Here is a 60,948-nt window from a genome sequence, read left to right as displayed (position 1 = left end):
TATCTATGGTGATAACTCTCTTCCTGGAGTAGGTCTTCTGTCTAAATTGTTTTAGGCAGTTGTGGGGGAGGTAAAGAGCTTTTCCTGAATCTGCTGGGTTTTAATTGCTTTTAACTCAAAAATAATCTTCATGCCAAAGTGGACGATTTTGGGACAGCCTACCCTTGGCCCATACACAACAAGGGATTTGTATCCTTACCATATAAACTCTTATGAGGCCATTAAAGAAAAGTAGATGACAAAAAGAAAAATTGGCAAAGGGCTTGGGCAGACAATTCCCAAAGGGGATATTTAAATAATAATAAACATCTGAGGAGACACTTAACTTCTTTAGTCATTAGCACAAGGCAAGTTAAAACCACAGTATGATACTACTACACACCCCACAAGAATGGCTCAAATGGAGGGGCACCTGAGTGGCTCAGTTGGTTAAGCATCCTCTTGATTTTCGGCTAAGGTCATGATCTCAAAGTCCTGGGATTGAGCCCCTCCTGGGGCTCTGCGCTCAGCAGGGAGTCTGCTTGAGGAGTCTCTCGCTCTTTCTCTCTCTGCCCTTCTCCCACTCATGCTTTTTCACTCTCAAAAAATAAATCTTTAAAAAAAATGGTTAAAATGGAGAAGAGACACAAATCAAGTGTTGACAAAAATGTGTAGCGACCAGAACTCTAACTTCACAGCTGAAAGAAGTATAAATTGGCGCAATATTCTGGAAAACAGTCAGCTGTGGATACTAGATATCTGGCGCAGTGTCTGCTGAAGCAGAATGTGTGCGTGACCCAGCGAATCCACCCCCAGGTGCATACTTCACCAAATTGTGCCTATGTTCACCGAAAAACAACAACAATGAGAATGTTTGTGGCAGCACTATTCATGAAAGCCAAAAGATACACACACAAGTGTACACAATCGGTAGGATGGATAAGGAAGTGGTCGTTAAGTCCAGACGACAGATGCGTTCCAGCAGTGAGAATGGATGATTGCTGCGTGCGGGAACGTGGATCTCACAACTGTGATGTTGTGTGGAGCGAGACACAAAGTGGAGGGAGAAATAATATTCTTTGATTCCTTTTATTTGAAGTTCAAAAAAATGGGCTTGAGTGATGGACCGTAGGAAAGGCCCACAGTGACCCCCTGACTGAATCCAGGCAGGCCCATCGAGCGAAAAACCTCAGAACATCCATAGACCCTAAGTGACCAATGGGCTACCTACAAGTAGGCAGTTACCAAAAAAGGGAAGATTCCATATGCTGCCATACTTCCTTCCCTTCCCCCTTTAAAAACTGCCCCCACACACTGCCTCATGGCAGAGAGCTTCTCCCCTGCTCTCCTGCCTGCCACTCCCTTGGGGCATATTCAATAAATTTGTCTCCTTTGTTCTTCCTCAACTGAATTTTTTCAACTTCCCATGCCATCAGTTCCACCTGATTCTTGCTCCAGTTTGGGGGGTCCACATCCGACCAGACAGACACCACATTTAGACATCACACAGGTGTTAGTTACCAGTAGGGAGCTTGAGAGGCTTCTGGGCTGCTGGTTATGTTCTGCTTATTGACCTGGCTGCTGGCTATCCTGGTATCCTTGTTTTGTGGAAATTCCTCAAGCAGTACACTATACTTTGTATCCTTTTGATATGTACATATGTTGTACCAGTGTGACAAGTTTGCTTAAAGGACACCTGGGTGGCTCAGTCCGTTAAGCTGCTGCCTTCAGCTCAGGTCATGATCTCAGGATCCTGGGATCGAGCCCCACATCCAGGTTTCCTGCTCAGTGTGGAGTCTGCTTCTCCCTCTCTCTGTCCCTCTCCCCACCTGCTTGTGATTTCTCCCTCTCTCTCTCTCTAATAAATGAATAAAATCTTTTTAAGATTTTGCTTAAAATAATAAAAATCATTGCACAAAATAAACTGGAAATACTTGGGTAAGAATTATAAGAATTAACTGAGATTGGGGCTCCTGGGTGGCTCAGTCAATTAAGCATCTGCCTTCTGCTCAGGTCATGATCCCCGGGTCCTCCATCGGGCTCCCTGCTCAGCAGTAAATCTGCTTCTCTCTCTGCCCCTACCCCCTTTTTATTCTCTCTCTCTCTCTCTCAAAAAATAAAATCTTAAAAAAAAAAGAATTAACTGAGATTATTCGTAACGTTATTACACTGAAAAGTCTTTACAAAAAGACATTCCGCACAAATAGAAGTGGAGCTATATTTTAAAGTTTTATTTATTTTTATTTGAGAGAGAGAGAGCATGAGAGGGAAGAAGGTCAGAGGGAGAAGCAGACTCCCCATGGGACTCCAGGATCGTGACCTGAGCCGAAGGCAGTCTCTTAACCAACTGAGCCACCCAGGCACCCCAGAAGTGGAGCTATAAAGAATACAGCAAAATGATGGCTGATGAGAGCAATGGCAAACTGAAAATGTAGCTTTTTTATTATATTTAATAGTCTTGTTCAGAAAGGACACATCAGAGTAGTCTGAAAGGCTACTTTACATTTAATAAAAAATATGTGCAAATATTTCCAAATTTACATGTTTGATTTTTTTCATTTGTTATTGAAATTCATATACAACACTGGAATCTTATTCTATAGGTTAAAAATATAACAGAACACAACTTTAATTTCAAGTAAAATTTCCATTGACAATACAGATTTAAAAGTATGGTTACTATTCACAAAATGCACAGAAAAGGCAGTATTCCTAGAGTGTGCTTGGGAAACAAGTCAGACTGTGTTCTTGTAATAGTCACAAGTGGACCCAAGATTTTACAAGACTCTAGCCTTATTGTAAAATGGAACTTTGGTATTTCCTTCAACTAATTAAAAAAAAAGGGCAGTGCACATTTCCTCTATTAAACAGAGGTATTCATCCATTTTCTGCAAGACTGTTCTATTCACTCGTAGAAGATGTGTTGCTATTACAGGCAGGTATTGATGTGGAAGTGGGATAAAATCATAATCCTGGTTAGGCTGTTCCCAACAGGGGAGATATCTGTTCTAAATCAGCAAAGGACAGTACAACCCATGAGTGAAAGAATATTGTTGCATTGCAATCCACAGCAACTCACTCCAATTCCGGTATGCAGAATGATTTGGGTAAGGGGAAATGACAGTGATGTTTTAGTGAACCAGTTTGATATGACCACCGTTAATAATCCTTCAGAAGTAGATAACTTGTTTCTGATCATATTTAGGAAACACAGAGATAAGACATGCTGCCTTTGGATAGCTGAACACACTTGGGAATGTCACACATCTGCGCCAAAGCTACACTACAAATCTCAACCAGGCAAAACAGTGTTTTCGTTGGGCACCTGCGTATTTCTTTCTCCCTAGAAATCAAGTACAACTTCATTCACTGCAGTGTGATATATGGAAATAGTCCTCGGGACTAAAGTCTATATATTATATATAATACCGAATAAACCATTGGCACTCAGAAAAGATTAAGTAAAAATAAAAGATACAAAATGTTTTGGTTTAAAATATGGATTTTTAAAAACCTATGTATTTTCAATGTGTATATTCCAAACCAACGTTTTTTCTTTTGATATTAAGTTCATTTAGAATGTTCTGTCTTAAAAAAAACAAACAAAACTCATTTTAAACATAGACTTATATATAAGATGTTCACTTCTTAAATTTTGGGGGGGGAAGGTAGTCAGAATTCTGTTAGAGATCACTGTACATGCTGCTTAAGTTTTAGACAAAAATATGAACTCAGTCTTATAAACATATCAAAAAATTTTTTGTTCAAAATAACACCATTTTTGCATTAGATTTTAAATAGACCATACCTCTTTATACCTGTACATGATGATCATTCCTACAAACTAAATTAAAGCTGCATTTTTAAGCTGGAGACAATCTGTCATATATTTTATTTGATCTTAATTGTGATCCATGACTATTATCATACCCAAAAATGACTTCTACCAACCACAATAATCTTATTGCTTTGCTTCTCTGGATCAGTGTTTCTAAAACAGATCAGCCTGGCTCTATAGTTTTTAAGTGAACCTTTTTTTTTTTTTTAATTTTGAGTTCTGTTTACGTATCTGGTCTTGTATAATCACATTGATTATTAAGTTCTAAGTTTGCATTTTAAAAACTTTGCTTATGTATTTACTAAAAGCGATTTTTGAAGACTGATTGATAAATGTGTTAATTAAATTTCTGCAATTATTCAGTGTGACCCTACACTGTGACCAGTGCCACTCTTGGGTATCCAGTTCAGTGAGAAATGGATTTCTCTTTATGATAATCCTTCCTGATTCACCCGCCCACGAAGGCTGTTGGGGCACACTTACCCCAACTAACAGAGGTACTCCAGTACCCACGAGAACACTGTTAGCAAATCTGTTGGGTGGACCGGGGTGGGGGAGCGGGGAACAGCAGCATCACATCAGCAGATCTGGACATGGCTAAATCACCTGGATAATTTTCCCCACCATTTTGCACATTTTCGAGGTAGGCTATCCATTTTATAAATAAAGCCTTTCCAAAAAATTCTTAGTGGTTCTCTTTCATTGGCTAAGAGGTTAAAAAAAAAAAAATCAAAGCGTTTTAAAAATCGAATGGAAAGAGAATGAGTGTTTCAAGTCCAAAGAAATAGTCAATGCAGAAAATGTTTGCATAGAATGACATCGGTGGGTGAATTCTGCCTTGCAGTCCTTGCTTATAGCAACCTCCTGAGCCCGCTTTCAGGAAGCAAGACTACGCATAGCCTGCGGAAATGAAGGGGAAACAAAGCGTTCATACAACCGAATTCTCGTTGAGTCTACGTGCTCTTTGTTTTTTACAAATATGATTTGATAGTTTGGGTTACTCACATTTGCTTATCTTAGGTGTGTATAGGGTAAAAACTTTATTTTGTACCTCATTGTTCTTAGATTTATTTAAAAGCGAGACATACTATTGATCAAGCACTCACTATGTACAAGACACTATTATTCTTTCACATGCGTCCTTTAATTTCCACAACTCTATGAAGTATTACTATTTCCATTTCACGTGAAGAAACTGAAATGAAGACATGGTCAGTTATCTTCCCCAGGCTACCCAGCCAGTAGGTAGTAGATTTGGGGCGGACACACGTCTGTCTTGTTCTAAAGCTCATACCCTCCATGTCAGGTACTAATGACGTATTCTATGTTGGCTAATAGAATTTAAATAATAAGAAAATTTAAAAAAAGAAATACAGCTCATACCCTCAAAACCACTCCACTCTACTACTACTTCTTTGCTACCCACGGAAACCCTACCTGAATGACCCTCTTATCTGTTACTTGGATAATGATGCCATTAGTTTATGTGGCAATCAGAAAATACTTCTGTAATGGGGCAACTTCTTAAGTTCCATTTTTTTAAAGATTTTATTTATTTATTTGAAAGAGAGAGAGAGCTGAGAGGGGAGAAGGTCAGAGGAAAAAGCAGACTCCCCGCGGAGCTGGGAGCCCGATGCGGGCCTCGATCCCAGGACTCTGGGATCATGACCTAAGCCAAAGGCAGTCACTTAACCAACTGAGCCACCCAGGCACCCATTAAGTTCCAGTTTTTTTTTTTTTTTTAAAGGCTTTATTTATTTATTTGCCAGAGAGAAAGAGAGCACACGCAGGGGGAGTGGCAGGCAGAGAGAAAAAGCAGGCTTCTCACAGAGAAGGGAGCCCGATGTGGGGCTCGACCCCACACCCTGGGATCATGAGCTGAGCCAAAGGCAAATGCTTAACCGAATCACCCAGGCATCCCCTTAAGTTCCAATGTGATGAGTTCTTACTCAGCTAAGACTCACTAAGCTGGTGGACTAAGGACACAGGACCTCTGATTTTCACCCTAGCAATGTATTTTCCCCACAAAAATCTCTGCCTATCATCTGCACTGCCTGATTTTACCATAGGGGTTTGAATATTATTCTTCTCAACATCTTTTATGGAGATCTGGAGTAAGGCAGAGAAGGCATGCTAATCAGATTTGTATATGATAGCAAGTAGATGGGTCGTTAATATGCTGGGTGATGAGTTCAGGATTTGAAACTACATCAATAAATTAGAACCAACAAGATGTAATCTAGCAAACATATGCATAACCCCGCATTAGGGTAGAAAGCCAATAAATGGGGAGCCTACCTGGGCCATAGTTTGTATAAAATGCCCAAGTTTTTAGTTGGTCCCTGCTCAACAGAAGTCAAGGTTTTGAGGGGCGCCTGGATGGCTCAGTCATTAACCATTCAACTCTTGATATTGGCTCAGTTCATGTTCTCAAGGTCGTGAGATCAAGTGCCCCGAATTGGGCTCCAGGGCCAGCAAGAGTCTGCTTGAGAGTCGTGCCCTCTCCCCTCCCCCAACCCCCACTCACTCTCTCTTTCCCTCTGTCTCTCTCTCTCTCTCACACACAAATAAATAAATCTTTAAAAAACAGAAAAAGAGAAAAAAAGAAGCCAATATTTTGATGTAGCTGCAATGAAAATAAACACATTTTAAAGTCGCAGGAACAGAGGTGTCTCGGCAAGATCAAGGTCGGTTGTGGCTGTCCTTGCTGACCTGACTCCACCTGGGATTTTGTGTCCTATTCTTGACAGATAAGCACTGACAAGTTGTGTGTCCGTGAGGAGTACCAGAAAGGGAACAGGAGGAATCTCGCCCAGAGTGGAGTCTGGTGGACCCATGAGAGCTTCTCTCAAATATGTAAGGGCTGGGCGGTGGGAGGGTTTGCGTTGCTATGAAGGCAGATCTCAGTGCACTGAGCGGTTATTAAAGAAAGGCTGCGTCTAGTTTTGGAAGCAAAACTAACACTTGGAGACATCCAATCACGTGACAAACTCCCTTGAAAAGCTACCATTTGCCAATATCTGGAAATGTCCACATACAAGCTGAGTGAACAACTGTAGGGATGCAGTAGCAGAGATTTCTGCAGGGGCTAGGATGTGGATGTCTTATTCCAAGACATCTTTCAACTTTAAAATTCCTGTGATCTTCCTTTGTTGGTCCCACTTTAATTGGTGGTAGAGCCACAAAGGTCAGTCAGATAGTATGTTTAGGTCAAGGCTCCGAGAAAGAGTCTGACGTCCCAAGAGCATCAGAAATACATGGAATCGTGGGGCACCTGGGTGGCTCAGTGGGTTAAGTGTCTGTCTTCAGCTCAGGTCCTGATCTCAGGGTCCTGGGATCAAGCCCTGCTCAGTGGGGAGCCTGCTTCTCCCTCTCCTTCCTGCTCCTATTGTCTCTCACTCTCACTATCTGTCACGATCTCTCTCTCTCTTTCTCTCTCTCTCAAATAAATAAATAAAATATTTCAAAAAAATACATAGAATCAGTTTCAGTTGGAGGGTGTGTCTTGTTTACCATTATCAGTCAGGTGAAGAAAGTTCTGTGAGGTCCTGTCCCTCACAAACTTCTCCTGAAGTTTATAAAACTCCCCAGTTAGAAATTCCCTCAAGCCATCTTTCCCCTGGCCCACTTTCCTGAGGTGGGGCAAGAAGAAGACATATACAGAGGCTTAAGTATAAAGTCAGGACCAGTATATTGGCTGCTTCCAATCACTGAACGTGCCTGTATGTCTGGGCCAAAAGGTCCCCTAGGTACTTAACATCTTCAAGGGACAGTTCTTGTTTTCCATTTTCCCCTTTCTGTGAAGCCATCCTTTTAGTATCTTTTTCAAAGTCATTTTCCCTGAATGGTTTTATTCAGACACAGACACTATTTGTATTATTCTATCCAGTCAAAGTTCAATCCACATTATTTTCTCGGAAAGGAAATAATGATCATACCTCATCCTGGACATCAAGTTCTTCTTCAATCAGCTCTGCTTCCATTAATTCAAGAGGATCTTTACAGTCTTGCATGAGAGTGATCTTGACCAAGAGAACAGAGGATATTTATTGGAAAGATAATGACATCAGCCCACCCTGATACTACCCTGAAAATTATTTGAAGCTTTGCTGGTGCTTCTCATCTCTAATCTCCACACCGCGAAACCCTTTTCAGCTTTCCTGTTCTTTTACATTTCCCACCTCAGGATTCTTCCTCATACTACTTTTTCCACATTCAAGTGTGAACATGTCAAGTCATGAACTGTCATGAACTGCCATTGTCTCACCTCCTTCTCAGCTCTCTTCGCCAACCTCTGAAGTGTGTACCGCTTAACGAGTCACCCTGTCTGCCTAAATGACTCAGCAGTCAATTGTGTTTCTCCTTCAGCGGCTGAGCTGAGAGCACTTTGTACCCCATCGAGCATGCAGTGAGTGCCCAGTGAAGGGCTTGTGACTGATGACAATAAGCCACTCCCAGCTGAATTGGATGGAAATTAATTTTATTGCCAGTGGAAGCCAGACTGTACGGACCACTCCGGTTGACTGTTCAGGAAAGTTCTGCTTTTTAGCAGTAGCACGCAATTTAATCTTCCACACAGAGGAAACCAATAACAATCTGGGCCTTGGTTGACGTATGAAGGATATTTCTAAAGCAATTCCAGATGCGTATCAAGGCAAGGGTGGTATTTCAAAGTGCTTTTGAGGGACTTTTCATCTCAGAAATAAATAACCCAATTCTCTTTGCTCGGGTGGAAATGCCTTAGAGACTTCTTAAGTCCCTGTGCAGATGGCCATGATGTAAAAGTTAGGGGGCAGGTAGAACCACCACTTGAGCCTATCCTGGGATAAGCCTTGTGATGGTCACAGGGAGAGGGTCCCATCACTGCATCTACAATACCCACACATTACATTTCCTGAAGGAAAGGAAAGAACCAAAGGCAAGATTTATCGTCAATTTGCTATCCATCTACTGGGTATGAGTCTTTGTGCTAGACAGTGAGGGCACATAAAAGTCTAAGTTCCTGGTGTGATGGGTCGTCGGTACTGCTCAACCCTCTACTTAGTGAACCAGTAAGTGTATGTTCTAAGCCCTCAGTGATACTCAGGCTAACACTTGTTTGCGGCCAGAAAAAGCCATCCCAGCCACACACTGATGGCAGACGAGGCCTCCATGATGCCAGACAAGACTGAGTCTAGCCCTGGAAGGGGCACTCATGGTTTAGCGGCTTCTGCGGCATTCCTGGACCGAGAGCTTGAATCAGAAATAGAGTAAAAACAAATAACAAAACAACCATTTTCATGCTGAAAAAGAATTTGACACCTCACTTCTAAATAGTTTTAATGTGAGGGTTTTTTTTTTTTTTTAATGCTTTGTATGATCCTGCTTTGTTGTTGTTACCCACGGGTTAGAGAATTTAAAGTTAGAAAATAGAAAAAGGTTTATGAGTTTTCAAAGATCACATCTTGCATATAGCTTGCTTGCTTTCTTCTCTTCTTTTTTTTTTTTTTGAGATTTGTGGTTTTACTACTTTTTTTTTTCTTTTATGTATTTCAGATCCACACCTTGGTATTTAGTGTTAATATATCCCCCAGTAGCATTAAGCGCTCTCTCCACTAACAGGAACTGAAAAGAACAATGCACTACTGTTTTCTAGATTAATTTTACTTCAAAGATCAGCTTCCGATCTACAATAAAAATCTACTCATCCTATTTTTAAAAAGAAAGAACCAACAGAAAATAGAGTACACCGTGTCACTGAAGTAATTACTACTGTTGTTATTTTATTTGTTTTAGTTGCCCAAATTCACGGTCAGAGGGTCCATGAAAGAAGAGCTTTTTGGCCTAGGCCCAATGACCCAGCCCACTGACCTGTCCAATGACCCAAGCTGGAATGCTTGGCTTTCTGGGGATATCAGGAGAGTTGACAAAAATAGGGAGGCTCCTGAGAAACCAGGGTCTATTCTATTTTGTTGGAAATAATTAACTCTGGGCTGACTCATGACTTTTCTTTTTTTCCTTTTTCAAAGATCACTCATGACCTAATGGATCCTATTTAAAGACATTTACCATCGAGATTTTCCAGCTGGCTGAAAATTTAAACTGTATATACAATTGTGCATTTGTATACCCAAATCACAGCAAATCCAAGATTCACCACCTATATTCTAAAAAGGCATCATTATAGCTAATATCTACTTTTATTAGTAAACCTGCACATTGTAAAACGGATATGTATCTGGTACCACCAGCTGCTTTCCTATAAACTATCGTATCTAGTTGTCCTACCGACCCAGTAAGGTCAACATTTTTACTCCCATTTTAATGATGAGAAAAGTGAGGCTCTGGGAAGTTAAGCAGGTAGCCCCAAATCCTACTAGACTGGGATTCAAACCAAGATTTGTGGAATTTTTTCTTTTCAGAGAAACCGTCGTAGTTTAGGAAAGATACCTATGTAGAAAGGTTAAATGTTTATTTACCGTTTCTAAAATGGAATCTTGAACTTCTCGAGATTTAACCTGGTTCTGTAGATGGAGGACAGCATCATGGACGGTCAAAAAGAATATGTCCTTTCTAATATTATCATTAAAGAAACCACACTTCTCCAGTTTTTCTATCACATGATCTTCAAAAGAAGGAAATAATGTTCAGTCTCTAGGAAAGCACGTTTTTAACATCAGCCAATACTAACTTTTGTCAGCTCCTCCTTCTTATTTTTTTCCCTCATTTTCAAAATGGGACCCTGCTCTCAGCTGACTGAACTTCTTTTCCAGAAGCACATGGAATGGTTATACCCTAACTGGCTGGAGTGGGCAGACTTGGCTCCTGACCACCTTGTTTTTGCCAGTATACCCACCCTCAGGCTGCCAGAAGCCTGGCTGCTAATGGCTCACGGCTATGCCCTTCTCTGAAGAACTTTCCTTGGCCACCAGTCTAAACCCCAACCTTGGGGCCTATAGCCCCTGACGGACTGATACGGGGATAAAAAGGCTGGCCTGCTCGCCTCAGGAAGGATATCCTCGTGATGCTCTTCCTGCTGGGTGCCCCCTGTGACATCAGGCTCAGGCAGACCTCTAAAACCATGTCTTCATCCAGCCTCTTCCCCTGTCCTATCCTCTTCCATCAGCTCCTCATGAATTTCTCATGTACACTCTCAATCACTTGCGCAAGAATCCTTATCTCAGGGCCTGCTTCTAGGGAACTCAGCCTAAGCCATAGCATGTTTCTATATACATACACTGGTGCACAGATAGACAAAGACTCAGACCCTGGAGGATCCTCTACTTCTAAGGGATCTATGTCATCCCCATGGTAAATTTCCCCCACTGACCCTGCACTGCTGTCAGGACATACTTTCAGATGGCTTACCAGCTTTACTGAACAAATAGGAAATAATATCTTTGCAGATTCAAAAAATACCCCAGAGGGATTTCATAATGGGTAGAGTTTCTGTTTGCGGCACTGAAAAATTTTGGAAATAGATGGTTGTGATGGTTGCACGACACTGTGACTCTACTTAATGCCGCTGACTTAATTGTACACGTCAATGTGACTAAAATGGCAACTTTTATACTTAGACATTTTTTACCCCAATAAAGCATAGTTTTAAAAAAGGCTCATTATGTACCCACATTCCAAGGCAGAGGAAAGGGCTTAGGAGAAAGTCTTAGAGGCAGATATATTTGTATATGCACTTACCTTGAAGCGATGCAAAGTACACATTTACATCAATTCTGTGAAATTCTTTGACAATCTAAAAACAAAAAAATTGTAACAGTGAGTGACTTTATCTGTCCGCAGTTACACAGCATTCCATTACTTGCTCAGGAGAAATATGAACACTTTCATGGTTAACCAGGACTTCGAGGAAAGTGGATTCTTAGGGGCACCTGGGTGGGTCAGTGGGTTAAAGCCTCTGCCTTCAGCTCAGGTCATGATCCTAGGGTCCTGGGATGAAGCCCCACATCAGGCTCTCTGCTCAGCAGGAAGCCTGCTTCCTCCTCTCTCTGCCTGCCTGCCTCTCTGCCTACTTGTGATCTCTGTCTCTCAAATAAATAAATAAATAAATAAATAAATTTTTTTTTAAGTTAAAAACTAAAAATTTTTTTTTTAAAAAGTGGATTATTGGAGAAAAGTTCATTCTTGCAAAACCACAGAGGTTTTCGACCTGCAATGAGGGCAGGATTAGGGATGAGAAGACCATGTCTCCAGAGATGGCAGCATCTGTCGCCGTCTGGATAGCACAGAGGGGCTTCAACGATATTTGCGGAAGAAAATACAGGAAGCTTCCTAACACAGCCCGTGTGGATTGGAAACAAGAGTATGTGTTTGTATCTTTGAGTAGAAGACATGTAAGCACGGATATGTGGCCACGGAATGCCAAATGTAAAAACTGACCTAAAAGTCCTCTGTATTTTGACTCTGTCATTGTCAATGTCCTGATTGTGATTTCTGTACTCTAGTATTGCAAGACGTTACTGTGGGGAGAAACTGGGTGAGGGGTACATAGGCTCTCTCTGTATTATTTCTTACAACTCCACGTGAATCTACAGTTATCTCAAAACAAAAAATTTAATGAAAAAAAACCTAGATACAGCCAAAGCGATTTTGAGAAATAAGAACAAAGCTGGAGGTATCACAATCCCAGGTTTTGAGATTCACTACAAAGCTCTAGTAATCAAAACAGTCTGATATAGGCACAAAAACAGACATATTGATCAATGGAACAGGATAGAGAGCCCAGAAATAAACCCACACTTATATGGTCAATTAGCCTATGATGAAAGAGGCAAGAATACACAATGGGGAAAAGATAGTCTCTTAAACAAAAGGTGTTGGGAAAACTGAACGGCTATATGCAAAAGAATGCAACTGGGCCACTTTTTTACATCATAACACAGAAATAAACTCAAAATGGATTAAGGGCCTAAATGTGGCACCTGAAACCATAAAAATCCTAGAAGAAAATATAGGCAGTAATTTCTTTGACATCAGCCATTGAAATATTTTTCTAAATATGACTCCTCAGGCGAGGGAAACACAAGAAAAGTCTAACTATTAGGACTTTCTTAAAATAAAAAGCTTTTGCACAGCAAGAGAAACGATCAACAAAACAAAAACCGTAAAAAAAAAAAAAAAAAACAAAAAAAAAAAAACCAAACCCAGCAACCTACTGAATGGGAGAACATTTTCACAAATGATATATCCAATAAGGTGTTAATATCCAAAATATATAGTTTATAGAATTCAACGTTCCCATGCCCCAAATAATCTCATTAAAAATGGACAAAGGGCCGAAATAGACATCTTCCCTAGAAGACCTATAAATGGCCAACAGACACATGAAAAGATGCTCAACATCACTCATCATGGTAAACGCAAATCAAAACCACAATGAGGTGTCACCTTGTCAGAATGGCTGGTGTCGAAAAAGACCAGAAGTAACAGGAGTTGGCAAGAATGTGGAGAAAAAGCAACCCTTGTATGCTGTTGATGGGAACGTAAATTGGTGGAGGTCCTGAGGAAAACAGTATGGACCTCCCTAAAATTTTTTAAAAAAGAAGTAACATATGATCCAGTAATTCCACTACTGGGTATTTATTCACTCAAAGAAAATGAAAACACTAATTCAAAAAGATATACGCATCCCTCTGTTTATTGTAGCATTACTTAAAATAGCCAAGATGTGGAAGCAACCCAAGTGTCCAACCATAGATGAATGGGTAAAGAAGTGGTGTAGACACACAGACACACACTCACACACCCCAATATTACTGAGCCATGAGAAGTAACGAGATCTTGCCATTTGCAACAACATGATGGACCAACAGACACATGAAAAGATATTCAACATCACTCATAATGCGAAGTGAAATAAGTTAGTAACAGAAAGACATACCATATGATTTCACTCACATGCGGAATTTAAGAAACAAAACAAATGAACAAACAAAAGAGACAAACAAAAACAAAAAACCTGAGAATCTTTTTTCTTTTTTTTACCCCAGAGTCTTAAATACAGAGAACAAACTGATGGTTACCAGACAGGAAGTGGGTGGGGGATGGGTGAAATAGGTGAAGGAGATGAAAAGTACACTTATTGTGATGAGACTGAGTGATGTATAGAATTTTTGAATCATTATATTGTTTATCCAAAACTAATATAACACTGTATGTTAATTATACTTCAGTAGAGTTGCCTGGGTGGCTCAGTCGGCGAAGCATCTACCTTCGGCTCAGGTCATGATCCCAGGGTCCTGGGATCAAGCCCTGCATCACACTCCCTGCTCAGCAGGGAGCCTGCTTCTCCCTCTGCCTCTGCCTGCTGCTTTGCCTACTTGTGCTCTTTCTCTCTCTGTCAAATAAATAAATAAAATTTTTTTTAAAAATTATGCTTCAATAAAAATATACAAATTAGTAAAAATTAAAAACAAAAAACCAAGACACAAGACCTATGTTTTATTAAACAGAACGTGACATTTCTGGGGGGAAAAAATCAAGACCTCTATGCAAGTATAATGTTTGGAGATATCATAATTGCCCTTAAAGCATTTGAAAGAACCACTGGTTAGATGTGGAAACTATCCTGGCATGAAATAAGTTCTGACTCTCCCCAAAAGCAATTCATTAAACCCTTGCACTAACACAATCTACAGTGGATCTGAGCCGCAGCTGAGTGAAATGCACGAGGCAGAACAAGATTTATGTCTTCATTTCCGTTCTCAAATGGTTATTATAATAGCCAGGTTTTCCAAAACAACTGGAATAGAACGTGCCAGCATATCCCTGAACTCTTCTGCCGAGTATAATCACTTTTCTACCTCACCAGCCCAGGACCCACCCCGTGGAATCATCACTTGCTCTTGCCCAGGTCGCCAGGAAGCCCCGATTAAGCTAAACTCCAGTTAGGGGTCATTGCCATACTTTTTTAATAGATTCAAAAATTTTTAAAATTTTAATTCCAGTGTAGTTAACTACAGTGTTGTATTAGTCTCAGGGTTACAATGTAGGGATTCAGCAGTTCCCTGTATTACCCAATGCTCATCATGATTACGTGTACTCTTAATCCCCTTCACCTACCGGGGTCATTTCCATTTATTACATCTAATTGTCGGTGCCTTGAACCTGTTTTTAACCCCGGCCCTCTTAATACCTATCTGAAGCTTCACCTAAATTTGACATCTAGCCACACTGACACACTGGTTAGTCTATGTGGGGGTACTTCATACAGTTGGTTAAATGTTTGCTTAATGTTTGCTTTCCCCTCTAGACTGTTTAGTCCCCCCAGGATAGGGGCTGCAGTGGCTTTATCTTGTCTCTCTTGTGCCTGGCGAGCACTTGGCAAATGTTAGGCACTCCACAGTTATTTGCTTCAGCCTGCATAACTGGTTTCTGACACCATGAAAGTTTCTGTCCCGCACACTCCTCAACTTTGCTTTGATGTCTTAGATAGCCGACCTGCTTCCTGCTCTAACCTCTTAATGACGCCTGCTTTTCCAGTCCTACCATGTTCTCTGGGGGTCCTTACCCTGCTGTTATTCGTGTTACAGATAAAAACATAATACTTGACACAAACAGTTGTCCATTTTTCCTCCTTCTAACATCCTATCTTCTACGTAATCTAAGAAAAAGAAAACTTAATAAATATATTTCCTAAGATACTCTTCTAAACTACCTCTTTATTTATACATAATACCTATGTAATATATATTATATATGTAGCTAATAAACTACATATATAATATATACATATATATAAGCCTATTTAATCCTCATAACAAACCCTGTGAAGTAGGTACCATCATTACCCCCATATTGCAGATGAAGAAACTGAGGTACAGATAGATTAAGTGACTTGTCCATGGTCAAACCACTAGTAAGTAGTAGACCAGGGATTCAAAACGCCACCCCCCTGCCCCCCGGCTGGCCTCACAGCCCATGCTTTCAAATATTATTCTCTATTGCAAAAGCATTCCTCTACAAAAACTACAGGTCCAACAATTGTCCCTTTGTAAGACCAGGCGACCCTTACCCTGTTGCTACTTCCCAAGCTCCAGATCTATAAACCAAAGCACCAAAACCTTACCATTTGCAGGGATCTCACTCCAACAACATCCAAGAAAGACATAGCTCCACAGTCAAGCACGAGGCTATGGATTGGCACTTTGGGAACATTCACTTTGACTGGAAGCTCAGAGTTCCAGTCCACTTGAATCTCTATTTCCTTGGTTGGGATATCAAGGTCTTCTGGATCTTCAATATCTTCATCAGGCTCAAAAGCATTATTCGATGAACCAGCATCCCTTATAATGCCATTCTAAACAAAGATAACACTGCCAACTTCAGTGCCAAACACTGGGAGACATCTTTCAAAGATTCATCTCCAATTACTTAAAAGTCCTATACACTTTTCCTTGGCAAGCAAAACATCAGAGGGATGAACTCTTAAGGAATGAGATTTACCTCAGTCCAAACTGTGATGTTCCCTAGGAAGAAAAATGGAAGAGCAGAGCAGCCAGGAAACTCTTGATTTCTGGAAGATTGTGGAACTTGGCCAAGAGATACATAGGCAGGAGAGTCTGAATAAAAGGTAATAGATCTAAAAGTTTATGAATTTAACTGTCTTCTACTGTGAGCAATTTTCTGGCATTGAATTAGCACTAATTTTGTTCCCTTCCGTAAAAATAAGGTTTATTTCTCGATGGGATAAAAAAAAAATCACACCCTGTGTTTCCAGAGAGGTCTGCCGATTTTTAAATTCTCTCCCATTTCCTCTTGCCTACAAGAACAACATCACTGTCTCCTTGTACATATCTGGGTACCAAAGGGAATAAATCTAATTTTAACTATCTAACTGCTTTCATTTTCCTCTGAGCAGGGAAAGAATTTAACAGGGAAAAGAAAGATGTCACCTCACCTTTGTTGCTCTTAATTGTCCTTTTTTGATGAGTTTCTGTATTTTCCTCAGTGCTTTCAGCCTCTTATTATATACTCTAATGGCATCAAATCCAACCTTTGGGAAAAAATGTCAAATTACTTAAAACATCTGGTTCCTAATGCTCATTAATGGCAATTGTTATCTGGGAAGGTTGTTTCTCAAACAGTATTATTCCTTGAGACATCCTGTTGAAAAAGAAATTCTAAGGTCTGGTGGCAGTTGCCCCATCAGCCCTCCCCCACCTACCCAGAGACTCAGGAAAGACAGTCTCATATTAGAGGCTCTACACTGGTAAAAACAGAACAACAACAAAAAACAACCAAAAACAGTGAAGAATAACCTCTTTAGCTTTAAGTCCGTGTTAACAAATGTCCTTGACCTCACAGAGCCTTTATGTTATTGCAAAATCACAGAGGACCATTCCTGTGAACCAGTTTGCTCTGGAGAGACTTAGCATCAGTTTGCTCAGGGAGACTTAGCACCAGAGCTTGGCACGGCATTCAAGACCACAGTTTCCTGCTGACTTATTTCACTTACACTTTTTGCCCTTTATTCCAACTGGGCAAATACCTCCCAACCCAAAAATGTGTACATACCTTTGACTCTCAGCTCACAGAGTTCCCAAACACCTGACATAACCACTCTTCTGCCCAACTGTCACACCCAGCCCGGTCCATCCAACTCGCAGGGATTGCTCCCTTCTGGAAACTTCCTCACATGTACTGTGTATACTACTTATTTGGAACTCAAATTCCACTTGGATACATCTCTGCTGTTTTTGTCTTCCATAGTTATTGCTACCTGGATTTTAACACATACGGTATTATTGGTATTTTCCTATCCTCCAATAGACTGTAAGTTACTTGGATGTTATATTTCTTAAAGCCCCATACAGATGGAATAGGGTGTAGGACCTTAGCCTAGTTTGAGCCAATAAATACCTATAGAATGAAGGAAGTCTCAAAGGAGGTTAGAAATCAAATTTCTAGGGATAAAATACTCACTGTGGACTTGATACATTTTTTAAAACCATCAACGTTGCCATAAAAAATAGGACTAGAAAATCTAAGAATCTTCACTCCTTCAAGTTCTTCAATCTAGCATTAAAAAAAAAAAAGTGTGAGGTTAAATAATCTTGGGCTTCAAACATTTGATTCAATTTCTGGCTTTTGGGGCCTCCTGGGGGGCTTAGTCAGTGAAGCCTCTGACTCTTGGTTTCAGCTCAGACCATGATCACAGGGGTCCTGGGATGGAGCCTGCCCTTCTTGGACTCCATGCTCAGCACAGAGTCTGCTTGTCCCCCTTCCTCCCCCTTTGTTCCCCCTCTCCCACCTCTTGCTCTCTCTGTCTCTCTCTCTCAAATAAATAAAATCTTTTTAAAAAATTCTGGCTTCTCTGCTAGGAGGGGAGTTTCAGTTGTTCAAAGAAGCTGGGCAGCAGCGCCCACCTCTCCCTGAATAGGGGCTTCCCCCAGTTAGAGGCCACAGGTTATTAAAACTGGAGGGGCACCTGGGTGGCTCAATTGTTAAGTGTCTGCCTTTAGCTTAAGTCATGATCCCAGGGGCCTGGGATCAAGCCCCACACTGGGCTCCCTGCTCAGCACAGCCTGGTTCTCCCTCTCCTACTCCCCGGCTTGCGTTCCCTTTCTCACTGTCTCTCTGTCAAATAAATAAAATCTTTAAAAATAAAAATAAAAAAATAAAACCACTGGAATTTTACAGTCTCATAGAAGGTCAAGTTAGGAAGGGCCTTCATAAGCAATTATGCACCCTCTGATTTCCAGATGGAGAAACTGAGGCTGAGAACAGTGACATGATTATTTTTCAGTGACATTATTTTTAGCAATAATTTTGTCTCAAGTTCATACCACTCCCTGCCCACTTTGTTCTTTGGCTACTATTCTTTAAAAGTAGAAAGGGAAAAAAAAAAGGTAGCAAACAAGGGGATTTGCAAGAACTGAGGCCTGTGATGTCATCTGCTTGTTCTTGCCCTGACACAAAGTGGCCAGACCAAAAAAAAAAAAAGCTTACAGAATCCTAGATTTTTCCAGTCTTTAGGAATCCTAGCAATTTCAGTCCAGCCCCTGAGAGGAGCAAGTAGGAGCTGGGAGGCTGAGTGACACGGGCAGTCTCCCCAGGGTGGAGCCTTGAACTGCAAACTCCCAAACTCAGCCCATGAGCCAGAAGATTCTCTACCATCATGTTTAGCTCTGGGCAGCACTTGGCTCAATGTAACTGAGAAAGAATGTGGAAATAAGTTAAGTAGCAGCTAATGGAATTCCAGGGTCAGTGTCCAACATTTTCTTCCTCTGCTTTTTCCCCTGGTGACCACTAAGCTACTTTGTTTTCAGGGAACAAAAGCCCATCCGCGGGATTTGTTTCTTTCATTTCTGGTATCATATATTGTTTCTTCCAAGATTCCAGCAACATGTCAAAGAAGGTTCCTTGTGACGGAGAACTTAAAAGTCTCCAGTTAGAATTAAATGAAGATAACCTTATGGGGATTTCAGGTAATTTCCTAGAGGACAAAGATTACATAAAAGAGGAATAGAATTTGGAGGAAACTTCCAGAAATCCACAAATTGCCTATTTTAAGAAATTCCTCTTACAATGGCTTTACATGAATAGGACCTTCAAACTAGCATGGACACAATTCATCCAAGCCATGCATATCAGAAGGCACATTGGGTCAAAGTTTTCACGACACCCCCGTGGACTTCTAGACGTTCCTGGCAGAAGCCTCCTCTCTTAACTACCTTGTACCTGATACACTAAAAGAGAAATAAGCTGGCCCTGAAAATCCAGGCTAGAAAACCCAAATCCAGCAAATGTCTCACAAAAGCACTTACATTTTTGTAACTCTTGGTACTTTTGTAAATGTCTGTGCTAGGAACGCTTCCCATGCCGTTCCATGAGGGACTAGGAGAAGAAAAATCAGGTCAGGATTTTTTGGAACAGGCCTCCTTTGGAACAAAACATTAGAAGAAATAACAGATAGGAAACAGCCCATCGTTCTGGTGTTTTGGGCCTGTGTCTTCGTTACAGATGACATCTTCCTACAGCTAGCTCCGAAATGAACGGCTGGTGTTTGCGTGGGCCCTGGGAGGAGGAGGACTTCCCTGAGGGCTGAGAGAAGTCGTGAGCAGCCCTCTTCCATGTGTATCACACTTCAGAGGACAAGCAAAGAGCTTTCACACATGGTAAATTTTATCTAAGTGCCACTATCCTTCTGGAAGGTCAGCAGTCCTATCTTCATTTTTATGGGTAAACTGAGGGTCAGGTACAGTCAAAAAGGCCCTGGAGGTAAGGAGCAGCATCTACATTTGACCCAGGGGTCCTCACGGCCTGGCACAACGCCTAGAACTTACTCATGAGGTATAGCAACTTTCTGAGGAAGTATGGCGAGTCTTCAGGGATCAAATTAGTCTCAGTTGGTGGAAATGGGAGCCTGGGGGAACCAGGAGAAAGTTCCACCCGTCAACCAGACTGTTGTCTTCCTGCTCCTGATGTAACTGAATAAATCCCGTGATTCTTCAAGTGAGACCAGGGATAGATGTTAAATAACAATTACTGAAGAAAGAGTATCTGTTTGGGGTACTCTTGGCAACGTGCTATCCAGATCAGCCATATAATTACTGGCAATGAAGCACTGTGAAGGATATGGCTTTTGCTTGGCTAAAAGCCTGGTTACCGAATCAGGAGCTAAAACGTGCTGCTGCTTTATCCTCAGCTTATCGGGCGGTGCTGAATTTTCATGTAAAGCTCATAAGCTACATCATCTTTCTCCACAAACCTTTCTCTCCCAACCACACCCTCACAAGGCCAAGTAGACACTGAGACACAGAGAGCACGAGAAGCAGCATCTTCCAAGGACAGGTTTGGAGTTATTTCCCAGCAGCAAACTGGGCACACAGGGAGCTTGGGAACTCTCTGGGCCCGTAGGCAACCATGTAGGGGCCCCGAGGCAGTGAACACAAGGCTTTGGGAAGAAGGGGAACTGGCTGGTGCAATGAGAAGGGTGGGCTTAACTTTGGAAAGCCATGTGGAGTTTCCTCAAAAAAGTTAAAAATAGGGGCGCCTGGGGGGCTCAGTGGGTTAAAGGCTCTGCCTTCGGCTCAGGTCATGATCCCAGGGTCCTGGGATCAAGCCCCACATCGGGCTCTCTGCTCAGCAGGGAGCCTGCTTTCTCCCTCTCTGCCTGCCTCTCTGCCTACTTGTGATCTCTGTCTGTCAAATAAACAAATAAAAAAAATCTTAAAAAAAAAAAAGTTAAAAATACCACTACTGGGTATTTACCCCACAGATACAGATGTCATTAAAAGAAGGGTCATGTGCACCCCAGTGTTCATAGCAGCAAGGTCCAAAATAGCCAAACGGAGGAAGGAGCCGAGATGCCCTTCAACGGATGAATGGATAAAGAAGATGTGGTCCACATACACAATGGAATATTACTCAGGCATCAGAAAGGATGAACACCCAACTTTTGTATCAACATGGATGGGACTGGAGGAGATTATGCTGAGTGAAATAAGTCAAGCAAAGAGAGTCAATTATCATATGGTTTCACTTATTTGTGGAATGCAGGGAATAGCATGGACGTCATTAGGAGAAGGAAGGGAAAAATGAAGGTGGGGGGAATCAAGAGGGGGAGAAAAACCATGAAAGACTGTGGACTCCGGGAATCAAACTGAGGGTTTTAGAGGGGAGGAGAGTGGGGGTATGTGTGAGCTTGGTGATGGGTATTAGGAAGGACACGGATTGCATGGAGCACTGGCTGTTATACGTAAACAATGAATCATGGAACACTACATCGAAAACTAATGATGTACTGTATGGTGACTAACATAGCATAATTAAAAAAAAAAAAAAGAAGGGTGGGCTTATGCAAAGTGGGAGGGGTCTTGGATGATGTTTTTCCAGGTTTCTTACTCCTTTGCAACCGAAGCCCAGGCAGAGAATAGGCCAGAAGTCTGGAAAGGTAACAGAGGTTTTGAGGAGAGAGACAGGCTCTGTTTGCCTCTCCGCTGGGACGGCTTCACAAACCCAGGAGGGCACACACAGAAAGCCTCTCAAGAGTCACTACAGAACCAACAGAAACCCAGACACTCAGGACCCCTCACAGATCACTCTTGGTGGCATCGAGCCACGCCTTTGCTGCTTTCCCTCTGCATATGTCCTACTGACATCTACTTCATATAATCGTGTGCCCTTTGGGGTGCATGCTCCATTTGGTGGGTCTGAATGAATTCTACCCACAATCAACACTTTCAAACTCTCCCGTTCTGTGTTCCTAGCTTCAGGAGAAAACGGGCTGCAATCTGTTTAGCAGCTACCTTGACGCTAGCCTTGGGCCCAGTGTCCCACGTGCTGCATCTCGTTTGCAGAAGGAACCACAGAGCCACCTCAGTCCTTTGCTGAGTCACCAATCTTTGCGTCTTATCACCACCAAAAGGAGCGCACAGTCAAAGAGCACATGACTAAGTGCACAGATTTGGGGGTGAGACACACCCGGGTTCAAAGCCTGACTTAGCTGTGTGATCTCTGGAAAAGTTCTTAACCTTTCTGAGCCTCGAACTGCTTACCTATAGAATGACAATAATAAAATCTATTCGTGGGATTTTTTTCCCGAAGACTAAATATGATAATGTGTGTCAAGCACTATGGGCTTAATTCATAGAAGCCCTCAACGTATAGAAACTATTACGAAAGGGAGTGGTTTCCTTATATTTTATCAAAATGGTATAAGGAAGCTCAGGGTGTGTGGTGCTGTTTAAGGGAGACCTGGGTCTGCATTACTCACAATTGCACTCTGAGGACCACAGTGAGCAGTCCAAACATGAGGCCGGCTAGTAAACCGAGGTCCAGCCCCAGAATGATGGATGCTATGCACGTAAACACCCAGATAACCTAGGACAAGACAGAAAAGGAAGAACTGCTTTAATCCAGCAGGTGCCGTCCAGTGAGAGACTACCTGCGAAAACAGATCAACTGTCCATGAACAAATCACAGCTTTTTTTTATATACTCGGACTCTACTTCATGTTAAGAGGAAGTGGAAATTGACCTTTCTGGTAAAGACTGATTGTCCCATTTCAACGTGCTTTCATGACTTTTAAATAGGGAAAATATGAACATAGTTCAAAGTGGAATTAATATTAAAAAGGTCTACAGTGGGAAGTCTTGCTCCCAACCCTCTCCCTTATCCATCCATCCGGCCTCCCTCCCTGTGTTCTCTTCTGTTTCCGCGTCTGTCTCTGCGCACGTGCACATGCGCACTTATCACCAGCATCGTTTTCTGCAAACACAAGCAAATATGACTGAACGGCAGTATTTTCTTTTCCCATCTTTTCATGCATTGTACACACTATGCCATGCTGCACTGGTCTCTTTTTCACTTTACAATGCATCTTGGAGGGATGCATTTTTCTCCTTTCTGTCCATCATGGTTTAAATGAGAGGGGGACTCTGAAGGACTTAGCTTCTGATTGTCACAGTTCCTCAGACCTGTTGCGAAGCTTACTTTGGTCAGAGTTAGACTCAGCAAGGGTTTTGTATTTTGGTTTTGCTTTGTTTTGTGTTTTGGTTGTCCTTCTATATTACAGAGGTTTTTTTTTAAAAAAAGAATTTGTTTTGTTTTTTAATTTGGTTGTTGGTCTGGTTGGTTTGTTTGGTGTTTGTTTGTATGAGATTCTTCCTAGATGGCAAAAGATCTCCCCAGAGACACAGGACGTTCACAAAACTTGGCTTCAGAGCCTTGGCTTATCCACACAATTCTAGTTACTTCTCTGGGAATCCCAAAATGCAAGTGAGATTTAGGAGACATGTCCCCACATAATGATGTGGCAGGAGGCACATAAGAACCAAATCTTGGGTGGGTGGCTCAGTTAGTTAACTGTCTGCCTTCTTCTCGGGTCATAATCTTGGGGGTCCTGGCATTAAGTCCTATATCGGGCTCCCTGCTCTGTGGAGAGTCTGCTTCTCCCTCCCCCTCTGCCTGCCACTCCCCCTGCTTGTGCGCTCGCTCTCTCTCTCTCAGGTAGATAAATAACATCTTAAAAAAAAAAAAAAAAAGAACCAAATCTTATTTCAGACAAAAAGAGGCGGTAAGTGACTTACAGCATCTATCTTATTCTGTCTCCACAGACGAGGAATGTCACACACTTGCATGAACATCCCTTTCAGGTTGGCGATGACAACGGCGGCCAAGACCGACTGCAGGGAGAGACAGGGAAGGCTGTGTTATTCAGGGCAATGGCTTTCCACCGGGTGAGTTTTAAACCTCCTGTTATTTCTCTGGTGGCTGATCAGGGAAGTGAGATTATGCAATCAGTGTGCCAAGAAGCAGGGCTGTACCTTCTGCAAGGGTTCCAGCAGCTTCCCCAGGGCGACGATGGCGACCATCACGATCCCAGCCGAGATGATGCCGGCGATCTGAAAGACACACACCTGCCCTGAGCAGGGCTCGGCATCCCCCCTGGTGTCTTCCAGCTTGCGGGATGCGGGTACGAGCGGGACAGCCTGTTTGCAGGGCCACCTGATGCTGCCCTACTCCCCCCTCCTGCTCAATACTGTTCAGAGAAATGAGAATTAGTTCCGAAAACTCTCCACAACAGAAGGAAAAAGTGGGCAACATACACAGGGTGGCTATCGCAGAGGAATTAAAGGAAACGTGGAGACCGAACCTGCGCAGGGAAAGCCAGCGGGACCCGGATTGCTGCACGATGTGTTACTGACCTAGAGCTTCGGTGTCCCATCGGGAGGCCAGACTTGTAACCATTTGCCAGAGCGGGGCCACCCCTCCCCCCAAGAGCAATCACTGAATGTTCTTGGGAAATAAACTGCGCCATTCACATCGGATTCTTCCGCATCATGGAAGCCGCAGCCCTAACAGCGATTCTGACAACACATGGTACTAACGGCATATGATTCCCACAAAAATCGCAGAGGAACTAAATAGCTGGGTCCCAGCGCAAATTCAGAATGCTACATGAGCACCATGACACGTGGGACCGCATCCCCTCCTCCTCTGTCCCCAGACACAGGCTCAGAGTGTGGCCCTAGGGACGGGGGCACCAGCACGTAGGGCATAAAGGACCTTCAGAAACTTTACCTTCGCTGGCCAAAAAGCTCTGCTAAGATCCGTGAATAGTAAGGAGAGAGGCTGAGGGGTGGGGCTATTCTCTGGTGTGATTAGCACTGAGACGGCTGCAGCGTGGCCAAGGTGAAGACCAGAAACTCTGAAACAGAGGAGAAAAGGAGACAGAGCACCAGAAGCAAAGCAGTGGGAGAAGCAACAGGGAAGACAGGCTTGGCCACGAGTGCCGCCAGCTGCAAGAGGTTGCAGGTGAAGAGAGAGATCAGGCCCGCATCAAAGGAAAATCCAGAAACATCAGAAAACTTCAAAGTCTCAGTCTTCCCACCTGGCAACTGGGTCATTTCAAACTTCTCATTATGGTTAGATCAGCCTGAGGCAAGATTATGTATCTAATGGACTAGAAACTTCGCTTCATACTTCCAGACCTCTTTTTTAGGCTCTGTTGCCCATTAGCACACCTCTAGGAGACCTGTACCTTAGTGGCTTTCCCTCTCCTATCTGAGCAGAGAAACTAATATCCTCCCTCTATCCATCCATCCATCCTCCCTCCCTCCCCCTCTTCCTTCCATATAGTTGTATAACCAATACTGGTCACCAATCACAAGCCACTTGCATCTCGCTGTGGATGTGGGGCTCTGCGAGCAGCTGAAAGAAATGGAGATCTGGGGACAGAGACCACAGCCAGCTGCTCAGCTCCTTCCAGGAGAATGGTCACCTACTCGCCAAGTACATGGGACAGTAAGCTGCCAATGATGGGGACCGAGATGAATCTTGGTCACTCTTAAAATCTGAGAGGATTCTGTTACTTGTACTTACTTTATAAGGCTGGTTTGTGGGAATTGCGGTAGATTTTATATCTATGAGCACATTCAGTCACTAGATAATTAATGATTCTAAGTGAGAAGTTAATCAGATCAGAGAACAGTTTGTAATCAGAGTTTCTGGTGAGTCCGTAGGAGTCAGGTGAGGGTGAGAGAAAGAACGGGCTGTAATGTTAAGCCCTGCTGCAGTCTGACAATGTGCTGCACACAGCGAGCACTAACCCTCACTACTCCGTTCATTCATCTGGGAGAGGACTGGTTCTTCTGTGACTGGGACGACGATGCTCTCCTACTGTCAGGAGCAACAGATGGGAACGATCAGCATTTACAAGTACGCGCCAGGACTTTCTAGACGTTTTTATTCAATCCTCACAACATCCCTTTGAGTGGATGCAGTTAATGTTCCCATTTTATAGATGCTGACACTGAGGCCCCCGACATGAGAGAAAGCCCGAGAAGCCACACAACAGGGGAAAACCGTCCAGTTTATGTGGTCATGAGTCCCTGGATTTCAGTCCAGGCACTTGGACTTTTAACCCCAGAACTCAGTATACATTTCAGTAATTAAATGTCAAGCCCGTTCTGTGCTTGCTTCATTCCTCACTACTGAAATGCTGGCATCCTTCATTCCTAAATATAATACATGCCAGTGTGTGGCGGTGGGTGTTAGCTTACCAGAACACCATTATCCCCAAGCCCTCTGCCAAGGAATCGCTTTACACGGGCATTCTTCCTGGGCCGGCTGGCCCGTGCCTCCCTTGAGCCTGCACGCCACAGCAGGAGAGTGGACATCACCCGTGGGGGACCCGCCTACACCCGCATACAGCCCCGGGGCCCTGAAGAGTCTGTCAATGCCTCATCTCCGATGATAGCAGAGTGCTTTCATCTCGCTTCAGCTCGCGCGCTGACAGCCGCCACTGGAACATGGGGGCAGCTCTGGAAATCACCTTTGACCTCATCCCCCCGACCACAGACCCCTGGCCCGGCCTCCTGGTACAGGCTGGATTGTCTTCCCTGCTCCCGCAGAGCTAGAAAGGTCTGGTCTGTCTTCCCCTCACCCCAAAAAAAGGAAGTTCAATTTTAAAAAGAACATTTCTGAAAATTAAAATTAAATGTTGTTCAACAGGACCCAAGAAATTGGAAGAGGCCCATTCTTCCAATCCCCCTACACAGAGATCCATTATAAATGGGAAAGGAGCATCATGTGCGCCCTGGGGACAATTAAGGCTTCCCCTGGGCAGGCCACTGTAGGGAGTCACTAGTTTTGTCAATTAATCTCTTTCACACTGCTGTGTGTCCCTGCCGTAACAAACCCTACCTGAAGCCCGTGTGTGTCATAGTACTTACCTTGGATTCAATGGCATTCTTCTTTATAGCCTCAATGCACTTTTTACTCCGAAACAATAGCTCTGTGTAGGGAAGGGAACCACCCACCAGGCACAACAGAAACACAATTCCTGAGACTGTCCCTTGCCGCCATTCACCTGTTTTGGCAAATCTGACCCCATGCCCTGCTAGAAAGGATAGCCTTTGAGAATGGCTCCTCAGCTTTGTGGCCAAAGGCGGGGTGATTCAGAGATGAACTGGGACGCCAGATTTGAGGTCCCTTTGTGAAAGTAACAACCTAACACCACACTGATAAGATAAAATCCACTTCAGGAACAAAAATCGTCCTCGAGAGGAAAGGCCAAAATGTTATCACCAAAATATCCCCTGCTGGCAGACTTGTTCTGTGGGACGAAGGCTTCTAGAGGAAATTCTATCAGGAACTTCCTATCAGGAACTTTCCTGATCCTTGGAAAGGAAACATAGTGGACACTTTGGATTCTCCCGAAAATGCAACAGCTCACTAACACCAGGAAGTACGCGCACTCGGCCTTCTCTATCTCCAGATAACACATTGATAAAAATCAGCATTCTTCACCACTGGTTTCCTTGTCAGTTCTTATTATCCAGGAAACCCAGGTTGCAGGTCAATACAGCCACCTGCGAGCTGAGCACTGACACAGAGATTCCTTTGAGGATCTGGGCATTGGGAAACCGTCAATGTCGGAGAGGTTTCTGGGGAGGAGATGGATCAAGTTGATGAGTGAGCCCCGGGTCGGATCAGCTCGGATCTGCGCCTCCCGAGGCACAAGCTTCCGTGCTCCAAGGCTACTTGCCTTACTTGGCTCTCCTAAACGCCTTTCCGGGTGCTGTTCCCCGGCCCATCACCCCCACGCTGCTGTGCCTTACCTGGGTCTTTCCCCCGGTGCTCTCCTGGACGGCCGTGCGGGACAGGGCAGTGGTGGCCACAAAACAAGAGAAGAATCCTGAGAAGATGTTGCTGATCCCAAAGGCAATGAATTCCTAAGGCAGAGACCAGGGGACAGGGATGCTACGAATAGAATCACTGGGCAAGACCTGCCAAGTGTTTAAGGAAAAAGAGGAGGAAAGCAAGCTCCCAAGCCCACCCTGTCTGGTAGCCCCAGACATTGCCCACACTTGCACATGTGGGAGCAATTTAAAATCAGCCCACCTGAACAAGGGCCCGTATGTACAGGGCCTGAATTTAAAACGGTCACAACCATCATCGCTGGCGTTCGCTGCACTGTTTTGCTATATTATAGCTCCCCTTATGAAATATATCCAGAGACACTGGACCGCATGAAGGATTCTCATGCTGACCTAATATGTGAGCGTTGAATGGTATTTAGGACCTGACTGAATTAACTCTTAGAATTCGGCTGACTTCAACTTATTTCTTAAAAATAAAAGAGACGCAGCCTGCATATTTCAAAATAATTTCAATTAGCACGTGGAAGAGGGAAACCAGCTCGACAAGGGCTGATGAAAGAAACCAATCCCTTCTCCAGCAGACAACGAAGTCTGTCCCGCTTATGCCTTTCTCTTCTTTGCCGCCCTACAAAAGCAGGTCAGCGCAAGGGTGACCGTACCTGGTTCCCATCGATGGTGTAATCGTACTTGATGGCATAAACTTTGCCCACAGACACTGCAATAGCATAAGCCACCACGGCGATGGAAAACGAGGCAGCCAGCATCTCAGAAAACAGACTCACAGGTGGAAGTATGGGAGGCAAAAACCTAGTGAGTTTTAAAATAAACAAACAAAAAAACGCAGTGAGGATTTGACCACAGTTCTCTGTTCCTACCTTGCCAAAGGCTATATCCCCCCACACCCAAGTCAGGCATGAAAATGCTTGATCCCGAGGGAAAAAAGCAGATTGCGACAACTAAGTGGTAGCATTGCTTTTACAGTTTTTAATTAGAAGCTGGCACTCTCTCATGGGCTGACTTCTTCATCCCCTCTACGAACACTGCCTTATCTATACCCCTGACATGAATAAACGTGTCATTATGGATTCTGTAGTATACAGCCTGATGCCACGCCACTTCACACGTTAGTGTTTCTCCTCACACCATTTTATCTTAAAGGTCTTTGAATTTAAAAGATAGTCTGGCCATAAAATGAGATTTGCCTTGTGCGAAGAGATGTCGGGTCTATGAAAGAGACAAACGATATTGGATGCTAAAAGAGCTGAGTAGAAAATCCGCATCTTAAGAGCCACGATATTTAAAATTTTGAGTCCAGAAAAGATTACATTTATGTAATTATCAGAATGTTCCAGAATCACAATGACTAAGACTTCCCAGTGACTGTGGGGTCGAACGGCTACTGTTGGACATACCAGAACTGTTCTACAAACCATGTAAAGAAATAAACCTAGGGGTACCTGGCTGGCTCAGTCAGTAGAACATGTGATGTTTGATCTCAGGGTTGTGCGCTTAAGCCCCATTTTGGGCACAAAAGCCCACTTAAAAAGGAAAAAAAGGAAGGAGGGAAGGAAGGAAGGAAGGAAACCTACACGTTTATAATCATTCAGTTGTCCCCAACTATGAAAACTGGGGGAATGGCTTTCATGTACCTGTATCTTGATGACTTATCCATAGAGCGCACAGCCAGAGGTCCCTAGCCAAAAAATCTCCAAAACAAACAAACAGAAAAACCCCACCAAAACAATCTCCCTCACCTACCTCACTTATATCTGAGTTTCCTTTAATAGGAAATTATATTCCCCTCCTCTAATCAGAGGGAAGTGCTATAGCAGAAATAAGATTGTTACAAAAAACCACAGAAATTTAGAGCTAGCTAATATCCTGATATCATCCAAGTTAATATGCTCATCTAATATCCTAGAAATGGTTGAGTCTATGTCTCTCCTTTTGTTGATAAGGGAACTGAGGTCCAGAGACGTGAAGTGACTTGCTCAAGGTCATTTAGTCGGGTCTAGTATGAATGTTGATTTCGTGCATAACAAGATCTGTCTGATTCTCTGCCCCAGTAGCCTTTTTCTCCCCACAGGTGAGGTTACTTTTCAGACTCTTTTTTTCCCCACATCTCATCCTGACTCACAAGATTTGTATCACACCTCTGCTCATCTGGACGTGGGCTTGGACCTCACTTCTTAAAACTAGGCTTGTGGGGACACCTGGGTGGCTCAGTGGGTTAAGTATCTGCCTTCGGCTCAGGTCAGGATCCCAGTGTCCTGGGATCGAGTCCCACATCGAGCTCCCTGCTCAGTGGAGAGCCTCCTTCTCCCTCTGCTTGCCACTCCCCCTGCTTGTGTGAGCTCTCTCTGACAAATAAATAAAATCTTTATATACTCTTAGGCTTATGACTCATTCCCGAGACCTAATCAGCCCTACTTGAGGTAATTCAGTCTGTCCAGATACCTTTCCAGTCCTGCAGAGTTCAGCTTTGATTGTGACCTAATGCCCACTGCCTGCCTGCCAACTTCTCTAATGCCAGGCCTTCTACCAGGTTCTTGATTCTCCAGGGTCACAAAATATAAAGCACAGAGACTTAAAGTCAAAGGATGTGAATGCTGGCTCCATGGCTCTGTATGAAACTGACTGACTGACTTGGGGCACATTATTCAAGATTCCCAAGTCCCAGTTTCTTCAGCTGTCAAATGGGGGCTACATACTCTTCTCATAGGGTTATTGGAAGGAGTCAAGGAAGGATGATGTGAGTAAGTAATCAGTACCTACACACATAGTAGGTGCTCAGTAAGTGTAGGGAGACCCTGAAATTACCACACAGCTGCCATCCATTTGTATTACCTTGCTGGATCTTAGCAGGGCCGATTTTTTGCCCCACGTCACTCACTTGGTGCCCAGAATGGACACCTTCCAACGACCTCTGAGTTGTCTTTCCCTTACCTCCTGCCCTTCTTCAGGGGCCCTGTTTGGCTACAGCCAACCCTCCCACTTCTGGCCTGATCATGAGCTAACGCTATGAAGGTGAGTGAGGGTGAAGGAGGCTTTTCTGAAAAGATAAGGGTGGGGAGTGCTGAGACCCTATAACGGAGGCCGGGGGACCTATAACGGAGAGTCAGGCGTGAGAAACATGATTCCATTTACTTGAGGTTGGCCCTGAACATTTGGCAAATGCACCACCGCTCCAACTAGAATGGAAAAGTGGCCTTCCAAAGGCAGCCAGGAGAAAACCCCGATGATTCTGCTGACCTCCCCTGCCCCGTTCCCCCTGCGCCACACTCTCAAGCACAAGTGCAAAGCACGTCACTTTGAAAGCAGTGGAAACAAACATGACAGTGACATCCTCTGGCACCAGTACCTGCTGGCTATCTAACAGTGAGTCTGGTCATAATTGTGGGAAGTTAATGTTACCAATCTAGCAAACATCTGGGTTTCTTTTTTAATGCCATATGTTGAAATTACAGCATACTGCACTTGGTCCATTCAGTGCATTTTATGAGAGATCTCAGTGGCATTTCAGAACAAGCCCGAATTATGAATTTACTCTGTTCTCTAGGAGAACCCCCTCACCCATGTAGGTGGTGACAGAAGTGCACGAAGATACTCAACTCTACTTTCCTAACTCACCGAACTACCAAATATATAGAAAACCTTCCTTAAGATGATGCATTTTATTCGAGAGAACCAATGACATAATTATTACCTAAGATTAATTAAACTAATTGGTGGAGAATTTAGGCCAGCTGTCCCTTATTTCTCAAGCAGATTGTTCTCAGTGTGATAAATGTGACTAACCATGATTCTATTTGTATTATATTGTAATTATACACAGGAGTTTAAGTCAGGAGTCTGGTGATGACTGTGTAAGTCCTGCCACATTTTAAGGAAATGAAGAAAAAAACCTCAGAGCATATGGGAGCTGCTTTTCAACAAATGGCTCGAACTTTCTCTACACACAGTTTGTCTGATCGTTTGCACCAGTGGCTGCTTCTTTAAGATCACACACGGAGAAGACTATGGAAGGAGCATCATGAAATGAAGCTTGTAATAAAAGGTTTCTTTTAAATAGAAAGTACTGACTTAGTATAGCCTAAGAGGAGCTCCACACTCACCCCCTTGGGATGGATTTAACAATGCCAGCATTGTAATTTTTTTCCAGGTCGGCTCCATATGAAATGGCAGTAGCAATTATTGTCTGAAATAAAACAAAAGAGGTTAAAAATAAAAAACTATATGTTTTAACAACTCCTCACCCCCTTTCTTTAGTCTCCTCCTTAGGAAGCCTGCCCTGTTGGTTTCTTTCTTTTTTTTTTAATCCAAGTACAATTAACATACACTATATTAACACACATTATATTAGTTTCAGGTGTGCAGTAAAATGATACGACTTTTCTCTGCATTACTCAGTGTTCCTCAAGATAAGACAGTGCTCTTACTCCCCTTTATCTGTTTCCCCCATCCCCCCACCTACCTCCCCTCTGGCAACCACCAGTTTGTTCTCTGTATTTAAGAATCTGGGGGGTTGAGGGCGCCTGGGTGGCTCAGTGGGTTAAATCCTCTGCCTTCGGCTCAGGTCATGATCCCAGGGTTCTGGGATCGAGCCCCACATTGGGATCTCTGCTCAGCAGGGAGCCTGCTTCTCTCTTCCTCTCTCTGCTTGCCTCTCTGCCTACTTGTGATCTCTGTCAAATAAATAAATAAAATCTTAAAAAAAAAAAAAAAGAACCCTGGGGGTTTTTAATTTGTGGAACATGAGGAATAGCATGGAGGACATTAGGAGAAGGAAGGGAAAAATGAAAGGGGAGGAATCGGAGGGGGCGATGAACCATGCGAGACTATGGACTCCAGGAAATAAACTGAGGGTTTTAGAAGGGAGGTGGGTGGAGAGATGGGCTAGCCTGGTGATGGGTATTAAGGAGGGCACAGATTGCATGGAGTACTGGGTGTTATACGTAAACAATGAATCATGGAACACTACATCAAAAGCAAATGATGTACTGTATGGTGACTAACATAATTCAATAAAAAATAAATTTAAAAATTAAAAAAAGAATCTGGGGGGTTTTGTTTGTCTCTTTTTTGTTTGTTTGTTTCTTAAATTCCATATATGAGTGAAGTCGTTTAGTATCTCTCTTTCTCTGACTTATTTCACCAAGCATGATACTCTCTAGCTCCAGCTATGTTGTTGTAAATGGCAAGATTTCATTCTTTTTTTTATGGCTGAGTAATATTCCATATATATTACAACTTCTTTCTTGTTAAACTCATTAATGCTGAACTTTCTGATTACATGTTTTACTTACCACAATTACTTCTATAGGAATAGGGACTGGAATTTTGTGCTTAAATCGGTCATTCACTTCCTTAACCGCCATACAGATGATAATGGTGAGTAATCCAGCAATGAAATCAGCAAGATTGGTGTTGCCAACATTTTGAAAAATCTCAATCAGAGTCTGTATAAAGAAAACAATTGTATATTCTTCCCACATGCAAAATCATGATAACATCATCAAACAGCACTTAAAAATTTCATGTAAAATCATAAAAATGTGTTGGCTAATACAGAGACCATTAAAAACATCCAATCTTAGCAATACATATACCAAGTTAATGATGCTTAATTGGAGTGGTAAAACCATGAGTGATTTCTACTTTGTTTGTTTATCTGCACTTTTTTACAATAAAAATGAGATGTTTTAAAAGAAAAAATTCATTACATACTGAATTTTACTTGCAGAAAAGCTTTAAAAATTTATATCTTAAAGTGGTTTTACAGGGACTATTAAGTGACCTAATTTCACAATGTTCATGTGCTATTATTGAGACTAAAAACTGACAAACCAAAAAGTCCCAATTAGCCAGTATTTTAGGTAAAACTCTTTCCCAACCTGAATGAGACAGCTGGAAATAAAAATACCTAAATACTTCATATGTAGCTACATAGGGTCTGATCCACTCTTCATGCTGAAGAAAAACTACTAAATTGATACATAGTTCAAATATAAATTTTTAGGGGCACCTGGGTGGCTCAGTGGGTTAAAGCCTCAGGTTTGGCTCAGGTCATGATCTCAGGGTCCTGGGATGTAGCCCCGCATTGCATCGGGCTCTCTGCTCAGCAGGGAGCCTGCTTCCCTTTCTCTCTCTCTGCCTGCCTCTCTGCCTAATTGTGATCTCTGTCAAATAAATAAATAAAGTCTTTAAAATATATATATATATATATATATATATATATTTTTTTTTTAGAAATTAATTTGGTACTTAGTTCAAACTTGAACTGAGATGACTTAAATAAAAACAACTCTTTCCAAGTGGGAAGACAAGCCAACTCAAGTATAAACTCGTCTTGTTTTGTAAATAGGAGGTTTCTGGGAATCAAGGGAGATTAGCAAGGGAGACTCCCAGGGAAGAACACTAATACCTTTGTTCCCGCAGCTTGGGTCCTGTAGAAGGCATGATTTCAGAGGTATTCTTTCATTCTTTGAAACAATCTCTCAGTGAAGGTTACTTTTTTTTTGAATGAGTCCTTTTATAGATATATTTTTATATGAAAACAAAGGAATGTAGTACCTAATCATTTATAACATGTATCTTACTTAATTTTATAGACAAGCTATATTTTAAATAATCACAATGGCAGTCAATAACAGTTATGTATAAAGAGCCTTAAGTGATCCAGCAGCCGTTTGGCCAGCAGCTCCAAGAGTAAGGGAATGACGGGAGAAGTTGTTATGCTAGCAAAAGACGTCCACCGAGTGCCTGAACTAGAGTTCAAGCATTTGACTTACAGAAAGCCTCTTGGACTTTCACTCAGAGAGTATTTTTGCTCTTGCTTGAAACCCAATACCAACAAATTTACTTTGCCTTCCTGAGGCAGTCAAAATTGAGAGAGGCAGTTACATGGACAGCAAGAGAGGAAGCCAACGATAGCAGGGTGAAAAGGAAAAAATGGCGGCCCCTGGGTGGTTCAGTTGGTTATGCATCTGACTCTCGATTTCAGCTCAGGTCATGATCTCAGAGTCATGGGATGGAGCCCTGCATGGGGCTCTCTGTTCAGTGGGGAATCTGCTTAGGATTCTCACTCTGCCTCTGCCCCACCCCTGCTCATGCACACACACTCACACTCTCTTCCTTTCTCTCTCTCTCTAAAATAAATCTTTTTTAAAAAGAGAGAGAGAGAAAATGGAGGAGTACCACAAGTGGGCACAGTAACAAGAATTTAGGGCATCTGCCTTAGGAGCCAACAGGCCCACATGTCTCAGTCTTATGGCATTGCTGTCTGGCCCTTCCCATCATTGGTTTTCTGATGACGAGCCTCATTAATTCATAAGGTGGATATAATATTTCACTTAACTGTTATTTAGTAAAGGTTTACTTTCAATTCAAAAGGGAAAAATCCAAACTTGAAAACAAACAATCAGATAACGATCCCAATCACAAAAACATTTCACCTTACAAAAATGATCACTCCAGGATTCCCATTTAATCTATGAGAGTCACTGAGATCTTTGAATAAAAAGCACCTCTGGTTTATTAAAAATGTAATATGGGTTGCAAAAAACAAAATCAGTTTATATTACACAATTGCATTAAGCAAGCATATACTAGTTGTTTATATACTGAGATATCTCCTATGAAAATTTCCACAATAAAAAGTTTAGTCTGTGTAGAAATAAAACTGAAGTAGTCAGATTGTACTCAAAGATAACAGAAATGAGACTCTAAGGAAGCAATGAAAACTAATTCCAATTTCGTTTACTATTAAAATATTTCCTAAAATAAGTTTAAAATATGGATACACGTATGAATCTGTATTTCAACCTAGTATTCTGAACAGGTCAAATCATAATAATGACCATTTCAGTGATGGGAAATATTTTACTCTATTTCCTACCATGCTTGGAGAATTTTAGGACCATTTCATTCAGATCATTTCTTCCTTTTTTGCCTAGCATTGCCTGGGGGTACAGAGCCATAAGAAACAGATATATACCTGCTGTTACATATGAGGAAATTTATCAGTAAACTTCTAGTGCCAAATTTATTTTAATTCATCTCTATAAATAGAGCAAACTCTTTATAATCACCCCTTGCAGTCGGGATTTCCTCCTACCAGAAACAATTTTTGCCCATATGTAGATCACCCCTTTAAAGCATTACTTTCCTTATTGGAATGGTTTAATTTGTACACACTGAAACAGATTCAAAAGAGTGTCTCATCGAGCTTATTGGTGGCTTTCAAAACTCCCGTCATCCAGGCAGAACTTTTCAGTGTGGTCTTCCACCTCGTTAGAGGAAGAAATGAGGAGGTGGCCTTCACTTCGGTAAACAAGCAGAAAGTCTCGCTTTGTCTATTGAGACAAGCCACTTAAAGTGAATGATAGGAAAACAATCACCCTTAAATGTGCTCTGTGATTTACTTACATAATTGAGAAGCTACTTGGTGGCATGGGGTGGGGTGGGGGGGGAGTATTACTAACTGTGAATTCTGCCAATACCCTGTCATTCCCCCTTCTGCGACCTCTATTCTCAGTGGCTCTGGCATCTGTGAGTTCAAGTTTTAGTTTTTCTTACTGTCCGGGTATTTCCTCCTCCAATTCTTTGTATTGTTTTCCTTTTGGGGAGGAGTTGGGGGAGGGAAACAATCCAAAGTATAGCCTTATAACAAAAGAGATGTTAAAGGGATGCCTGGGTGGCTCAGTCAGTTAAGTGGCTGCCTTTGGCTCAGGTCATGATCCCAGGGTCCTGGGATTGAGTCCCATATTGGGCTCCCTGCTCAGCGGGGAGCCTGCTTCTCTCTCTGCCTCTGCCTGCCACTCTGTCTGCTTGCACGCTCTCTCTGACAAATAAATAAATAAAATCTTAAAAAAGAGAGAGAGAGAGAGATGTTAAGTTGCTACATGCCAGAGAAAGTATCTTACAACAATCTTCCAATTTTTCCTGGAGGAATCCCGACTACTCTGCATTTGTTGAAGGATTCTTTCATGAATGATTGTATCTGGTTATGTCACAAGCAAAATTCTCTGTTCAAGTACTGAGTGGTTCATTCAACCTTATGCAATCCTTTCCAAACCTGCTGATCCTTCCTTTTCTGAAGAGCAAACTTAGAGTCATGATGACACGGGGAAGATTGAAATATCTTCATCCAACCTGACTGCTCTGGAGGAATTTCTCACAAAATTCTATGACACATTCTAACCTAATATTTCAAGAGTAATGTTCAACAGTCACATAACAATTGTGTTTGGTTTCAAACTATTTTTGACCTTGGTCTAGTGTTTCTTGGTTCCTTTTGTCCCTGTTTGAAAGTGGGATCATTTGCAGCAAGCTTTGTCTTAAACATAGTCCTAAAAAAGACACAAAGAAATGGAAAGACATTCCATGCTCATGGATTAGAAGAACAAATATTGTTAAAACGTCTGTGCTACCCAAAGCAATCCACACATTTAATGCAATCCCTATCAAAATATCAATAGTATTTTTCACAGAACAGAACTGGGACAAACAGTCCTGAAATTTGTATGGTACCACAAAAGACCCTGAATAGCCAAAGCAATCATGAAAAAGGAAAACAAAAGTGGAGGTACCACATTCCAGATTTCAACTTGTGCAGCCACTCTAGAAAACAGTGTGGAGTTTCCTCAAAAAGTGAAAAATAGAGCCACCCTACAACTCAGCAATTGCATGGTTGTAAATACTAGGTATTTATCCAAAGGATATAAGCATAGTGATTCAAAGGGGCACCTACACCCCAATGTTCATTACAGCAAATGTCTACAATAGCCAAAATATGGAAAGAGCTCAAATGTCTACTGACAGATGAGAAGATAAAGAAGATGTGGTGTGTACACACACACACACACACACACACACACACACACACACACGAATATTACACAGCCGTCAAAAAGAATGAAATCTTGCCATGGGCAACAACGTAGATGGAGCTACAGGGTATTATGCCAAGTGAAACAAGTCAGTCAAAAAAAGACAAAAACCATACGACATCACTCATATGTGGAATTGAAGAAACAAATCAAAAGAGCAAAAGGAAAAAGAGAGAGGCAAACCAAGAAGAGATTCTTAACTATAGAGAACAAACTGATGGTTAACCGGAGAGGAGGGGAGTGGAGAGGATGGGGGAACTAGGTGAAGACACTAAGGACTCACTTTTGATGAGCCCCAGGTGATAAACGGAAGTAATGAATCATGATACTGAAACTAATATAGCACTGTATGTTAAGTATACTGGAATTAAAATAAAAGCTTGGAAAAAAAAACCATAGTCCTAGGAGACCAGAAGGACTATTAGTATCTGCAGAGTTTCCCCCAATGGCCAGGGAACCAGGTTAACCACTGGCCTCAGGCTCCTGGGGTCTGTGTGGATGCAAGCCAAGCGATGTTCATGAAGAAGTAAGTACACTCAGTAAGGGGTTTCTTGCTGGATTCAGGGCATAGTGGATTTGTCTGGGGAGTAAATAGTTCCCAGCACATTGGAGGTAGTCAGTAAATACCTACTGAACAGATGAACTGTATGAGTGACAATGAAGGAATAAATGAATGAATGGTTGACAAGAAGAGTATGAATGCAAGAAAAAGCAAGACGTGCCAAGGACTGCAAAGATGAGAGGGCCTGTCTGAGAAAGGCAGTCAGAAGGTTCCAAAATGAATCAAGCACTCGGTAGAAAAAAAAGCAACAATGACAAAAATAATTCTAAATCAAAAAACAGCCTGCATTCTTTTGAGAAATGGGTATGACACGATGGAATCCCATGTCACTGCGTTACTGTGTGAGTAACAGATCTACAGGCCTTGTAAGATGTGGAGATTTGAATCCTTTAAATCAAGCTTCACCTCAACTTTTCCAGATATGAGTAAACTCTCCAGGCTGCTTAAAGATGACTGAAGAAAGACCACAAAACTTGCTACATGCTATGATAAAAAATCTTCATAATAAAAAATTTTTTGTTCTTAAAAAAAAAAAAAAAAAACCAGCCCGCATTAGTAGGCTGGCTCCTTGGGAATAGTGAGCTTCATGAGGTCTGTTCACCTTAGTAATGAAAATAATAACAATAGCAATAATAATAATGAATTCACTAAGCTCTTACTATGAGCCAGATAGTGTACTAAGTGCTTTATACAGGTTTTCCTTTTTAATCCTCACAATTCTAAGAGGCAGCTACTGTTATTACTTCCATTTTACAGTTATGGACAGTGAGGTGTAGAGATGTTAAATATAACATGCCCCAAATCACGTGGGTAGTAGGCAGTGGAATCAAGATTCCAACTCAGCTCTACTGAAATTCAAAGCCTCTGGTTAATCACTATGTGAGACCGCCTCCTCTACCTATTCCCACTGCACAGTACATGGCCACAGGCGCTAGGCAGTATTTGTAATGGAAAGGGCAACGTGGGATTACAGCACTGTCGTGAAACCGAGCAAATTCCTGACCACCTCTCTAATTTTTACATATGGATGCATGGCCTTACGTTGTTTTGGAAGCTAATCCATGGGTCACTAAAGGACTTAAGCTCCGTTCTTAAGGCCAGCACATTATTTTTGCATAGTATCATTCTCCCCAAGCTAGGATGACATCATGTTACTATCATTACCATTTTCAAGCATCAATAGCATGCTTTATATAGAACGTATATTTAGACCCAGGAACTTTTTCAAATCTAATTAGTGTGATCTACATCCTTCTTTTGCATCTCTTTTGCATGTTGAATCATCTCCGAATCTAATGTTCCTTTTCATCTATAATTGCTGAGACATTTACATTATGCATTTCATGGACTCGAGCAGTTAGAAAGGGCTTTAGAGCTACATCTCCAGTCATTTCATATTACAAATAAAAAAAGAAAGAAGACTTGAGATATGAAATAATAATTCCAACCTAACTACTTTTTTTAAGTACTTATTATGTGCCAGCCTCTGAGCCAAGTGCTTCTCTTATACCCTTATTTAACTTAACTATGAATATAGATATTATCACCAACTCTATTTGGCAGAAAAGGAAACTGAGGCATGGTGATTTGCTCGTATAACTAGTAGGCAGTAGAGTGAGGACATGACTCCAGGCCATTCAGCTCCAAACCTGAGCTCTCAGCCACTATCCCCCATGGCGTGTCTACGGTCACTCAACTTCTCAGAGGCCAACTTGAAGCTGGAACTCAAGTCCATGGCCTCCCAGACCAGACTTCACTTCACCCTTTACCCTAACCCTTTGTTTCCATTAATATTTTTAAGTGCACTGACTCTTCTGAAACCATTTTGACCAGTTGAAAACGATGATTTGTAAAATGTGCCCTATTCAGTGTTTACTCCTGATTCTGTTGCTTGCTTTCAGAGAAAAATATTTTCCATGGCACCCAAAGCATGGCATGGAGGAACTTCTGCTCTCTAGATGCAGGTTAAAGAGGAAAACAGGAGAGTTTTCTCAGTGAGCCATCCCCGGAGTAAGAAGCCACGCTTACATAGATAATGGAGAGAACTCCATTATAGTTTTTGGTGGAAACGTTGAGAACGATCTTCAGCTGTGAGACCAGCACTTGGAAGGCAGCAGCTGTTGTGAATCCGCCAACCAAAGGATCTGCCAAGTACCTCACTATGAATCCAATCTGTAAACCTCCAAATATCAACTAGGATAAGAAGGAAAGAAAAAGTTAATGTTTGCCTGAGAGAAGGACCAACTCTCTTGAACTATTAACGAGTCAAACTTAACACCAGTTCAAACTGGTAGCCTGCTAATAACAAAAAAATACTTGTAGGAATGCTCCTCCACCCCTCTAAAATTTAAAAACTCGTAATATGAACCTTGAAGTACTTCTAGATATGTAAGAAGAAAAGGCAGAATCATGTGGCTTATTTCTGTGCCTTTCAGATACCATGGCTCTGCTCATCAGGACATTTTTTTCTCCTTTGTTGGCTCTGCACACTCCCCTTCCCTCGTCCTCATTTAAATCACACATGTTACTCTGATTTTTTTTTCTGTCTCTGACTTTGATGATACTCAAGCCTTCATAAGTAGGGTCTTGCTATTTCAGCATCTGACCTAAAACAATATAATTTAGAAAATAACTTTGGGGGTCCAATAAATTGCTTGGTTTCATGTTTAATTCCATGTGTTTTACACTCAGTTATTTCAAATAAAAATCATGTCAGTCCACACTGTACTTGTATTACCTGTATGATTCCAACCAAAAGAGTAAGGGTGCTCGCAATCAGTACTCTTGCTGTATCTCTGGCCACATAGTCTATCACGGTGGTATTGAATGCGGTGCCATTACTGCTGGATACACGGAAGTGCTCATCGGGGGCCATGCTCAGCACAACAGATCCCACCATTAAACTGACCACTGGGAACGGCCCTGGGGGGAGCAAAGCCTCTATCAATTAATAATGATTCATCACAAATGTTTAGGTCCAATATGTCTACATAGGATTAGAAAGATGTGTGGAATTATTAGGTGTGATTGGGAGAATATCATTTGTTCACAAAGGAAGCTGCAAAGCAGATGTCTCAAGGCATTCATGACCCAGAGGGACATGTAGGTAGGCAATTATAATACAGCACTCAGGATGCTTTGTGAATCCACAGGAAGGTTGTCTAGCCTGTCTTTGCGTGTTCTTCATGCATATTGGGGCAACAGTGGGGGGAGTTCGCAGGAAAGGTTTCCTGACAGAGGTGGCCAACGAGCTGAATCCTTATTTGTTCTATCTTATTTATTCCAAAAAGCTCATTTCCTATAGCATCCAATGCCTTGGTCTCTCTGGTGCTGAGGACCTTGATCAATATCACAAGGTCCAGATTGGGATAAAGAAAAAACAAAAAGAGTATATAGTTTTTCTTTTTCTCTTTTCAAGACAAATTATTTTTTCATGTCATATGGCAGTCTACAAGATTCTGTGGTTTTAAAAGTATTCCTATTCTCCCAGTCACTCCTGATATTTTTATCCATGATGGTGATCCTGTCCTTCGGTCATGGAAGGTGTTAACAGTTGGGAGGGCTCAGTACTGACATCCAGTAACCTGGAGTATTTAAATGTATAGAATACCAAAGAGAAAAAAATCAGCTCCTGCATTGCACACGTTGTCAAGGATTTTGACACTGATTGTCTCTCCCAGGTGAGGAAACAATTTCAATCAACAGCCTCTTCCTGATCTCCTTCCATAGGCAAGGCAATATGCTAGATACTGGGGATAATACGGCTAAGGATGAGGATATGGGCTGGAGATTATTGTATTTGTCTCAAGAGGATTGTCCAGGTAGACATGTCTAGCCAGCAGATGGATGTAGGCGCAAAATTATCTCAAGTATAAATGTCAAAGTCACAAAATAGCATTAAAACATTCATTTACTAGAACATTCCAGCACAAGAGAATTCAGATTTTAGGAACAGCAGAAAATAAGCCTATTTTGAGCCATACCAAGAAGGAAAGCCAAGCTTAGTTTCTAAATAGTTTTGGCACAATTTTGCCAGTGTTCCAATATTAGTGACTTAAAAATGAGTACAGTTTTTAATGAAATGATGAATATGTATTTGATGAATATAATTTAGTAAATGATAAGTTAGTCTCGTAAAACAGTAGGTTTGAAGACCTCTTGAAGATATTTTTCCCTTGTCATTTTGTATTTTGGAAGAGAACACTTTCTAAATATGGAGTCAAAATTATTACATTTCTTAAAAGGAAAATATACTAGAATTTGAAGGTAGGCTGTACTTTTGACAATCTTTCAATTTTCTCCTCTTTTATAAAAAAAAAAAAAGAGTTAAGTATAAACCTAATACTAAAGAGATGGTATTTTGAAAGCTAAGAAGAACCACTGCATCACTGAATTGGATAAGCCCGCAAAACACTGGAGGCCTATTTTCCTGGAAAACATTAACAAAGATACGGAAGCATAATACACAAACTATAGCCAAAACACGTTAAACGTGAATAAATACAATTGCAATATATGCTTATAATTACCAACTGAGATGTGCCTTGACGTTCCAAAGATAAAATAGGTCAGGATAGGGAAAAAAGCAGAGTAGAGACCATATCCGACAGGGACTGCTGCTAGCAGAGCGTACGCCATGCCTGCAAGTACATCCAAAATGATTACATTCACAAACAAAAGTTAGGGTGTTCTTTCCACTATGCAAAGAAAGGCCTTTTCCTAGACACCCCCGTTGGCATCTTGCCCTGCGTGGTCTTTCTTATTTTGCGCACAGCCTGGGGCTACGCTAGAATGCAGAACGTGATCTGGATCAGCGGAGAAAATGATTCATCCTCATGCACCACCTGCTGAAATGAATTGATAGACTTGATCAGTAATCCAATCATCCACCGATTAGACGAGTGGAAAAAGGGAGTCAAGTCAGTTGGTTAAAAACTCCATCAACTCAGCCCAAAGGCTCAGAGCAGCTCTGCGCACAGACATTTCGTGTGAATGCCGTGATTCGGTGTGTCTGGAGGGACACAGTCGTCGCGCTGTAATACCCGCTTCCTTGTCGGGGAACAGAAGCTAGATCCAAACAAAGGAAGCTATGACAACTGTACACAGCAGCAGGTAAGACAACTCTACTAGGCTTTCCTCCAGGAGCTCAGCTCCTCCGCTGGGGCTCTGTCCCCGACAGCCTCTGGGGCCGCACCGCACAGTGTGCAGAAATCTCAACTTTTCCACATACGTGGGAGTTGGAAGACCGCAATGATGCCTTCTTTTCCTTGGTGAAATACTTCTTAGGGAGTCAGCACATCTCACTCCCTATGGCTTCCTCACATTTCACTCACAGTGAGAGCAAAATCACGCCCTTTGACCACTGGTTTCTCAACAAAGGATTACATTGATAGCAGTTTAAAAAAGGACAGAAATCAACCAAAATATGCTGGCTCACAAGCGCTCTGCATTATTTGTTGAATGAATGTCTCAGAACAGAAAAGTGGTTAACTGAATTATACTTTACATACTATGATTCTATAAAATGAAACTGATGTGATGTATAAGAATACATCTGCTAACATGGAGATAGGTAAAGAACAAAGGAAAAAGTAAAGAAAAGCAGGATTCAAAATCATGGTAAGTGGGCCCCTGGGTGGCTCAGTTGTTAAGCATCTGCCTTTGGCTCAGGTCAGGGTTACAGGGTGCTGGGATCAAGCCCCATGTGGGGCTCCCTGCTCAACGGGGTGTCTGCTTCTCCCTCTCCCTCTGCCCCTCCCTACCTCCACTTGTGCTTTCCTTTCTCTCTTTCAAATAAATAAATTAAAAAAAAAAAATTTGTGGTAAGTATGCATGCTCTCACTTTTATAAAAGTAAACATGGATGTTGCATGCACAAAAAAATCTCGAAAGATTGTCAATATTATGCTAAGTCATTTCCATATACAAAAAGACTATGTAATTAATAAACACCCATGTATTCACTGTCCAGCTTAAGAAATAAATTGCCAGTGAAGTTGCAACTCTGAGTACTTTTCCTCAATCACATCGTTCTTCCTCCCTCCACCCCCAGAAGACAACCATTATCCTGAATTCAATGCTTATCATTCTGACAGTTTATTCTTTTACATAGATACGGCTGCTTTTCCTTACTTTTTATAGATATGCCTGGGTGGCTCAGTGGGTTAAGCGTCTGCCTTTGGCTCAGGTCATGATCCTGTAGTTCTGTGATCGAGCCCCGTGTCTGGCTTCCCACTTAGCGGGGTGTCTCCTCCCCCTGCTTGTGTGCTCTCTCTCTCTAACAAATAAGAAAGTAAAATCTTTAAAAAAAAAGGATATGCATTTATGTGATTTATGTGTCTAGTAGGATATTTACTAAAATATTGATGGGTTGTCTACGCGGTGGGATCAAGGGAGACTTCTAGTTTGTGGAGGAGGTATCTTTCACATTCCTTATGTGTATTCTCTGGTTTCCCACAATAAGCATTTGGGCTATTCATTTGATAATTTATTGATTATGTACCTACCATGTGCCCAAACTGTTCTAGGTTTGAGAGGCTATGGGAGTGGACAAAAGAAAGTGTCTGCCCTTACAAAATCTGCATTCTAGAATAATCTGTATTACTGATGCAATCGTTTTAAGACATAACTTACAACAAGAAATAGCAATCACTTGTCCCAAGAACATGGAGTGGAAAGGTGACTCCCGAAAGGGAAGACGAAAAGGAGGAGTGGGAAATAAAAACAACCTATTTTCTACGTACTTTTCCCAAGTCCTTCTCAAACTTCACTTCCCTGAACTGGGCCCTGCAGTTTTTACCGTCCTGAGAAAATGTCTGTTTCCATACAGTGTCCTACTTAGGGACAACTGCTACTCAAATAGACTGTAATCATCTCTATTTATAAAGGACTTTGGTGCAATGATTTTGAAATTACACAGTTTGTAAGGAAATCTAAGCCATTGATTTAAGCCACAGAACCTCTGTGCTGATACCCTTCCCATGTAGGATGGTGGCATATACTGACAAAGGCGGGGCTAACAACCATTTGCAAGCATCTAGAAGGCGGAATGAGACACTGGAGAGCTGTCTCCCCACAGTTGGGAATGAAGATAGCTCTAGAAAGCCTGCATGATCTTTTGCTGCCTGGTAGTAACTTCTTTTTACATAGCCAAAGTCTGAAAGATCCCATTATCCTTAGCAACAATGGCTTCTTGGTAACTTGAGCCTGCCCTCTCTGACGAGTTGTTCCTCAGCAGCCCAGCCATCCAGAGGGGGTCATGGATCTTGCCACCACTAGAGACAATGGCATCACCCCTGAAATCTCAATTTGGAGCTCCCTCTCTCAAACCATAGCCTCCTAGCCTTTCAGCTTACCTACTCCAGACTCCTTGTTGCAACATTTCTTTTTTTCTTGTGGGGCTTCTAAAGGATTCACTGATTCACTTTGTCCCTATCCTTCACATCCCCAGGACTGCCTGGTGGTCCAACTCCATGTCCTTGTTCTGAAAAAGACTCAGATCTCCCGTATTTTCCTCAAACCGCCCCCTGCTTTTGCACATAGACACGGTTCAGAGATGAATCTTGGACTCTACCTAAGACAAAGAATCCATAAAAGATGTTCCTAATTTGCTTTTCACCATAATTTCAAACCCTTCTATATTTGCACCATTTGTTCTTTCTTTAAAAATGGAGGAGATGTCCCTCCTGTCTTTAAGAAGCAACCCGCCTACTTCTGTCCTTGAACCCCAGCTGCAGTCTCCCCTTCTCACCACTTTCAGTTTCTCCTCCATCCTAGGGGTTCATAGATGTTTTTCTCTCTACAAGGACATTCCCACCAGTCGCCAGATATATTCTAGTATCTCTTCTATTAAAAGAAACCTAAATCCGCCCTCATACTACCCTCGATCCCTTACCTCTCTCTGGTTACAGCCATTTTTCTATTCTGCTTCATAGCAAACCTTTTCCTTCTTCTTTTTTTTTTTTTTTAAGATTTATTTATTTATTTGAGAGAGAGAGAGAGAGAGAAAGAGAGCGTGTGTGGATGGGAGCAGGGGGAGGGGCCGTGGGAGAGAGAATCTCAAGCTGACTCCTGCACTGAGCGTGGAGCCTGATGTGGGGCTCAATTTCACCATCCTGAGATCACGACCTGAGCCTAAACCAAGAGTTGGACACTTAACCAGGTGCCTCACACAGCAAACCTTCTTAAAGGCATTGTCGATGTTCCATCTTCAAACTCTCCCCTGAAGAATATGACACGCCCCTCAATCCTTTTAAAAACAGCCTCCTCTCTTGGCTTCTGACCCTTCATGCCTCCACCTGCTCCTTCTCTCCAGCCCCCTGAGCCTTCTCACAGGTCTCGTGGCCCTCCTCTTATCTTCCAGACCTCGGAATGGTCCTGCCATCTCTTCCATCTGCCCTACCTCCCTGGGTAGTCTCAGGCATTCCCACTCTCTTAAAGACCAGTTCGACACAGATGCGTTCCTGATTTTTCTGCCTAGCCCAGACCTCTCCTCTGCTCTTCACACTTGTAATAGCTCCAAGTCTACATTGGGCATTTCCGCTTGGAGTCTCCCGTACATCTCAGACTTAGCATGTCCAAAAGGAAACTCTTCACTTTCCATCCCAAACCTGATCTTCAGCCATTTTCATAAGTGACGTAACCATGTACGCGGTTGTTCAAACCAACAACTTTGGAGCCATCTGGGACTTTTCATCTACATGCTAAATCCATCAGTAGACACTAGTGATTGCTCCAAAGCATGTTTGAGATCTCTGCAGATCTCTCCATCTCCTGCCCGAGCTGGTTTACGCTGACACATCTGTCCTCTGGGGCTGGGAGTGGGGTGAGGCAAGGCAGGTCCCGGAGGCACAATATTCAAGGAAGCCTCGGGAGAGCAAGTGCCTCCCTGCCTCCTCCTAACCCAGCCCCACCCAACCTTATCTAGCTCTGTTCCCTCTCCCCACACACACTGCCCCCGCCCACAGGAGAATTCTTCCTGCAGCTCCCTGGAAAACACTGAATTCCTTTTCGCCTTGGGCCTTTGCCTGGTAACACTCTCCCTTCTGCTCCTTCTGTGGCCTCCTCATCCTCTGGATCTCCGACGAAATTTCTTCCCCTGAGTAAGGCCTTCCTTGACCATTCGATCTCAAATACATACTCCCTCCTCCAAGTCATCCCTAAAACAGAGCATTTAATCCAACGCAATGGACTAAATCTATTACAATCTATAATTACTTGTCCATTTTATCTCTTTATGTAATTAATAATTAATGCCCACCATTTGAAAGGAACTCCTTGAGGTCAGTACCTGTGCTTGTCAATAAATCACTGAATTTTCAGGGCTGAACACCCGGCATACAGGACTGGTTTATAAACACTATTAAATGAGTGAAAGATGAATGAATGCCTGAATGAACCAGGTCAGCCTCCCAGAAATTTACATTACAAAGATAACTTTATAGAGCTAGAAAAAGGCTTAATGGACTTCTCATCTATCGAAAAGGAGTTAACAATTATTTTTGAGGATTAAATGACATAATCGGCCAAAGCCCTTAGCATAGTGTCTGGTACTTAATAAACAAAATTAAAAATAGGATTAATTCTTATAAGATACTTTATGAAAAGTTGGGAGCTAGAGCTTGGAACATCATTTTTTTTACATATAAAGATGATTCATCATCAGAAGAGCAACTCAGTCCTCTTCACTAAGTGTTTATGAGGCCATCTACTTACTACTTTGTACCGGTCTCCATGCCAGGTACCAGCTAAACAAACATTAATTCGATGGTTCCTGTCCCCTAGGAGTCACACAGTGTTGCTACGTCATAGCTTTTAGAGTCCTCTGTGGGCACGTGGCATCATCGAACTAATGTACTGCCCAGGCCTACCTCCTCTCCCACCCACCTTTGTGACTGAAACCATGGTGGGTCAGCCTGGGGCTCTACATGGGGGCAACAGAATTACCCTCCTTTGTGGAAATCTCCCAGGCTTGCTCTGAGTAATCTTAAGAGCTCAATGGGAAAAAGTTGACATTGCTCAATGACTGTTAACTAACTTCTGAAATAGTCCATTTTCAAGCCATCCTTCCACCCACATCCCCACCTGGATCTACTTCCCATCAAGGGGCCGTCTCAGACTTAACCTTCACAAAAACTCCATCTGACAACTCAGTCTCCAAGAAGCCATTCCCAGTCCCCTAAGGCAAGGTTGTAAGCCTGGAGGCACGCTCCCCTCCCAAGCCTTGTTACCCCTGTCACAGCCCTTGTGCAATTGTTATTATCCACTTTCCCATGGACCATGAGCTCCTTTAGAGCAGATGGTCCAGCTCATTCACATCAGCACACCTAGTGCCTGGAGCATACTAGATGCCCCATCAAATTATCATAAAAAAATGATACTTCTGTTTTCATGGTCCAGGGGCTTTGTAGAGTTGTAGGGGCTGGGGGAGGGGTAGGAGAAGCAAGACAATGGGGGTGGGGGACAGAGGAGAATGCCCATACTTGCAATTCACCAACTATGCAACAGATTTCTAAGATGCTCATGAAAATAAAATATAAAGCCTATTTAAAGCAAAACAAAGCAAAACAAAACACCTCTGTTAAGACATTTTGCCAAAGATTTTAAAAAAAGGGATAGATTAAAAAAAGGAAGGAGGACAGAAAAAAAATGCTTATGGACAATACTCCAGACTAAAACACTACCTTCACTTTCCCTTAAACCACCTTCAAATTGCAGGTCAAGACCCATGTTTGGGATGCAAAATAATGTAATGGACTGCAATGAGCACTTGTAAAATATAAGCAGAATAGAAGAGGACAGAATAGAAACAGAGTAGAAACATATAGATAGAAACATATCATTTGTAGTGAGGGGTAATATTATTTCAAGAAACTTGAGATATGCATGTGCAGGTCATGATGTGATATTTCTTCCTGTGAGTTGTGGTTCACAGAAGTTGGGGACCCACTGCTCAGATGCTAGGGCTTTAGCTGAAGCCCTGCAGCTTGAGCAGCAGCAGGGTTTCCCGGCCGGAGAACTCTAAGGAAGAGGGAAAAAGAGGCAAATCTGTCCACTAAGGGGCTCTAGAGGAAAGGTGAAGATCTCAGAGGGTAAGCAAACACTTGGTACAGACTCCTGGGACTCAGAAGGAAGTTTCGAACTGCTGCTGGAGGTTGTGACTCTCAGTCACTTGGAAGCCAAGTACACCAACCACCTTACCTTGCAGCGTGCCCACTAGCCCCGTACTAACTCCCGAAATGATGTCACTAAGCAGCCATTCCTTGATTCGGTATTTGGGGAGCCAGTCCAAGACAGGCAGAAGCGTCTTCAGCACACCAAGGCCTCTCTTTCTTGAACAACTGTCAAAAGGCAAGAAGATTTTTTTCAATACCATCTCGGTCATGACCAATTGCAAAGCACAAAGGTTTGAGCAGGACTCTGCTGCTCTTTATAACCACTTAGAAAAAGAATGAGAAGCGCGTGTCAAATCCTAACGCTCCAGTGCTGACCATGCTTTTGCCAAGAACTCTATCTACGCTTTTAAATGAGCTGTACTAGAAAACACAGGATTAAGTGTTCCCTCCCCTCTCCCACCTTTGTAATCCTCTGAGAAAATATCCCTACACAAGGACCCATTTTCTAGACCAGCCACAGAACGATCAATGTGGAGTCTCCAACCGGAGATTAATTTTCAGACTACTAGCCCAGGCGCCTTCTTCTACTACTTCTTTCTCTTTAAAGAAAAAATAAACATGGTCTCTTTATTTTGGCAGTACAAGCTTGGAGCCAGTTTATGCAAAAATCTTAACAAGATAAATGTACACTTTGTTGTACCTTCCTGCTTAGTATTTTTTAAATTCAGCACCCTATAGTTAAAAGAAAAAAATATGTTAAGAGTGGGTGGACATTATCTGACTTCCCAGCTAACTGAACTTTTTAAATTATATTTATGAGACAACTGGAAATTTTGACGTTTTTCACATTAAGGATTATTTTTTTAGGTGTGATAAGGGGATCGTGGTTATTTTTTAAAGAGTCCTTAGAAATATATACTGAAATACACACAGACAAAAATATACACTATATAGGATTTTCTTCAAAAAAAAATAGTGGAATGGAGGCAAGTGGGTGGAGATAGATCTTGTCTGTTGAAGCTGGATGGTGGGTAAAAACATGGAGGGGGCTTCATTAGTCTACTATGTGGGCTTTTGTATATACTTATGTTCTGTAATAAAAGATTCTTAAAAAGAAAGAAAATCTTGCGGCAGTTGACAATTCTCTAGTTCTTTTTGTGGTACCTAATTACAGCGGGACGTTTGGGTTTAGGGAGTGATGGCAGGTCTCCCTGGGGTCCCACTGTCTGACAGGGGAGAACTTTGGAGTACACTCTCCTGGGTTCCAGCCTTCATTCCGGATCTCCGAATGGCGTCCTGCCTAGATGAACTTGGGGCTTTCAAGGACTCCTGGTCAGGTGATGGGTTTACCCATCATTTCTTTTTAATCGGGCCCCTTTTCCTCCACTCTCCTCAGCCAGACCTTCACGAGAAGGCCCCAGGGATCTCCTGTACCCCAACGCGCACTCCAGATGTCCCGAAGAGAGGAAAGAAAGAGAGATGGGGGCACCCGGAACACACTGTCCCCAAAGATGAGTTTCCGGAACTGGACTCCATTCTGGCCGAGAATGATGGAGCCACCCTGCGACCAGGAAGGACAGCAGTGCGGATGGTTGAAACCCGGGCGACCCGGCAGGGTGGCGCGCCATCCCACGCCGGGTCCGCGCGCCCACACGCGGGGCCCCACTACTGCTGCCCGCGCCCAGCCCGCCGCGGCCGCTACCTGCAGCCCTTGGCCAGGCTCTCCCGCAGCGTGTTTCGCTCCTGCAGGCGCCGCTCGTACTGCTGCTGGAAGGCGAGCTCGCTGTAGACCGGCCGCGACACCACGTAGCTGCAGCTGTACTCCGGGAGCGGTGGCGGCTCCAACCTGCTGCCGGGAGCCTCCATGACCTGCGGGGAGGAGAAGGAGGAGATGGAGCGGGGAAGGAGGGAGAGCAAGGGGCGGAAGAGGCGACCGCCGTAAGCGGCGGCGGTCGCTTGGCCCCACCTGTTGCAGCCGCTCCCGGAGCGCCTGGTCTGCGCGCCGCCGTCCTGGCCGCTCCAGGCCGCGGCCCCCGGGCGCGCACCACCAGGTTGCGCCGGGGCACGTGAGGACCTTCGGGTCCCGTAGCTTGCACCTGCTGCCCGGGGCTCCCGGACGCTGAAGAGGGTGAGGCCCGCCTTGGGGTCTTCCGGAGCTCGACCCAATCCCCACCCGTGGGCGGCCAGGGCGCTGTCCGCGTCCTGAAATCTCCCCAAATCCCGGCTGGAGCCCGAGCGCGTGCGGGGACGGACAGGGACACTGTGAGCGCTCCTCTCGCGTCGCACCCGACCAGGGCACAGCCCCAGGCGCGCACCAGGAGAGAAGCACCGGCCCCCGGGCGGGGCGTGGAAACTCAGCCACGTTCCCCGGGTCCCGAGGCTACGTGCTGCAGGCGGATTCCAGCAGCGGGTCGCAGTTCTCCCGAGGGCAGAACTTTGGGCAGGTGGAGCAGACCTCTCGCCCGGGCCTGTTTTGCGAGCCTCCTTCTCGCTCTCAGCTGCTCAGAAAGCAGGCTGTGCTGCCCCCTGCCCGCCCGCTCCGTGTCCCCGCACTAGTCCCATCCGCTGCTAGCGATGCCTCCTGAGAGTTAAGCCAGAGCTGGTGGGGTAAGCGGCATCCTCAGCGGCCAGCTCACCTGTGTCGGAAGGTGGCCCGCCCGGAATGCCCCGGGGACCGCCGTTCCGCTGCCTTTATAGCGCTCGCGGAAGGCAGTGAGACGTTTTATTTATGGAACAACAGAGACAAAGAGAGGGACGCAGAGGCAGCCGTCGTTCCCCACCTATTCTTTCCCTTTGCCGAACCGGGAAGGCCGAGAATCTCACTGGTTGTCACGGGAGGGCCCACGGGATCCTCACTCACGTCCCGATTGCTAACGCTGGCTGCGAAGTCGGGGGTGGGAGAGGGAAACTTGTTACAGGAGAGCAGAGCCCCGCCCTGTGTGGAAAACACGACAGCAGGGAGCGCTGACCTTGGCTCCTAGGTTGTGTGAGTCGAGAAGCTCAGGTCAGGCTCTCATACTGCTCCGGCTGGGGTGGGGGTGGGGCCCAGGAGAGGGGGCCGGGAGAGGGGGAGGAAAGGAGCAGTGGCCAGTCTCTGTATTTCTAGAGACGGTTTCTTCACAAGTACTCAGTGGGTGGTGGTTATAGAGAATTCATAATTTATTCATACATTTTAGATACATTGTTATGCACTTTTCTCTGTGCGTGTCCCTGTATGTGTTGTATTTCACAATCAAAACCAAGTGTCCAGGGGACTGGCTTTCTTACCCTTCTGCTTCTTTGGTTCTTTCTATCTATCTTCTCAGACATCCAGGCAATTAAGGAAGGAATCAGCGGGACTGCACAGGAAGGGAGACTAGAAAGAAGTGACAGGGAGTCAGATGTGTCCTAGCTCAGCAGGGTTCTGTCTTCTGCTGGGATGAATGTCACTGACTAATAATGCAGGTGAAAATGAAGGATGGGAGAGTTTGGTAGACAGAAAGATTCTTGCCTGATTGTCAGTGTTCTGAAGTAAATACAGAAGCGACTCGCAAAAAGACTGTGGACCTTCTGGAAACCAGCCTGCAGTTGCTTAGCTGGAAAATACAGACCATGACAATTCTTTAAGCTCCAGGAAACAGTACTCCTCTGGGGAGAACCCTAGTGCAAATTCCCTGTAATTGTATTCCACATGGTGTGAGCGTGTGCATTTTCCTGACAAATGAATGAGTTAGCAGCTTTCAACAGACGTTCAAAAACTTACTTGATTCTTAAATAAGGTTAAGGAGTGCCTGGCTGACTCAGTTGAAAGAGCATGTGACTCTTACTTAATCTTGGGGTCCTGAGTTCAAGCCCCGTGTTGGGTATAGAGATAATTTAAAATAAATAAAATAAATAAATAAAATAAAAATAAATAAAATAAAATAAAGAACCATTGAAGAAGGGACCCAAAAATAAAAATCCAGGTCATGAACTTGAGAATTCTTATCCACTCACAGGGGAACTTTCGCTCGTACAGTTGACTCTTGAACAACACAGCTTTGAACCTCACAGGACCTCCTATAAGTGTAATTTTTCTCATAAGTACACTACAGTACTATAAATGTGTTTTCTCTTCCTTATGATTTTCTTAACATTTTTTCTCTACCTTAATTTATTATAAGAATACAGTGTATAATATATAAGCCATATAAAATATGAGTCAATTGACTGTTACGGGTAAGGTTTCCACTCAAGAGTAGGCTATTAGTAGTTAAGTTTGAGGGAAGTCAAAAGTTATCGGGGGATTTTCAACTCCACAGGGTTTGGAACCCCTAGCACTCATGTTGTTCAAAGGTCAGCTGTGGTTCTTTCCTAAGAACCAGTGGTTCTTAACTGAGGGCTATTTTGCCCCTCTGGGGGGCATTTGGCAATGTCTAGAGTCATTTTTGTTGTCATGCCTGAGGGTATGTTAATGAGATCTAATGGATGGAGGCCAGGGATGCTATTAAACACCCTACGATGGGGTCAAAGTTCCTCTAAGATTCTGTATGTGACTTAAAATGTACATCTATTACTAAATTGCTATATGTACTACACATGTGCATCTCTCTCCATATTTATATGTATACATATACATGCAGACTTTTTCTATAAGCAACACATTGTTGGATGTGTAACTCAACTACTCTGAAATAGAGGTAAATATTTGTCTTAAAGTAGACTGTGAATGTTTCCATTCTCTACACTCTCACACACAGCTTCAAGCTCCAGTTAAAACACTTTCTTCTCCATGAACATTCCTTGATGTTCTCAATCAGAATTAATCCAGTTTTTTTTCTGAATTCTTTTGGCCCCTTAACTGATTCTCTCAAGATGCCCTTTGTTATCTATTTTAATATCCTAATTCTGTTTTCATACAAGTCTTATCTCCCTTACCAGACCAAAACTTTTTTTTGGAGACCAAAAGTTTTTGAAGGCAAGTACTATGCCTCCCTCAACCATCATTACCATATTCTGTAATGTCTTCTAGACAGATATACTTATAACCCAAACATATTTCTTTAAAAAACTAAAACTTAAATTACATATTGGTCTACTTTTATCTTTAAATTTTAAATTAGTCTACAACTAATTTCTTTAAATTTTCTTTAGATTAAGTCGATGTCATTGATATCTTCCAGGTGAGTACATACGGATTTTTCCTAACTTTTGCCAATGACTGTTTAGGATTTCATATCATCAATTCATACAATTGGTTCCACAGTCATTCACCTAAATGACTCACAGTTAGTTTTTAGTTGAATTAATGTGGAGAGGCTCTGCACAAACACAGATATAAACCCACATCCCATTCTAGAATTTCCGCTCTCTGTTACTCACTGTTTTGAACACTTCTAACCGGGGCCAGTCAGCTCTGCAGACCACTTGTATCAGAACTTAATGGGACTTTGGTGGTGTTGGAAGAGATCAAAGGAATAAGGAGGGGGGTAGAGGTGTCGGAAGGACAGAGGAGAAAATAAACTATCAACTTGCACTAGAAGGCAAGGGGGTAACTTCCTTTGGAGAATAGAATTATTCTTTGAACTGCATCTTTCTATATAAGAATTTGGTTTAATAATCATACCATAGCAAGTGCCGCATGTACCTGGTTAAAGATCTGTTTTCTTCTGTTAAATGCCCTTCCTTCCTTATTCCCTCCCTCCCTCCCTCCCTCCCTTCTGTCAGTCCTTCCTTCCTTAACAACCCCTTGTGTTGAGAGCTTTCAAGAGATTACAGCAAGGGACCTGTTCTGCTACCAGTAAAACCCTGAAACCGAACCAGGTTGTCTACAAAGGTATGGATTTATTTATTTGAGGAGGGAGGGGAGAGGCAGAGGGAGACTCTTCAAGGACGCCTCCCACTGAGAGTGGAGTTAAGGGTATGGGTTTCTTGATCCCAGGACCCCAAGATCATGACCTGAGCCGAAATCAAGAACCCATGGTCAACCAATTGAGCCACCCAGGTACCCTTTAAATGCCTTTTATAAGAAAGAAAGAAATGATGCGTGGACAGAATGGCATCTCTCTTACAGGTTTCAATAAAAGTAGAGAACTGCTTTTCTCATAGGTCTGAATCTGGCTCTCTTTTAAAAACAGAGGAAGAGTAGGATGTGCTAACAGCTTGTTCTCCCTGGCCCATTTATTTGTTACATTAAACACCTCAAATTACTCACTTAGGCTTTATAAATCAAGCTTCACCTGGTTCACGTAGAGGTGGGTGGTTCTTATTTATCAGAATTTAATCCTTTCTAGGACTTCTTTCCAAAGAGATACTGTGTCACTTCAAAATACGTATCAGGCAATGTTACTGTTACTTTCCAGCACTTATTTAGCCATTAGTGCTGATTTAAAATGCATTCCTTATTACCATTTAGGTATTTGGATTGTAAGACAAACCTCACTTTTCGATCTACACACTAGTTGGTTCATTCATTCATTCATTCATTCAAGGATTGATTAAGAACTGGTTCGTGCCGGCCATGGTTATAATGATGAACAAAAGCTGCATGGACACTGGTCTCCTATCTGTGGGTGTAGCAGACGTTCATCAAATGGTCACAAAATATATACACTATTTCAATGATTTTAAAATGCACAGTTTTCACCATTTATCAGGACTCATCCTTTAATTGAAGTTATCCTAGAATTTAATTAGCAGCATTTTCAATTTTTTTTTTTTTTGGCAAGTTTTCACTCTTTTCTGGTCTAGAGGGCAAATTTATGGTGTAAAGTTTTACTTTCTTTGTTTCAAACCACTTAAAAGTTCTCCAATCAGAACTACAAACTAATGGAAATGTGCAAATAATGCCCCCAAATCTGTTTTGATGATTATTTTGATGATTCAAAAGCAACCTAGACTTTGATGTTTATCATCTTCTACCTTTGAATTGTAAAGTGTGTAGCTTATTTATTTATTTATTTATTTATTTTTCTGTAAAACCGAATTGAGTCCCTTCTGTTTGGAGGCAGTGTTTGGAACTCACTGTTGTCCACATTTCAAACAGAAACACTGTTCACATCTCAGGCTGGTGCGGGGGATCAGTAGAAACTTTGAATAATCAGCTGCCTGGGGAAGTGGTCATTTTTTGCTGGGAAAATCAACTCTAAGCCTGAGCATTTATTTTCATTTTCCTAGTTGACTTTCTCAAGACAACAGATGCTAAATTTCTGCCATATGCATACACAGAAAGAATTTTGACTTTTTCTCACCTTTTCCAATCTCTCCACTGAACAACTGGGTTGCTTTTCAATAACCATACCATTTCATATTCAATAGTTCTGTTTGTTTCCTGTATGTTACTTTTTTCCCTCTCCAGATACAAGACAGAAATAATATCGTGCTGCTTGAAGACAGAAATAATATCGTGTATGTCTTTTAGACATAAAAGACATACTGCTTGAAGACAGAAATAATATCGTGTATGTCTTTTATGGTATTAAAAAATAAGGGGCGCCTGGGTGGCTCAGTGGGTTAAAGCCTCTGCCTTCAGCTCAGGTCATGATCCCAGTGTCCTGGGATCAAGCCCCGCATCGCATCGCATTGGGCTCTCTGCTCAGCAGGGAGCTTGCTTCCCTTCCTCTCTCTCTGCCTGCCTCTCTGCCTACTTGTGATCTCTGTCTGTCAAATAAATAAATAAAATCTTAAAAAAAAAATAAGACATGACTTTAAGTGGACCAGTTAAAAATATATATTAAAATAGAAAACAATATTCACTTCCTATCTCATTACCCAGATAATCACCATTAAGCTTTATTATTTCCTGCCTGTCTTTTTTTTCCTATCTGTGAGATTATAATGTTAGTCTTCTTTTGCGTTTCTAGACAAGACCTTAGCAAATCATTATGATGTAATAGATACTGAAGAAATACTCATTACATTATTGATTGGTTGATCTTTAATGATGGAATCTTGAGACATTGTTAGGTAGGAATGAAACTAATTTTAAAAACTTAGAATCCATGCTTTTTTAAAAAATCCCTTAAAAAAGATAATTTAAAAATTAAACAATTTGCAGTGTCAATAAAAATGTATTTTTATATAATTTGATAATGTCTCAGATAGTAGAGGAAGCACCAGATTCTTTAATATGAATCCAAACTTGACATGTGGTCTGGAAATTTGTCTCTGGCTAGCATGAAATTTTAAAGTTATTCTTGCACACCTTATCCTGTGGTTTATCAATGAAGGGAGAAAAGGGAAACTTGAGGAATGTGCCTTGTCATGAGTTGGATGTTTAGGTATTCCATTCACGCATTCATCCATCCATTTATTTATGCATTCAGTGAATATTTATTGAACCCCTTACTTATGTCAGACTCCCTCTTAAATGTTGGGGATACAGCAGTGAGCAGGTTTGACAAAGTACCTGCCCCCAAAGAATTTATACTCCCGTGGGGGACAATGGCTACAAGCAAAGAAATAAATCAGATAATATTCTAGTTGTGATGAAATCTATGGGAGAAATAAACAGAATGATGTCACGTGGAATTGCTGATGGGGAAAATGCACAGCAAGGAGAGTGAGAGGACTGCTTTAAATGGTGTATGTCATTGGAAGAGAGATCTGAAAGATGAGACAGCCTTCCTGGAAAAGGGAACAGCAAATGCTAAAACCCTGAGTCAGGAAAGAGCAGGGTGTGCTTGAGAAAAGGAAGGTAGCGTAGCTGAAATCCAGGAAATCTAGAGATAACAACCTGGGAGCCCTCCGTACATATGTATGTAGCAATTACACCCAGGCATTTTGTGAGGGGGGGCGGGGTAGACAGATAAAAAAGCCAGCACCAAGCCCTTGAGAGGTCATGAAGGAGAAGGAAAGACCTCTTTTTTTCTGCAAAATGCAGATGACCCTTGAATTTAGGTGGTGAGAAAAAAAAAATCTGAAATACCTTGAACTCTTGGGGGGATGGGGTAACTGGGTGATGGACATTAAGGAGGGCACATGATGTAATGAGTTCTGGATGTTATAAGCAAATGATGAATCACTAAACTACATCTCTGAAACTAATAATACATTATATGTTAATTAATTGAATTTAAATTAAAAAAATAAAATACAATACTTTGAACTTTTTGGAAAACTATTTTCTGAATAAAGTTTTGTTGGTAGCTATGTTTTTAAATGACATGTATAAAGGAAAAACATTGGTACTTGAATTTATTCATTTATTTATGTTTCTAATTATCCTATGTATGATTACTTTCTTTTTTGGAACTGGTGGTGCCTTACACTCAGTAAGTTCTCTTCAGTAGTTAAGGTAATTTGTGTTAGAACTGAGCAGACTCTCATCCAGACAACAATTCTAACTGCTTTTGGTAGAAAACAACAGCATATTATCTGAGACAGTTTATTTTTCTTTTCTTTCTTGTTTTTTGTTTGTTTGTTTGTTTCTTTGTTTTTTGGCTGGCTGACAGCTATTTTGCTTTATTTTAAAAATGGTTTTTAAAAGTATTTATACCTCTTCTGTGGAACTATAAATTAGTAAGGACACAATTAATCCTAGAACCTATGATTTCTTTATTTAAAAGCAAATCTTCAGTATCAAGAGAGATAGCCTATCGTGCATAAAGGGAGAGATTGGTGTGAAGAGCAAGGAAGGAAGAAGCTGAGGCAGGTTGAAGAGAAATAATCAAAGGATTGGGACCAGGAAGAGAGACGGGGATGGAAGTTCATGGCATTATTTCCACTGGATGTGCCATGTTACCCAGTGTGGTATGCCTTGAAAGCTGACTTGAAAACTGCTTTTGAGCATAAGGACTACCTTGAGGTGGATATTGCTATTCCCATTTTACAGGTGAGAAAGTGCACACAGAAAGGTTAAGTAATTTGCCCAAATTTGCCCCCAAGTTGGCTGAACTGGAATATGAACCCAAGCAGCTTGACTCCAAAGCCCATCTTCTTCTTCTTCTTCTTTTTTTTAAAGATTTTATTTATTTATTTGACAGACAGAGATCACAAGTAGGCAGAGAGGCAGGCAGAGGGTGGAGGGGGGGGGGCGGGGAAGCAGGTTCCCTGCTGAGCAGAAAGCCTGATGCGGGACTCGATCCCAGGACCCTGAAATCATGACCTGAGCCGAAGGCAGAGGCTTTAAACCATTGAGCCACTCAGGCACCCTCAAAGCCCACCTTCTTAACTTCCACCTTCTTCATGTCTCCAGAGCTTTGGCGATGGTCAGCTTTGGTGAGGTCGGTTCTCCTCACCACAATATCATGGAATTTCTAGTTCTATCTTCTTCCCCAATCCCAGGCTTCTTTCATGGTCTCTATGCTAGGTTTCAGCTTTTAACTCCTCTCTTTTGATATATTTTAAAGTATGATATCTGCAGACAATAGGATATACTATGGGATACCAACGAAGTTGATCGATAAATACAGACATGTAAGGGACCCCAAAATGTATCATAGATGAAAAAAAGGCAAGGTGCAAAAAGTGTGTAAAGCATGCTCCTAGTTGTATAAAGGAAAGGAATATTTGTCTCCAGCAATAATCAGAGTCCTAGCAAGAAAGAGATAAGATCCTGAAAGACAGTTAATAAGGGGACGGTTTATAAAAAGTGTGGCGAGGTCAAGGAAAACGAACAAGGCAACGGTGAAGCACCTCAGGGCTAGCTGAGGGGAGCTGTCAGCTGTCTACTGTCTGAGAAGACAGCTGGCAGCAATTCTAGCTTGAGGGAAGAGGAGGTGGGAGCTGTTACCACAACTGAAAGTGGTTGGACAGGGCTGCCCAGCAAGAACTGTGGCCCTTAAGAGAGGAATGGAAGCCCTGCTAATTCCAGGCCCAATAAGGAAGAAGCTGGGGGGATAAATGTACAGATTGCTTCCCTTCCTTACTTCTCATCTTTCACTGGTTGGATCTTCTCCACCCCTCTGTGTCTCCATTGCCCAAATTCTACTGGAAGAGGCCAGACAGCTAAGGTCATAAGTTCAGTCTTCAGGGTCCAGAGCAGAGTAGAGAAAAGTGGAAAAAGAATAGTGAGGGGGTGAATTGTCAAGATCTCTGCATATAAACAGAGTATTTCTAGAATGATCCATCAGAAACAAGGTTCTGATGGAAACAAGAGATCTTTTAAAAAATACATTTTATTTTTAGAATAGTTTTTGATTCACAGAAAAATTGAGGGGATAGTATGGAGTTCTCATGTACCCTACAGCCAGTTCTTCCTATTAGCAACTCAAATTTGTATGGTATACTTGCCACAACGAGAATACCAATATTGATACATTATTGGTAATTAAAGTCAACAGTTTGTTCTGATTTCCTTGGTTTTCACCAAACATTAGTTTTCTGTTCCACATTACATTCAGTCTTCTGGTTTCCTTAGGCTCCTCTTGGCTGTGACAGTTTCTCAGACTTGCCTTGTTTTTGATGACCTTGACAATTTTGAGGAGTACTGGCTATGTATTTTGTAGGGTACATCTGAGTTGGCATTTATCTGATTTTTCTCATACTTAGATTGCTATTAC

The 60,948-nt window shown here is 42.5% G+C and overlaps 1 protein-coding gene across 3 annotated transcripts; it reads right to left on the bottom strand.

Moving 5' to 3' along the window:
* Window positions 1-4,382: 4,382 nt before the first annotated feature.
* SLC26A4 (solute carrier family 26 member 4) lies at window positions 4,383-52,223 on the bottom strand. 3 transcript variants are annotated; one of them, XM_032873384.1, is made up of 21 exons: window positions 52,126-52,216; window positions 51,192-51,358; window positions 49,575-49,714; window positions 42,906-43,016; window positions 41,114-41,298; window positions 40,405-40,569; window positions 33,231-33,383; window positions 32,040-32,122; window positions 28,584-28,731; window positions 27,883-27,996; window positions 24,085-24,162; window positions 23,848-23,943; window positions 22,533-22,639; window positions 19,582-19,651; window positions 17,738-17,830; window positions 16,713-16,808; window positions 15,882-16,112; window positions 11,495-11,549; window positions 10,276-10,421; window positions 7,756-7,839; window positions 4,383-4,717 (listed from the first exon to the last, which is right to left on the bottom strand). In XM_032873384.1, exons 2-21 carry the CDS (start codon window positions 51,353-51,355, stop codon window positions 4,694-4,696), a joined length of 2,343 nt encoding a protein of 780 aa, XP_032729275.1. In that variant the 5' UTR covers window positions 51,356-51,358; window positions 52,126-52,216; the 3' UTR covers window positions 4,383-4,693. The 3 variants fall into 3 exon arrangements, with proteins under 3 accessions (XP_032729275.1, XP_032729276.1, XP_032729277.1); XM_032873385.1 differs by lacking the exon at window positions 52,126-52,216 and adding an exon at window positions 51,456-51,574; XM_032873386.1 differs by lacking the exons at window positions 4,383-4,717; window positions 7,756-7,839; window positions 10,276-10,421; window positions 11,495-11,549 and adding an exon at window positions 16,259-16,374 and having other exon boundaries at window positions 16,020-16,112; window positions 52,126-52,223.
* Window positions 52,224-60,948: the final 8,725 nt, after the last annotated feature.

This window comes from Lontra canadensis, unplaced genomic scaffold (assembly GCF_010015895.1).
Source record: "Lontra canadensis isolate GAN:19392208 unplaced genomic scaffold, GSC_riverotter_1.0 scaffold48, whole genome shotgun sequence".
In the NCBI taxonomy this organism is placed as follows: Eukaryota; Metazoa; Chordata; class Mammalia; order Carnivora; family Mustelidae; genus Lontra; species Lontra canadensis.
The sequence above is the reverse complement of the archived record's forward strand: the minus strand, read 5'-3'. Positions and strand labels throughout refer to the sequence as shown.

What these genes read in the sequence shown, in the direction of transcription:
- SLC26A4 (XM_032873384.1), bottom strand. Translation starts at nt 51,355, where the DNA reads ATGGAGGCTCCCGGCAGCAGGTTGGAGCCGCCACCGCTCCCGGAGTAC. An exon ending in GAGTTCTCTCCATTATCTAT is followed by an intron (nt 33,384 to 40,404) that starts GTAAGCGTGGCT and finishes TTCTTTATACAG; the next exon opens with ACTCTGATTGAGATTTTTCA. An exon ending in GTACTTTGCATCGCTTCAAG is followed by an intron (nt 10,422 to 11,494) that starts GTAAGTGCATAT and finishes CTTCTTTTGAAG; the next exon opens with ATCATGTGATAGAAAAACTG.